We start from the raw sequence: 71,147 nt of genomic DNA, 5'->3' as shown, positions 1-71,147 counted from the left end.
TTTAAGCAGGAACAGTCACAGTGCAGGAGTTCAGGTGCTGAAGCAGCTCAGGGTCACGGCATTGTATCAACAGTTGAGTAAGATTCCTTTGTTTAGTGCCAGTATTTTTAATGAGTCACTTGGTCTTCCCCTCCAGCTTTGATCATGGAATCACTGAACTTTTTTGGGTTGGAAAAGACCTTAAAGGTCATCTAATTCCACTGCATTCCATGGAAAGGGACATTTTCCATCATCCCAGGCTGCTCCAAGCCCTGTCCAGCCTGACTTTAGAGGCCCATTCCCTCCATCCTTGGAGTTAGAGCTTCTTAGAGCTCATCTAACTGTTCAAACTGCTGGGGTATTTTTCCAAATTCTCCACACTTTGCTTTCTTTCCTTTTTCTCTCTTTAACTTATGTTGGATTTCCTTTTCTATCCACTTCTATGTTAAAAATAAGAGAACCTTCCATTATCCCAGGTTGCTCCAAGGCCTGTCCAACCTGGCCTTGAGAATTCCAGGGATGGGGCAGCCACAGCTGCTCTGGGCACCCTGTGCTGACCTTTCACTACAAAACACATTAGGGAGTGTTTTAAGGCCCAAATAAATTTAATTTAAAGGGTGTAAAACTCACTAATGTCAATTTAAAAGATGCAAAACTCACTAAGCAACAAGGACTTCAGTGTGCATTTTGTTTAGGTGTTACATAAGTTCACTCAAAGGATAACAGGACAAGGGAAAAAATTCTTAAGCTGACTTTTGTTGAAAAAAATTAAAAAAAACTGAAAAGCAAACTACAGTAACTATTCAGAAGAAAACACAACAGACCTGACTCATTCTATAAGTCTCTTATGTTAAATTCCATGAAGATTAGGCAAAGTAACTTCCTTCTTGTAAAAGACAGAGAAAGCAGAAAATAACTTTACTAATTATCTGCCCCATGAGTTATATGCCATGTACAATTCCAAATACTTTTTTTTTTTTTTTAATTTCCAGTCAGAGATTTGCTTTCATGGAGGAAGGATGTCATTTATGGAAGCAGATTCATTGGGATGTTACAGTCAAGGGTGCACTTCAGCTATAAATCACATGGACTCCATTTCCTTCATGGTGGAAAAAGCCCATTCTTTATTCACAGAACTCCTTTTCATACAGTTTTACAGACTTCGTGTGTCACTCCCATTGGTCAGGAGCTTTCTTGCCAATCACTTTATTGGTCAGTAACAAGTTGTTATTCTGTATGGATTGGTCACTCAAACCTTTGGTGTGTACGTGCAGGAAAAGTTGTTTGTGAGAGATAGTTTCATTTCTTTCTCTAACTGTGGAAAAAGAGTTTAGACAGGTGTAAGTTGTTTTTTACCCAGGAACAGATTGTTATGCTAATGAACTGCTCACACCAGGATTGCTTCCGCATGGGAACTTGCACAGTGCTGGCTTGTCTTAGAAGAAATGACAGGCCAGCCAGAGCAGGCCTGATTTTATACGGCTTTTATTTATAATTTTTCTACCTTACTGCAACACGAGCCTTTTAAAATTGAAGTAAAGCTGGTTTAAGCACTGCAGGGGAAAACAAAACCTTCTGGTCTTTAGTCAAAACCAGGAGTACCCAGCAGGTAAAAGGGCAAGGCCTGTCCCATGCCCCATCCCATCCCACCAGGAGATCCCCTGCTCTGACACGAGATGTCCCAGCTCTTCTGGAACATGCTGCATCAAAAGAAATCACATTAAAATCTCACCACTGCAACCTCCTGAGGTGCAACAAGCACAGACTAATTAATTATTCAGCAATGTGGAGGGGAGAATCACTCTTCTGGGTTGCTTTGTATTAATCACCTTTCAGTCAGGGTGAGCCATCACTGCTTGGCTTCCCTCACCGTGTCCCCCAAAAATGACTCATGGCCCTCACTTGGGGTGACATCGCTGACTTTGTTCAGTTTTGCAATTTTTCCCTCCTGCTGCCACCTGAGCCATCCAAAAAAAAACACGGGAAAATGCATAAATCCTTTTTATTTATGGATCTGTAAGCAAACCATCCAGAGAGGAAGCTCGAGGAAAAAAGAGAAAACAATGAAAATCAGCCCAGTCACAGAGTGCCCTGCATAACTGGGAGATAACTCAGCTCATCTGGTTTCATACATCTCAAGGGGTTCCTAGAAGCTGTCTATTTTTACCATTCTTTCCAAATCCTATTGAAATGAGGCAAAATGAGTGCGTTGAACAGCAGTCACTGCAACACGTAATCCAGGGGAAAAAATCCACTCCCGCCCCTTAGCAGGAGTCCCAGCTCCTAACAGGAAGAAAATTTTTCCCCTGATGATTTTTCCAAGTTTATAGGCTGCAGTTGGTTTACATTCCAGGGTTATAAAATAGTCTGAGCCTACTCAGAGCAAATAACATGATTTTTCCCTGTTTAACAGGGACCTGTATTACTGAATGCGTAAACTCTTATCATTCCTGATTTATTATTTTTCCCAGGAATATCAGAATCCAGAGGGGGAAAAATAGTTTTGTTTCTCCACTCTTCACTAGCCATTGCCCAATAGAGAATGAAAATGAAGTTTATGTTGAAAACAAAAGGAAGTATCACAGAAAAGAAACTGAACCCAAAAGTTTTGTTTGTTTTTCCCAAAGCTTTCAAGGCTCACCCCACGAGGAAAACCAATGTCTCAGAAAGTGTAAGCCATGGATTTTTCCACCAAGACACAATATTTTCTCACTTTATCTGGAAAGTACCAGTTTCACTGGAGCTTGTATCAACAGGGGTTGCTAAGAGCATCACTGGGATTTCTGATCAAAACCACAGAAAGACCAAGGCATTAACATAAAATATCCAGGGGATCTGGCTCTTCCCAGGGCCAGAAGGGGCTGAGAGCTTTACACCAGGCCCAGCCCTGCTCAAATTCCTGATAACCAACACAGGGATGTGACTGTGTTAAGAACATCCTGCTGGGGTGTCCCTCTCCTTGACTGCAGCCTTGGTGCTTCCTTGCTAATAACAGATTTTTAAAAGTCACAAAAATGCTAAGGAAGAACCTCAGTGCTGGAAACTGAATCTGGGAACTGCTGCTGGGGATGGTCCAGTAAAACTCCTTTGCTGGAAGGGTTGGTGGTCCAAAAATGCCTGATTTCCCCTAGGGAACCGGAATGCCTTATCTGTGTGGTGGAGGTCTAATAAATGAGTGTCAGTTATTTGTTTTGGGGATTTGAGAGAAAAGCTCAGAATTTACAGTCCGTAGTTGTTGGAGCCTTCTGGAAATGCCCATCACTCCCCAGAGGAGGTTGTGCCATCCTCCCATCTTGTTCCAAACACACTCTTGGAGCAGCACCTGGAACAGCACTGGGAAGCCAAGTCATGCCTCAGGTTCAGCTTTTCTATTTTTCACATTCTGTGCTGCTTTAGTGGGTGGGTCTGGGCTTCACATCAGGGCATGGTGAGCTCTGTGCACAGAGCAGGGAGACAAAACAATTCCTGCTCCAGCTGGGCACCAAGGACAAATGATCCAAATCTCAGCCCAAGAGCACAAACACCGTGGGCTGGAGAGAGAAAAACAACCAGGGTGGGACTGGCTGGGCTAAAGCTGGAATGGGACAATGAACTGCAAGGTGCAAAGGGAGCAGAACTGATCACAGGGACAGACCCCATGCCCGGCCGTGCATTTTGGGGCCATTTTGGTTCATCTTGGGTGCAGCCCTGGCTGGGCTCTTGTGCTGCCCAAGGTGGATCCACTGAGGAGATCCTTTTAATAGATCCCTGCTTTACTTTTTAAGTCTGCCCAGTCTCTGTTCTAGCCAGACTGCACAAGGCATCCCAAGAGTGCTTACTCTCCTTCACTGATTTTCCAGCTCTGCCTCACTGTATTGTTGCCATCAGGCTCTTACTGCTCCCTTAATAACAAGGGAATCCCTGGAAAATATGTGCTCGGCCTTTTCATTGGTATTTCCTCCCACCACAAATAAAAGCAGGAAGTACAAATTGTTGGCCAGCTCTTCGTCTTTCCATTTCCTCGAGTCCTTTTCTCTCCTATTCTGATTTTTCTGTGTTCCAGCGGCACTCTGTGACCTTCCGTCTGGCACCTTGGGGAGGGTCACATCACTGGGAGGTGTCCTACAAACACAGTCAGACACAAACTCTGCAGTGGAAGGGCACTGGGACACCACTGCCTGCTTCCTCTTCTCGCAAGAAACTCTGTGGGAGTTGGAGAAAGAAGAAAACTGTTTTGCAAGATGCAGAGAATGATCTGTCATCTTGCCAGAGCTCGCAGTGGCATTTGCCTGGGGTTTTCCAAGGAGTCTGAAAGAGTGAACGTACAGCTTGCTTAGAAACCCACTGAAATTTGGACAGCAGATCCTTGAAATGACAGCATTTCTGATCATTTCCAGCTCTGCCATGGCTCAGGATGGCTGTGCCCACAGCAGCCTAAGGGCAGAGTTTGTGTCAGGTGAACCAAAATGGCCCCAAAATGCACGGCCGGGCACGGGGTCTGTCCCTGTGATCAGTTCTGCTCCATTTGCACCTTGCAGTTCATTGTCCCATTCCAGCTCTAGCCCAGCCAGTCCCACCCTGGTTGTTTTTCTCTCTCCAGCCCACGGTGTTTGTGCTCTTGGGCTGAGATTTGGATCATTTGTCCTTGGTGCCCAGCTGGAGCAGGAATTATTTTGTCTCCCTGCTCTGTGCACAGAGCTCACCATCCCCTGATATGAACCCAGACCCACCCACTAAAGCAGCACAGAATGTGAAAAATAGAAAAGCTGAACCCAAGGCATGACTTGGCTTCCCAGTGCTGTTCCAGGTGCTGCTCCAAGAGTGTGTTTGGAACAAGATGGGAGGATGGCATAACCTCCTCTGGAGCATAATGGGCATTTCCAGAAGGCTCCAGCTATGGACTGTAAATTCTGAGCTTTCCTCTCAAACCCCCAAAAGAAGCAGAGTTTGTCTCAGGTGTGGTCAGTCCCAGTGTGGGATGCTGGTGGGTTGGCAGTGACAAACCCCCCACCAGCATGAGGCTGGGACCATCCATGGATGATCCTGGGAGCAATGGAGCCGCTCCAGGGCAGACAGAGAGGCAGGCCTGGCCCACCTGCAGGCAGGTGTGATCCTGGCCCCTGTGAGGGGCACTTTCCCCTCATACCCTCTATCAACCTCCCACCTGCTGCCTGCTTCTGCACTGACAGCATGGGACAGCAAAGGGACAGTAAAGCTGGGCTCAAGATCCTTTGCAAGCTCTGGCAAGACAAGGACAATGACTCTGAGGCTCATTTCAAGCCCTGCTGGAGGTGCATCCCAGCTCTCACCACCCTCAAAAAGCACTCGCACAGAATGATCCAAGAAAATATCTGCCCATATCCCATGTGAGGTTTGCTTCCCGATGCACAATAAAACACACCTGAAACACACCAAGCACTACTCCAACTCCCCATCATAAATGGGTGCTCAAAAGCTGGGGAATCATTTTCTCAGAGAAGCTGCAAACACTGTCAGGTGTATTTGTAGAAAACCCAGAAGCTTTCACAAATGAGTTTTCACTATTGCATATGGATGAATTACCCCTATGGGATACAGCCCTGGGACAAAGGGATCCAAGGCAGCTCCCACAGTGCTCCTGATCAGCATCCAAATGCCATGGAAGCATAATTAATTCAGCATGGAAACATAGACTTAAAACAGTTTGGAGGCATTTCAACTGTACATCACATATTGGGTTATCTACTTCAACCACAGAGGTGTCTTCCAAAGAAAAAGTTTAATTCTGCTACTCTCCTCAGTTCTCTGAAAGTGAAATTTCAGTGCATTCCTCTGTCCAAAATGTTGCTGTTTAATCATGATTTCTGTTTTTCAGGATATTTCAGTTTACTTGAAATTATTTGATCTTAACATGTGGGGCATTAGTGTAGGACTCATTATATTGAGATTGAAGCAACGGTCAAAAAAAATGTAAGCTTATAGTGGAAAATAATTGTCTATCTCATATATTGGGAAGTCAAATCCTTTTCTAATTATTTTCTAGAAAATATTAAGAAAAATTAATCACAGGTCGTAAGCAATCATAGACTCTCTTCAACTTCCCTTGGAAGTGCTGGATGCTAGATTTCACCTTGAAAATTATGCAGGCATTAATTGATGTGCATTGCTCTCATTACTTTCATTTTTAGGATGACAATGGACAAATTCCCCTCCTTTCACTGCTCCTAGATATCAAGCAGAGTTGCCCAGAAGAACAATTTTGTGTTCCACATCCTCTCAGCCTCCCCGAGCTATGCCCTAACATGGAGCTGCCACATTCCCTGTGGAGCCATCCCAACCCAACCCAGCCCCATGCAGGCTGGCAGAGCAGCATTCCCAGCACATTTTCTCAGGGGTAAAATTCATTAAGTCATACAGACTGATTTCCATGGGCCAGGCCTGGGCAGCCCATGGCCACGGTGAGCCAGGAAAAACCCCATGAAATGTACTTTTCCCTTCCTGCTTTCCCTGAGAATTCTCTTTCCCAGAGAATTTTTTTGGGACCTTTGGCACTTCTCCTGCTGTTGTGACTCAAGGAAAGAGCTTTTAACACTCTGTCCCTTTCCCAGCCAGCAGGAGCAGGGTGACAAATAAAGGTGCAAGGTTATGAGACAAATCTTTATTTAACCATAGATCCTGCAGGTTTCTGAATAAATCCAAACCCCCACGCTCTGATTCATCCAGCAACTCATTTTGGTGGGGAATGGGAGGAAATCACTCAAGGCAGAGCAAAGAGCAGTGATTTTATGGATATTTTGTCAAGCATTGAGGCAGTCAGCACCCATCACATTTCAACAGCAAGGCTTTGGTGGCAACTTGCTCAGCATGAAGGAGAGGCCGCTGTGAATCTGAGCAGAATCTGGGATCATCTCAGCCATGGAAAGAGGCCCACACACAAGTCTTGTGCAAGTGGAAGATGTGGTTGAGCACAGGCAATGTAAAACCCTGTGAGAATATCTGATGTTACCAGGTCTGCTGCTAAAAGCAAAAGTGACCTAAGACTGAGTGCTGTAGACAGGAGCCAGCAAGTGCTGTTCACTCTGATAATTGGTTGATTATCTAGATGTGCTCACTGCCAGACTTCATCCTGGGACAGCACAGGCAGTGATCCCATCTTTGCTGCTTTCTCCTGAAACCATACAAGGAGATCAATTAAGGAGGGGAGGAGGAGAGTGAGAAGCGCCAGGGCGAAAAACCACAAGCCCAGGAGCTAAACCAATTTGCCTCCTGTTTTCCATGCTCCCCTTTCAGGCCTGGCCTCTTGCTGAGGATCAAAAAAAACAAGTTATATAAGCTGCTGAGGGCACGGTGACGTCCTCAGAGCCAGCTCACATGTGTTCAGACATGCCCGTGAGCTACAGCATCCAGCTCCTGCTCCTTCCACCACAGCCACAGTGCCCTGAAACTGCCTCTCCCCTCCTTAAAGAGCATTAAATATTAAATAGACATCAATTTGACTTTAATCAAAACACAATAACCAGCTGCCCATCGGCCGCTGTTTTACGTGGTTATTTTCATTAACGTCAGTGCAAGACCTCAAGGTCCTGTTATGTTTCCCATCCTAATTTCTTTCCTTCGTGCCTAGCTCTGCACTGTGCACGTTAAGGAGGCCTGCACATGTTTTCTGCTGCTTTTGGTCTTCTTCTGAAGCACACAGATAAGGGGTTCTTTAATCTGGAAGATGACATGTGACCAGGCCCTAGCAGACATTGCAAAATCAGTGGGATCATGCTAGGGAGCTGAATGGCTCCAGGACTTGGGCCAATTCAGTAAACAATTAGCCTGCTCTTGGCAGGAAGGGAAGGCTGTTTTTTGGGAGAAAAACTTTTAGAAAAGAAAAGCTGAATGGAGTTAAACAAATTACTCATCACAGGCCTTGGCTGCAGCTTGGAATGGTCTCCCACTGCAGAAAAGGAGAGAGGGAAAAACAAAAGGATATTTCAGCTCTGGAGACTTGGTTTTTCTGCTTTGTCTCACCCCAGTGGTCTTGCTGATCTTCCAAAAACTGCTCAGCCCTTTCCACGCTTCCTTTGCTGTTGATTTGTGGGCAACCACAGACCTGGAAGTGCTGTGGGGAGGCCTGGGCTTCCCCTGCCCCAGAAAACATCCCTCTCCTACAGCTCCTCTGTGCTCTCAGTGACAAACCATTCCCACACACTTCCTGGGATCCCTCCAGGTCCTCCCTCTCCTCCCTGGGCTCCCAACCATCTGTAGCACGAGGGCTCCCATGGCAGGAACTCCAGTGGCCACCACAGAGCCAGGAGAAGCCTCCTGCCCTCCTGGACCTGCACATTCCCAGGGAAGGCTGAGTGTGTTCCACATCTGCTCAGGATCCACGAGGTGAACATGTCCTCTGACCCAGAGGAGGCCAAAAGGAGGGTGAGGTGCCCCTTGCCTCGCCAGCAGCTCTGCCCCACACACACCCCCAAAGGCACAGAAACCTCAGCTGGGCCCTGGCTGTGTCCTGGCCATGTTCCCTGCCAGGCAGCTGTACAGGCAGGGCTCCACAAAGCCCTGGCCCTGCTGACTCACAGCAGTTGCTTTAGTCTTCCTTCTGCTTTTTCTGCTCGTGGTCATCGTGGACATCATCTCACAATCAGGAAAATAAAACCATGACGTCGATAGAAATCTGCAAGGCTGCCTACTCTGCTGGCCAGTGTTGCCTCATCCTAATCCCTGTCCCCTCTCAGAGCCACGTGGCCATCCCTTGCAGAGAGCAATTGTTACCCCAAAGGCATCCAAACATGTCCCCAGAAAAGTCTCAGAAAAAGCGACTTCTCTGCTATGTAAAGTTTTGTGCAATGATAACTCTGGTTTGGGACGGGTCCAGTTATGTGTTGGAGAAGTGTCTTGCCAGTCACTGTCCCAGTTAAGCAAAGCTGGAGGAAGTTAGTTCAGGAAATAGCAGGAATTTGGCTGCATAATCAATGATTGTTTCACTTTGCATAATATCTGAGACATGAGAAACCTGACACTACAAGGCTGCTATTTAAATGATTATTAATAGCATCATCAGCTTTAATTAATCAAAGTCCTTGGCTGAAAGAGTTACATGTGGATATAAATATGTACTTTGGACCAGATTTTGGGGCTCTGTAGCCTGGCCTCCTGTTTAAAGCAAGACTGGCACTGGTACAAGATCAGTTTGCTGATGGCATTCTCTGGCCAAGCTTTGACATCTCCCCAGGGAAGGGTTTCAGGCACTTTTCTGAGGGCCTGTTCCTGAGCTCTATCACCCTCTGAGTGAAAAGGGTTAGCCCAGCTTCCATCATCCATCTCCTAAAAGGCAGTGGTGGCACCCTGGGTGCATTATCAGGCACTGCCAGGACTGTTTGGCTCCCTTTTGCCAAGAAAAACCAGCCCAGCTCCCTCAACATCTCCCAGGTTGTGCTGGGCAGGACCCTGAGCATCTCTAGGAAGTGGAGAGGCCCCTGCTCCCTGAGATGGGGCATGTGAGAATGGTCCAAAGCTGCATCAGGGCAGGTTTAGACTCCACATTTCTTCACAGAGAGTGTGGTCAAAGGCTGGAACAGAATTCCTGGAGAGGAATGGCCTGGCTGTGTTTAAGAGGCTTTTGGACAATGCCCTTCAGAATCTGCTTTAACATTGGGTGAGCCCTGCGGGGGTCTGGCAGTTGGACAAGACAAACCTTGTAGGTCTTTTCCAGCTGAGATCATTCTATTCTATTCTATTCTATTCTATTCTATTCTATTCTATTCTATTCTATTCTATTCTATTCTATTCTATTCTATTCTATTCCATCCCATCCCATCCCATCCCATCCCATCCCATCCCATCCCATCCCATCCCATTTCTCTTCACAGAGAAAAGCAAGGCACAACTTCCCAAGGATATTTTCTGGGATTCACATTCTCTGAACCTGAGAGAAAGAAAAAACAATTCTGATCTCATTCATTGTTCCTGTGTTTTAGAACAAGTGGAATGCATTGAGGAAGATTGATTACCTGAAGGAATTTGCTAAATTGGATTCTGGTGTGAGTGTTTTGATTCACTGACCAATTGAATCCAGGTGTGTGTTGGGACTGTGGGCTGACAGTCACAAAATTCTGTGGAGTTGAGTGCTTGAGCAGGTTCAGTTTAGATGTAATGTAGTATAGAATAGAATAATATAGTATAATAAAGTAATTAATTAGCCTTCTGATATCAACAGAGTCCTCCTTGTCATTGCTCCCCTTTATTGGAGTTACCTTGATTTACTATAATCCCATCCCATCCCAGTCTCCTGATTCCCAACACAGTCTCACTCTCACCAAGTGGAGAGCCCTAACTTTGCCCCTTGCTTTTCTGGCCTCTCTTCTCCTGAATTTTAACAAGATAAAAAGAAAACACTTGGTTTTTCCATCATTTCGGTGCCATGAGGCCTGTCCCAAATCTTTACCAAAAACTGTAGAACTCCCTCCACTGATTTCACTGGACTGGGAACAAGCAGAATCAATTTTCCCAGCACTGCCACAAACCCAGCAGCACTGCCAGCTGCACACAGAGCATGAAAAAAATCCTTTCTGGACTCTGGGCCAAAACGAGCAGTGTCACCCCGCCACAACTCTGGTGACCCTCTCACTGCATTCCTCTCGAGCACAAGTACTTGGAGGAATAAAAAAAGAGTTTGTTTTCAATGCCTTTTTCCTGTGGCAGGTCGGGGTTTCCCTGGAGCTGTCCCGCCCACGCCATTCCTCGGTGCCTCCCTTGTTAAGGAGCTGCAGAGCACAGAAGGAGCTGCAGAGTTTCTCTGCGTGGGGGTGGCTGAAAAGGCCATCCCCAGTCCCAGAGCAAGAGAGGAAACACTTGGCAGAGGGTGTGTTGAGGCAAGCCGTGGGATTTTCTGCCCCTGTGGTCACATGCGTGGGATTACAGGACTTTAATTTATTTTTTTTCCGTCAGCATCTTTATGTAAATCACGTCCAAGGATAGAAGCAGGTATTTTTCACTGGAAATGTGAATAATAGTGTGAGGATATCAAGCTTTGCACTATTTCTGGAACTTTTCTCTCATGCTTGGGAATTTTTCCATCGTGGCTGAAGAGCTTCTTGAATTAAACAGGGCTGCTCTGCTCGACCAGCAAAGTGAGAAAAGTGAACCTTGTCTTTCAACTTAAACAAAAAATTGAAATTTTCCTTAAATATTTTACAACCTAATCCTCTTATCTGTGTTAATCACGGACCACATCCTCACCAGGGGCCACATGGAGTCCTTGCACGCTGTGCTCGTCAGCTTTGCACCCAGAACATTCCCCCCAGGAAATGTGCAATGGGTGGCTGCCAAAAAAGTCTCCTTCCTGTAAAGTCTTTAGAGTGACCACAGGAAGGTTTGTGATGCACAAAAGCTTCTGATTCATGATTGCCCACCTCTCACATGTGCAGGATGGTGGGGAAAGAGAGTAGGTGGGAACTTGTGTGGAGGAGATGTGATGCTACCATGAAGCACCACATAAAAGCCTCAAATGGCCTCCAAGCTGAGTGACCAGATTTGTTAAGATTTGTTGCAACACAAGATTGTGACTAAGAGATCTTGAAAATCCTGGGCTTCCTTAGGAGCTGCTAGCTGGGGAAAAAGGGAGACAACTCCCCAGAAACAGAAAAACACAGTTTGTTCTCTTAGTCACAGAGTCAGAGAATGGCTTGGATTGGAAGGGGTCTTAAAGATTATCAAGTTCCACTGTCCCAGGCTGCTCCCAGCCCTGTCCAGCCTGGCCTTGGGCACTGCCAGGGATCCAGGGGCAGCCACAGCTGCTCTGGGCACCTGTGCCAGGGCCTGCCCACCCTCACAGGGGAGAATTCCTTCCTAATCTCCGATCTAAACCCACTCTCTGTCAGTTTGAAGCCATTCCCCCTTGTCCTGCCACTCCAGGCCCTTGTCAATTGTCTCTCTCCATCTTGTTGGCTTGTTCAGGCCCTGCCAGGCCACCCTGAGGTCCCCCCAAAGCTTCTCCTCTCCAGGTGCACAATCCCAGCTGTCCCAGCCTCTCCTCCCAGCAGAGCTGCTCCATCCCCTGATCCCCCTGGAGCCTCCTCTGGGTCTCTGCAGCAGCTCCAGCTCCTCCCTGTGCTGGGCCAGGGCTGGGGCAGCTCTGCAGGTGGGGTCTCACCTGGGCACAGGGGCACCACACAGCACCAGTGGGTCCCAGCAGACACAAGGACAGCTCTGTGTGGCTCTGAGGGCAGAGCTGGCCTCAGGAGTTTGTCCCCAGCTCCTCTGGCTGCTAGAGGAGCCTTGGTGCTCCTGTGGTTTGACTAGAACTTGACATGGAATGGGGGAAGTGTCACAGACATCTTTTATGAAAAATCATTTCCTTAGGATTTCTGCTCCTGAGAAGCTGAAAGGCCTCAGGAACAAAATGTAAACAATGGTTATCTGCTGCTGTGGAATGCAACAGGTGCATCTGGGATTGGCCCATGTTGGTTGTTTCTAATTAATGGCCAATCACAGTGAGAATGACAACAAGCCTTTGTTATCATTCTTTGCTATTCTATTCTTAGCTAGCCTTCTGATGAAATCCTTTCTTCTGTTCTTTTAGTATAGTTTTAATATAACATATATCATAAAATAATAAATCAAGCCTTCTGAAACATGGAGTCAGATCCTCGTCTCTTCCCTCATCCTAAGGCCCCTGTGAACACCGTCACAGGGAAGTACCACAAGTTAAAATAATCCATTGTTTTAAAAACCAGCTGGGTGGAGTTTAACGTGTGTCAGGCCTAAGTCTGACCTCAGACCCAAAGTTTGGTGTTTCTGCATTTAGTTACTCCCCAGGCTCCTCCAAAAAAGTGAGGAAAAGCCAGATGAGAAGTGATGAGAATCAGAGGGTCCAGAAAACCTCCAGTGATCTCCTGGCAACCACAAACAACATTTAGAGTATGAGCTAATAATAGGAACCGTGACAAACACAGATGAAGATCTTTGGAGCAACAGCACAGCAATGTAGACATGACTACACTGGGTCCATCTCACAAACACTGCTGATTGCACCATTCCAGCGTGAAACAGCTAAAAATTCTGCTTCTATTTTTTAGCACATCCTTTTTCTTGATGAACAAATAGATAAATAAAGACTCTGTGGAGGAAGATATTGCAAATAGATAAATAAAGACTCCGAGGAAGAAAATATTGCAACAATTTTTTTTCCACCAGTGCAATCAGAATGTGGACAGCTCTGGACATGTGCTTGTCCATATTCTGTGAAAATTCTGTTTGTATTAATAAAAAATTGTACTTTTCTCATTGGAACTGTCTCATGTTGTGACAGCCACAGGTTTGATCTTGCCACTGCTAACCAGAGATGACACCTGAAATTTCCTTTCTCTGGGCCATGTTCAGATGTTTCACTTTGTTTTCTTTCAGTACAGAATGAAAAACTGAAAATCATTCCCTGAATATAATCCCTTGATTTGTATAATATTTTACTTCAGTAGAGTCCTGATGGTTTTTTTTAATTTTCACCAAAACAGAGAAAAAAGGGATTGTTTTGAAACTAGGTCAAACTAAGTTGAAACAGGACAATCGAATATCTTTGAAATGAAAACTGTTGATGTTTGCTCTTGACAGCAACATTCCTCCAAGTTTTCATTTTATTCAAGCTACTTTTCTCTCAAGAGGAAAAATATTTTTATTAGAAAGATTCTACTAACTCTGACATGGCTCAGTGTGAGGTGCCAAGGGCTGGATGAACATTGGGATTGAGGTTTTATACCTCACCCTCTGTGCAAATTAAGTTCTGCTGCTCTCTTCTTCCCAGCCATTATTTTAAACAGCAGAACTTTTGTGTTATGCAATCTGGGAAGATTTTGAAAGTATTTTCATACTAGACCTGCAATCTTAAAGAGCAGAGACTGATCTAAACACTGATATTAAAGTTGAAACTATTATTAGCATTTAAGAAATAGCTGCCATTGAAGAAATTTACTTAACAATAATAACAACAATAGCAATACCAGTAGTAATATTAGGAGTAGCAATATTAATGATAACAATTTCTGATTAAATTAAGTGCTTCACAAAGTTTCAGGTCAATGACCTTGTAAGTCCATTCCAACATCAATGGTTATGTGAAATAAGGAGCCCAGAATCCCAGCCTGCATTTTCCTATTGTAAATTCAAAGCCCAGAGAAGAAGAGCAACTGGCCAGTGCAGAACACACAATTTAAAGCCTTTTTTCAGGCACATTTTGAAGTTGTTTATCAGTTCTGTATTCTTTTTGTCCTCTCAAAGACATTTCATGAAGTAAGTCACAAAGCAGCCCTGTAATCATCTTTTAGCAGAACACTTCATGTGGTTGTGCCTTCTGCTGCCTGCATTCCCCACACCCTGAGTAATCCTCACTGGGTTTTCCTGGCTTTCCTGCAATTGGACATGCTGCTACAGAGGTACCAGAGACAAACACACTTCTAACCAGAAAGAGGGGGAAATTAGCTTCAATGTGCAGAAGGAATTGTTCCTTGGGAGGTGGGCAGGCCCTGGCACAGGGTGCCCAGAGCAGCTGTGGCTGCCCCTGGATCCCTGGCAGTGCCCAAGGCCAGGGAGCATCTGTTTCTCAGCATTTTCCTCATGTAACACCTTTCATTTCAACCACTGTCCTTTTATTGTGCCATACCAGGGAGGCTGCAAGTGGGAAAAAATATAAAGCTTTTAGAGAATTTTGCTTTTCAGTTAACTCTTTGATTCAAGAAAGGAAAGGAAGGAAGTGGCGGAAGGAAAGAAGGAAGTGGCGGAAGGAAGGAAGGAAGTGGCAGAAGGAAGGAAGTGGCGGAAGGAAGTGGCGGAAGGAAGGAAGGAAGGAAGTGGCGGAAGTGGCGGAAGTGGCGGAAGTGGCGGAAGTGGCGGAAGTGGCGGAAGGAAGGAAGGAAGGAAGGAAGGAAGGAAGGAAGGAAGGAAGGAAGGAAGGAAGGAAGGAAGGAAGGAAGGAAGGAAGGAAGGAAGGAAGGAAGGAAGGAAGGAAGGAAGGAAGGAAGGAAGTGGCGGAAGGAAGTGGCGGAAGGAAGGAAGTGGCGGAAGGAAGTGGCGGAAGGAAGTGGCGGAAGGAAGTGGCGGAAGGAAGTGGCGGAAGGAAGTGGCGGAAGGAAGTGGCGGAAGTGGCGGAAGTGGCGGAAGTGGCGGAAGGAAGGAAGGAAGGAAGGAAGGAAGGAAGGAAGGAAGGAAGGAAGGAAGGAAGGAAGGAAGGAAGGAAGGAAGGAAGGAAGGAAGGAAGGAAGGAAGGAAGGAAGGAAGGAAGGAAGGAAGGAAGGAAGTGGCGGAAGGAAGTGGCGGAAGGAAGTGGCGGAAGGAAGGAAGTGGCGGAAGGAAGGAAGTGGCGGAAGGAAGGAAGTGGCGGAAGGAAGGAAGTGGCGGAAGGAAGGAAGTGGCGGAAGGAAGTGGCGGAAGGAAGTGGCGGAAGGAAGTGGCGGAAGTGGCGGAAGTGGCGGAAGTGGCGGAAGTGGCGGAAGTGGCGGAAGTGGCGGAAGTGGCGGAAGTGGCGGAAGGAAGGAAGGAAGGAAGGAAGGAAGGAAGGAAGGAAGGAAGGAAGGAAGGAAGGAAGGAAGGAAGAAAGAAAGAAAGAAAGAAAGAAAGAAAGAAAGAAAGAAAGAAAGAAAGAAAGAAAGAAAGAAAGAAAGAAAGAAAGAAAGAAAGAAAGAAAGAAAGAAAGAAAGAAAGAAAGAAAGAAAGAAAGAAAGAAAGAAAGAAAGAAAGAAAGAAAGAAAGAAAGAAAGAAAGAAAGAAAGAAAGAAAGAAAGAAACGAAAGCTAGACAGGGCTTGGAGCAGCACCCTGGGACAGTAGGAGCTGTCCCTGCCATGGCAGGGGTGGGATGGGATGGATTTAATGTCTCTTCCAACCCAAACCAGTCTGGGTTTCTGGGACAGCTCTTTATGTTTTTCATTGGTGTCTCTGTCATGGAATGTCAATGAAAATCCCTCAATGCCAAGCACTGCAAAACTCTCCAGCCTTGTGTGAAAGTCTTTCTCAGACACAATGATCCCCTGAACGACCACAGCTCAGCACAGAGGGCACCAGAACACAGAGCACAGGCAGCACTGTCTGGCTGGGGCCCCAGGGCCACCCCAGTGTGTCAGGGCAGTGTGGGCTCCAGCCTGGCTGCACAGCCATCCCCTGGCACTGAGCCACAGGTGGCTGCTGGCACATCACCGTGCATGCCAGGCGTTGTGCAAAGGCTGCTGGTGATTTCCAGGTGAATTCCCTGCCAGGAGAGCAGCCACCACTGAGAGCTGCTCACCCTGTTGTGTTTGCTGCCTGCTGGCAGCTGCCAGCCACGGCTGCAGACGTGACCAAAGGGTGGCACCGCTGCCTTGGCACGCACAGGGATGGGATGTGCAGGGTGGGGACGGGACGTGCAGTGAGTGGAGGCACAGCAGAGGTGCTGCAGCCTCCTGGGTCAAGACCCTCCTGGGTCTCCAAGCCCAGTTGGAGAAAGGCATGAGGAAAATAAAAAAATAATCTAGATCTAGAAGAAAGAGAAGCCTAGCTGATTCCCTAGTTTTTCTCTTCCATTCTCTTCTCTCTTCTCTTCTCTTCTCTTCTCTTCTCTTCTCTTCTCTTCTCTTCTCTTCTCTTCTCTTCTCTTCTCTTCTCTTCTCTTCTCTTCTCTTCTCTTCTCTTCTCTTCTCTTCTCTTCTCTTCTCTTCTCTTCTCTTCTCTTCTCTTCTCTTCTCTTCTCTCCTCTCCTCTCCTCTCCTCTCCTCTCCTCTCCTCTCCTCTCCTCTCTCTCCTCTCCTCTCCTCTCCTCTCCTCTCCTCTCCTCTCCTCTCCTCTCCTCTCCTCTCCTCTCCTCTCCTCTCCTCTCCTCTCCTCTCCTCTCCTCTCCTTTCTTTTCATTCTATACTGAAAGTAAACAAAGTGAAACATCTGAACATGGCCCAGAGAAAGGAAATTTCAAGTATCATCTCTGCTTAGCAGTGACAAGATCAAACCTGTGGCTGTCACACTGTGAGACAGTTCCAGTGAGAGAAAAACAATTTTTGGTAATACAGTTCTCTTCCAATCTTCTTGGAAGATTAGATTGTGTTTAATTAAATTGTGTTTAATTAAATTGTGTTTCATTTCCATTAAACACAATATTACTGATACCACATGACCCCAAATGCCCTTCCATTACTCATTCCAAACACCAGTCCTAGATGATTCAGTGAGGGAGATTTTCCCCATGAATGCCCAAAACTTGAGGAAGCACCCTCAAAATCCAGAGGGTTCAGTGCTAAGACATCCCACTGGGAATTTGGAATATTCATCATTGTAGAAATGTGTTACTGGAATGACCCAGAGAATAAGAGGGAAGAGGAACTTGAGAAGATGAGGGAAATCGTGTCTCAACAAATTGATGGAAAAACAAAACAGAGGAGTCTCTAAATTAGATAGGGAGGGAAGGACAGCTTCATGATTTGAGCTCCTTCTTTTCCTCCCATCAGGTGGGGAAGGCTGCTCTGCTGAAGGCTCAGTGGAACAGGATGAAGGAAGCACAGGGGCATCTTTCATCCAGTGTCTGCTCCAATTGAACACACGCAGATGAATCATTTGTCCTTATTTATCAAGACTGTTTTGCTGAAAGCTGTGGAAGTCACTGTGATGATCCTCCTGTGGTTTTTCTACAGCTTCATTTTCTCGAGACCATTGCTTATTCAAGGAAATGAGATTATTCAGGATGCTTTCCCCTCTTGCTATTCTTCACAGTTTCAGATAATAGGCAAAATTTCTGAGAATGACATGGCAGCCTGCATGGCGTTTCTACAAATGGCAGAGTTTTATTACACAGCACAGACAGCTGTCAAAGCTTTCAACAATAACTCATCTTCCAGCAACAGCAGAGGAGAGTTTAATCAATAGTAATTATAAAGAAACAGGAATAAGTCCTTCAGCTATAGCTGATACCATCTTGTACCTGACAAAGAGATGAGAACATAGGGCAAAATTATTCTGCAGATTTAGAAATCGTGCTGTTCTTGTTTGATCCACCTATGACAGCAGACAGGGTGTGATTTGTGTCCCTGGGTGTGAGTTGTGTCCTTTCTCTCATTGTTCAGTGACTCTTACACCACAGAGCCCTTCCCCAATACTCCAAATTGCCCCCCTAAGCTGTGTTGCTCAGACTCCCCAGGTGTTTCTGAACGTCCTGCTCCTCATTCTTTCTTCACCTTGGTAGTAATGACACTGAAAGACAGAAAAGAAATGGATGAGGGAAAGAGGCTCAAGCCCTTCTGCACTTTGTTTCATCTACCATGGCAGCATTCCAGCACTTCCCTCCAACCTTCCCTGTCCCTGTCCCCTTCCCATCCATGGAGCTGGGTGTGACAGGAATGGATTGTCATTGGGAAGTCACTGAGTGCCTGGAGGAGTGTTGGAACTCAGTGCATCCCTCCAGGTGTCCAGAGTTGCTGAGGACCCGGCCAGGGGGCTCAGAGACCCTGGCACACAGCCCAGAACACCTGGGGATTTGATTGTGACCCTTGGAGCAAGTTACCAGCTTTGTATGAGGACATGAAAGTCACAGAAGTTTGAATAGTCTAATAATAAAATATTCACAGGGTGATAATGTAGATTTTAGGATTTTTGGTATGGGGGTTATGGGGACAAAATGGAGGAATCTGGGCGTGTCCAGCCTTTCTTCTTCTTCTTCTTGTTCTCCATTTTTTGCAGTGCTGTTGGCACTTTGGGATTGGTTTAGAGTAGAAGTGCACTGTCTAACACAGGTGATGGGTGTTGGGAATTCAGTGTAAATATGTTATAGGTAGTTTGTAGTATAAAAGGACAACACAAAGAGTGCCTGTGGCTGCCCTGCTGAGCAGATCTTGGCTGGGCAGAAAGAAAATTTTATAGATAAGAATTAAGAAACAACTTCAAGACTGAAAAGTGAAGAGTCCAGACTTGTTCTTCAGCCATGTGGGCCAAAACAGAGACACCCTGTACATCTCAGGGCAGCAATTACTAACCAAAAACCCGAGAGAGGAGCAGGACAGCTTTGGGGCTGGAGTGGCTCTGTAGGGCCACAGCACTGCCATAATCTGAATTGGAAGTGTTGCTGTGTGAGCTACAGGAGAGATGTGTGTGGCAAGGTGGAATGAGGTAAGGAACATCGAGTACATCTGTAGTGTTATTTCCCCAGAATATCCCCAGGATATTTGTTCTGACAGAGGTATTATCTCCCCCAGCCTACATCCTCACATTCTTTCTGTTCTTAGACTACCAAGCCCAGACTTTTACTGAGCTGTGTAAAATCAGAAGTGATTTGCCTTAAATAATTGAATGGAGGAGAGTACAAGAGAACAACATTTCTCCACAAGAGACCTCCAATTATCCATTACATTCCTGCATCCTCTATTTTAAAATATTCAAAAATATGAAAATTTTTCCCATTGTCAATGGCAGTGCATTAATTTATAGGGTTCAAATCCCAGCAGATCAGCTGCTAGAACATTTTGGAGGCAGAACATTTTGCCAAGCATTATGTCCTGACAGCTGTGTGTAAGTAACAATTAGTTTAGATGGCATTACAGAAACAAGCTGATGTTTAACCTGGGAAATGACAAGCACTCACAGATAAAACCTGCAGGTGTAATTAGGTATAGGATTAGGTATAATTTTGTGATAAAGCACAGACTGAGCCATTCAGTTCAGCATCTGTTTCTCAGCATTTTCCCCACGTAACACCTTTCACTTCAAGCACTGTCCTTTTATTGTGCCTTACCAGGGAGGCTTCAAGTGGGAAAAAAATATAAAGCTTTTAGAGAATTTTGCTTCTCAATTAATTCTTTGATTCCAGTTAGAAAGAAAGAAAGAAAGAAAGAAAGAAAGAAAGAAAGAAAGAAAGAAAGAAAGAAAGAAAGAAAGAAAGAAAGAAAGAAAGAAAGAAAGAAAGAAAGAAAGAAAATAAAAAAGAAAGTTTTATTGCTTGATTTATCAGTAGGTTAACTTATAACTTCTGTTCTGCCTACTACAGCCCAGAGTTCAGCTCTACAAAAGTCATGAGCATTAATTATCAGCAATCAGCCTTATCAGTAGCCAAAACACATTTGGATGGAGGCAGAGTCACATCCTGTGTCAACAGATCCTTCCACGAGCCACCGCTGTACTCTAGCAATGCTCCATTATTTCACCCACCGGAAATCTCAGCCTCCATGCTTGGTACAGAACCATTTCTGCTTTTCCCCAGAGTTCCCTGACTCACTGGCTTTGCCCAAACACCAGGGCTGGGAGCTGAGGGCTGTTACATCACCTTTCCAGGCTCGTGGACATGCTGTCCCTGTTTCCTCGTTTGCATGTCCATGCTGGCACACCCCTGCCGTGTCCTGCACTGCGGTCATGGGCTGGGTGAGGGCTCACCCACAAAGCCAGTGCGTAATGTTCAGCGCTGGCTCCTCACCCCACAGCTGAGACTGTGCCAGGAGATCCCACGGGAGGAGATGAAGGAGCACAGCCCTGTTGGAAAGTTTCAGGAATTCACTAATTAACTGGTGAGAAAGGCCCAATTAAGAAGCAGCAAACTCCTGACCTCAGAAGGCAGCCGGGAAGAGGAGCCTGCACAGACTCCTACCCAGATCCTGCATCCCAGGCTGGGCTGTCCCAACAAGTCTCCTTCCTCCCCCACTCAGGATGTCAGTGCCCCCATGGAGCTGACAGAGCAGCAATGCCTGGCAGGATTGCCTCACAGCCACACCCTCCAGCTCCTCTCAGCACCATCCTCACGTGGCTTCAGAGCTGCAAATCCATCCTCATTCCACCATGGCTTTTGACAAAACGTGGTGGTATCAGAGCAGGCTTCACCCAGGTGCATTCAAGCTGCTGCAAGCACCTTCCTTGGATGTCACAGTCCCATTTTCTCTGGTTGCTGTTGATAATTGCTGCCCCGAGATGTGCAGGGTGTCTCTGCTTCAGCCCGCACAGCTGAAGAACGAGTCTGGACTCTTCACTTTTCGGTCTTGAGGTTGTTTATTAATTCTTATCTATAAAATTTTCTTTCTGCCCAGCCGAGATCTGCTCAGCAGGGCACCCACAGGCACTCTGTGTTGTCCTTTTATACTACAAACTACATATAACATATTTACACTTAATTCCCAATACCTATCACCTGTGTTAGACAGTGCACTTCTACTCTAAACCAATCCCAAAGTGCCAACAGCACTGCAGAAAATGGAGAACAAGAAGAAGAAAAAGAAGGAGAAAGGCTGGACTCACCCAAGTTCCTCCATCTTGTCCCCACAACCCCCATACCAAAAATGCTAAAATCTACATTTTCACCCTGTGATCATTTTGTTATTACACTGTTCAAACCTGTGTGACTTTCAGGCCCTCATACAAAGCTGGTAACTTGCTCCACGAGTCAAAATCAAATCTCCAGGTGTTCTGGGCTGTGTGCCAGGGTCTCTGAGCCCCCTGACGAGGTTCTTGGCAACTCTGGACATCCAAAGGGATGTGCTGAGTTCCGACACCATTTTCCCTCCACAGCCCCTCCAAGTGTAAAACCAGTTCCAAATCTCCAGCAGGTCCTTCTGCACAGGCTGATGATGACATTTGGCAGTCATTTTTCCCCAGATCTGCTCTTCCCATGCTGTTCTCTCATCCTGCTGCCACATCCATACACAAAACCAGATGTGTTCCTAGTTCAAGCCTGTCTCCTGCCTGTCATAGTTCAGACAGTCACAATACAAAGCAACGCTGCATTTTCAGAAGGCTTCAAACTATTTTTATTTTAGCATGCACGCTATTTATACATTCTTACAAAACTCATCAGTTTACACTTTATTCGTTGGTCAGGAAAGACGAAGTGCTCATTGGAACAGGCAGTTGCAGGTTTCCCTTATTTCGCCTTCTTTCTTTCTTGGTTTCTGTGTCAACAACCTTGGTAGAAAATTCTTCCAGGGGTGAACATGAATCCTCTGATCAAACTTCTCTCTGGCTCTCAGAAGTCACTGTAAAGCCTCTTCCACACCTGCCCACCTTGACCACACTCCTCCAGGGATGGGAACCTCTCTGAGCAGCTGGGTCATGCAGCCTCTACACAAGTACCCAGGGGTCAGGCACTTCCCTGCAGAGGTCCCATCTCACTGCTACCCATTTTTGTGGTCTGCACTGATGCTTGGCGCAGTTATTTTCTCCCTGGTCAGTGTTTGGGAGGGTTGAACCTCTGCAAGTGCAACTCTCTGTTGTCCCAAATCAGTAGTTAGGCAGAGTAAGATAAAGGCACATTTTTCTATATTCACTTGATTGTCTTCCAATCAATCCCAGTTCTTGAAACAGTTCCAGTTATGAACCCCAAATCAAAATCAAATCATGAATTCCAAAGCAATTCCTTTGGAAGACATGAATGCAAACACATTTTGTCCTGGTAGGAGAGCTCCTGCCTCTCAAATGTCACCTCAAATAACCAGGAGGAGCTTCCCAGCTCTCCTCCTGTCCAAATGGTGCATCTCAGGAATGCACTGACTGTTCCTTCAGGGAAGCTACAGTTTTCGTCAACTTCTTTTGGGCATCAGCTCAAGAAAAATAGGTCTGATCTGCCCAAGAAAAGCAGATGTCAGGGATTGTTCCTGTAACAGCTGCATTTCATAGAACCATTGACTTCTTTGGGTTTGAAGGGACATTGAAGATAATCCAGTTCCATTCCCCTGCCATGGGCAGGGACACCTTCCACCATCCCAAGGTGCTCCAAGCCCTCTCCAACCTGGCCCTGGACACTTCCAGGGATCCAGGGGCAGCCACAGCTGCTCTGGACAATAATTTCCCAGGCATTAAGATAATTTTGAGCCAGCACTCCACAGGGAGAAGCCACACAGACAAGATAACTGCTGCCTAGAGCTAATGAGATTCTTCTGTACTTCTGTAAAACTGAGAGGGTTCTGCACTTCTGTGCAGCTTCCACAGGTGTTTTAATCATCCCTGAATCTGCTCAGTATTAAAAACCACAAAGCTTGAGGGAAGTGTGGGCTGGAATCTGTCCCTCTTCATTCACACTTATGTCACTTCTGCATTCCAAGGCACGACAACACATTGTGTGCAAGATGACAATAATTTCCTCTGTCCCTTTGTCATTTCCATGCCCCCACCTCTCATGTCAGTAGGCTGTGGTTTTCACAACCCAGGAATTGTGGTTTTCTTTGCTCACCATGAGTAGAATTTTCCCACTAAACTCATGAGGCCTCACAGAATGTTGACAGCGTCTCTTTTTTAATTTTAACCACGGGCTGTGTTCTGGGCTGAAATAAATCTCTCCCAAATCCCAGTGAACATAATCACACATTGTCTGACACACACATTGCAACTTCCAGGGATGAAACTCAAGGTCAGGACTTTGTGGATGGATGGATGGAAAAAGCCATAATGCTGCCTGACAACTGCTCGAAAGTCACACACCGGGTCATAGAGGCTCCATTTAAAGCTGGTTTGGCCAAAGAGAAACATAATCCTTGTGACCGTGTTCACAGGGTTCTTGGATTGGGGAAGAGACGAGGATCTGACTCCATGTTTCAGAAGGCAAATTTATTATTTTATGATATATATTATATTAAAACTATACTAAAAGAATAGAAGAAAGTATTTCATCAGAAGGCCAGCTAAGAATAGAAAAAGAAGGAATGATAACAGTGGCTCAGCTCTCTGTCTGAGCCAGCTGACTGTGTTTGGCCATTAATTGCAAACATCCAACAGGGGCCAATCCCAGATGCACCTGTTGCATTCCACAGCAGCAGATAATCATTGTTTACATTTTGTTCCTGAGTCCCCTCAGCTTCTCAGGAGGAAAAATCCTAAGGAAAGGATTTTTCATAAAAGATGTCTGCGACAAATCCTTCATAATCTAAATATATATTGACAGCCCTGCAAATACAAATGGACATGCCTGGCAACAGACTGGCCCTGAGAGGTCTCTGTCCCCCCAGAGCTGAAAATCTCATGCAAGCCTGGCAACATTTCCAGTGGTTATCCTCTGTTCTCCAGGAAAAAGAAGGAGAGAGAGAAAGTCTTGAAGCACAAAGAAATATATTGTGCTTTGTTGTCCACACAACAATCTGGTGTTTCCCATCTCTGCAAAGATTTGGGCTCCACTTCCGCGAAAGTTTTGCTTTCATTAACAAATGAAGATACTTTTTACAGGAGGTGGATCAATAAACAATAAGCCATTATCCCACTACAAGGTGGAATCTAGGAGCTCTACCCTGGCTGGGATTAGTGCATGTTTCTTGTCAGGGTCAGAAAAACAAACTGCCGTTATTTATCTGTACTTCACATTCCACAAAAAAGTACCTTGACGGGTTTATAATCTCAGTGTCAACAGAAGTAAAATCCCCCTGAAATAATGAAAATAACCAAAATTACACAGTTTTATCCAGAGCCTCTGAGAGAGAGAGAGGCTGAAACAATAAGATCAGCCTGAGGAAAATTTTGTGGACAAACCATGTGCCTTTCCCAGCCTGCTTTGTTTCTGATATACAGAAAGATCTAGAGAGAGAGATTTTCAGAAATCTAGAATTCCAGACTAGCCTTGGAGTACTTTCCTGCGTCATTTCCACCTAGATCACTGAAATCCTCATGATACATCCCATTTCTGAGAACAGCGGTTTGAAGCTCAGCTCCTGAAGAACTGTACATTCAGCAGGCTGACTCTCTAGCCTATGCTAAGTGCATTTATTTCTTAATTCCTCATCTCAGTAAGAGTTTTGTGTGGGCAAGCAGCTTCTTCAGAACTGCAGCCAACAGAAAGGGTGTGTTGGAGGGAGGGGAAGGGCGATACAAGCGAGGAGTCTCCCACGCGGCCTCAGGACTGGGCCAGGGCCCAGAGGGGACGCTCCGTCCCATCCCACCAGGAAACCCGAGCGATCAGGTTTCTGCAGAGGACACGAAGTGGGCTGAAAGGCTGCGAGCAGGAAATGTGTAATTATTACACAGAGGAGGGCATGGAGGAGAAGCTGGTTCAGCTGGAGCAGAGTGAGGGCAGAGCTCCCCGGGGCTGCAGCTCCTCCCGAGGGGCAGCTCCCATCTCTGCTCTGGGCCAGGGACAGGAGCCAGGGCACGGCTGGGGCTGGGCCAGGGCAGCTCAGGCTGGAGCTCAGGGCAAGGCTCTGCCCCCAGAGGGTGCTGGCACTGCCCAGGCTGCCCAGGGAATGGGCACGGCCCCGAGGCTGCCAGAGCTCCAGGAGCCTTTGGGCAGCGCTGCCAGGGGTGCCCACGGTGGGGCTGCTGGGGGGGCTGGGCAGGGACAGGGGCTGGGCTGGGGGATCTCTTCAATCCCCTCCATCTCAGGATATTCTGTGCTACTCTGATTCCCTCAGTCCATGCAGCACCAGTTGAGTTTCCCATCCCTGTTCGGCAAGTGCAGATCCTGTCCCACACAGGCAGTGATTTAATCCCAGGCTGTGTTCCTGTTCCTCCCTGGGGCCACATGGTTGGATTTTTTGGTGTCTGTGCAGGGACAGGGGCTAGGCTGGGTGATCCTGGTGGGTCCCTTCCAGCTCAGGAAATTCCATGATTGTCACTTAAAATCCTGATCAAGAGGGCAGCAGGCTGAGCGTGGCCACCCCATCCTCTGCTGGGCACAGACTGCCCCCACTCCATTCTGCAGCTCCAGCATCCAGGCCCAGCAGAGATTCCATCCATCTCCTCCCACTGGAGTCATGACAAGCTGCCAATATCAGGGAGTAATTTCCAGAAATGTCCCAGCACTGCCTGTTGTCTGCTACCTGCAGCTGGACACCTCCAACATTAATCCTAACATTAATTCAATCAATCCTGGCAATAATTTCATTTATTTAATACATTGTTTTTAGGAGGAAATTATTTACTGTGAGGTTGATGAGGCATTGGTGATGTGTCAGGTTTTAGGATTTATATTTTTCACATTCTGTGCTGCTGTAGTGGGTGGATCTGGGCTTCATGTCAGGGGATGGTGAGCTCTGTGCACAGAGCAGGGAGACAAAACAATTCCTGCTCCAGCTGGGCACCAAGGACAAATGATCCAAATCTCAGCCCAAGCGCACAAACACCGTGGGCTGGAGAGAGAAAAACAAGCAGGGTGGGACTGCCTGGGCTAAAGCTGGAATGGGACAACGAACTGCAAGGTGCAAATGGAGCAGAACTGATCACAGGGACAGACCCCGTGCCCGGCCGTGCATTTTGGGGCCATTTTGGTTCATCTTGGGTGCAGCCCTGGCTGGACTCTTGTGCTGCCCCAGGTGGATCCATGGAGGCCTTGGAATAAATCCCTGCTTTATTCTTTAGCTCTGTCCAGCCTCTGTTCTAGGGCAGCCGTCACAAGGCATCAATGGAATGGGTTGCCCAGAGAAGTTGTGGATGTCCCATTTGAGGGAGTGTGTGATGGGGCTTTAGGAGCAATCTGAGATTGTGGAAGGTGTCCGTGGCCATGGCAGGAGGTGGAACTTGATGATATTAAAGGTCCCTCAAGCAAAACAAGTCTGGAATTCTTTGATTCTGTGAATTTAATTGTTTCAGGTGACAGTGGCCATAAACACCTGGCAGTGAAGGCTGACGATAAAATTTCTCTGTGAGTTCCTCTGATGTTCACTCAGTGTGAACCAAGCTGTAAAATCCTGGTCTGCTCAGGGCTGGGCATCACGCCCAGAACCAGAGAGAGCAGGATGGCACTGGGTTGCTTCCTGTACAGATATTAATTGCATTCAATTAATTGCAATTAACTGAATTATTAATTGCATTCTCCCCACTCAAACAAGGGCTTTCTTGGTATCATCACTCCCACAAACAACTTTTGCAGACAGATCAGCACATCACAAGACTCACAAGAGGTCACATCCTTCTCTGTGATCTGTTGGGAAGGAGAGCACTAAAATTAATCCCAGTGGTGGCCATTGCCCTGTTTTTGTTTATCTACCCGATAGGAAATGATCCATAAAGCCTCTGACAAAGCAAGCCATAAAGCCATTACAGAATGGCACAAAAGGGCAGATTACACGACAGCAGAAGTGTGGCAAGGGATGGCTGAACGAGGAATAAACCCATGATATTGTTCATTTCAAAGGAAAGCCACGGCCAGATCAGTGCCAGGAAATCACTGGCACATGGGAAGTCATTAATTCCTCCCAGATGTGTAAACCAAACTTTGCTGTCTGTCCACATGCACAGAAGGACAGCGAGGTCCTGACGAAAATTTGTGCTGATTTGTCCTTCCTGACTCTGCCCTTGACCAGGGCCTGGAGCTGGAGTGGGGCCAGGTGTGATCAGAGGGGCTGAGACAGTGGGAGCTCCTTTTCCGTGTTTCCCAGAGCACAAGGACGAAGAGCCTGGATTTCACAGTCTGTGCTCTTCATCAGAGGGCTCTGCTTTAGCAGAGTCATTCCCTCTGTGCCCCAGAGCCACCTCTCTGCTTCCTGAGTCAAGCCTGATGTGTCAACCTTTCCCTTTGTGAGTGGGTTTTCCAACACACTGCACAAAGGCTGCAGCTAAATCAGGAATACAGCGGAAAAGGTTTGGATCTCACACAAACCTTCCATAATGAACTTCAGAAAATCCATAAATCTACATTTCATCATGCAAACAATCCTTTCTCATTGAGCTGGGAGGAACCATCTGGAGATTTATTTCTGTATTTTGGCATCCTTTGAGAAAATTCCTGCAGGAGGTGATGTCCGGTAGTTTGGGGAGCAGGAACATGGGGATGCCACCCTGTATGGATGCCCTGTGGTTTTGGGGAGCAGGAGCCCAGGAATGGCACCCTGGATCAATGCACTGTGGTTTTGGGGAGCAGGAGCCCAGGAATGGCAGCCTGGATCAATGCACTGTGGTTTGGGGAGCAGGAGCACAGGAATGGCACCCTGGATCAATGCTCTGTGGTTTTGGGGAGCAGGAGCCCAGGAATGGCACCATGGATCAATGCTCTGTGGTTTGGGGAGCAGGAGCACAGGAATGGCACCCTGGTCATGCTCTGCAGTTTTGAGGGGCAAGAATATGGGGATGGCATCCTGGATCAATGCCCTGTGGTTTTGGGGAGCAGGAGCACAGGAATGGCATCCTGGATCAATGCCCTGTGGTTTTGGGGAGCAGGAGCACAGGAATGGCACCCTGGATCAATGCCCTGTGGTTTTGGGGAGCAGGAGCACAGGAATGGCACCCTGGATCAATGCACTGTGGTTTTGAGGAGCAGGAGCGCAGGAATGGCACCCTGGTTTGATGCCATGTGGTTTTGGGGAGCAGGAAGATGAGAATGGCCCCCTGGCTGTGCTCAGTTCTGGCTCCTTTGCCCAGCTAGCCCACACCTGTACCACTTGGCACTCCAGCCATGCCTGGGGGTGTTTTGGCAGCTTTGGTGCCTGTGGGAGCAGCAGGCTTTGTCTGGGAGAACATGGGGCATCCCTTTAGGGAAAGAACACAATTCCCACCCCCTGGGTTTTTACAGCACTCATTTCATGTGGCAGCAGCAGCCTAAAACTTGAAGGCCTGTGCTAAAAAGGAAACAAAGCTTTGGCAGACTGAGCTCAAGAGCTGAAGTGTTTTAGAGCACTGCAGGCTGCGACCATGAGCCCAGACTATGTCACCACTGCTCTGCTCAGAAAATTTGGAGTCTGGAGCCAGCAGGCTGCAAGATCCCATTGCTCACTCGGGACAGCTCTGGGCTGCATTACTCCCAAAGAAGGGAAAGGGAAAATCCAGCTGTGCCCAGCTGTGACGTGTGCAAGGAAGGCAGTGAACAAGTCATTCTTCTACGCCATACAATCCTTTCTAGGGAATCACCCGTCACCGCATTGTACAAGCAGATTTTCTGCCCCTGCCTTTGTCACGCAGAACCACGTGCCCCTGATGCTGCTCTGTGTATCCTCAGCAACCCCTGGATGTCCACACACCAGCAGTCAGCCGTGGTTTGCTGTCATGGACACCAGGCACGTAGAGCAGGGAGGCTGGGGCAGAGTCAAGGCTCCGCCTCGTTTGCTGGGGACAGCCAGGAGGGGAACAGAGCTCTGGCCATGGAGGGAGCTGTGGTATTCACATGGCTCTGAACAGAGGGAAGCTGGGAGACAAGCAGAGAAGAAGGAAAACACAATTCTTGTCTCGCTTGCAGTGCCTGTGTTGTGCCAAAGTAGAATGCAATATGGAGATTGTTTACCCAAAGTGAGGATGTTTTGTTCCCTTGGCCTGTCAGGGCCAGGTGTGTGTGTGTGTGTGTCAGACTGTCACGAGATAGACATGAAAGAATCAGAGATTAGTGCAGTGCTGTGGAGTTGTGAGCAAGAGTGAGTGCAGGACAGATTCACTTTAGATACAATGTACATAGTATAATAAAGTAATTAATTTGCCTTCTAATATCCATGGAGTCAGACGGATCATTCTCTCTCCCCTTCATCAGAGTCACCTTTGATTTACAATAGGGAGCACTTTACAGAGCCAGCTTCCTGCTGTGAGCTGGAATGGATGGGGAAATGTCCAGCCAAGCCATGCCCGATAGCACAAAACTCCTTGAAAAGCTCCAGCAAAAGCAGTGTCCAGTGCACCCCCCTAAACACAAGAATTCCAGGCTGAGAGGTGTTCACTGCACCACCCTAAACACCAGAATTCCAGACCGACCATGTCATTCTCTCTTCCCACAGCACAGGTGAGGGGACAGGTGAGGTGTGACCCTGCAGGGCTCTCCTGGAGTCCCTGGAATGGCTCAGCTGCCATCCCACAGCCCCTGCCTCCTGCACAGCCACATCCCTTTGGGCCATGACATTCCTGCCAGCTCCTGCCACCTCAGCCCAGCCCTGCCCAGGGCTCCCTCAGTGCGTGGGAGGGAAGAGTGGTGGCAGGAGGAGCTGAGCAGCAGCTGGGAGGTCACAGGAGGGACACGGTGTGATGTAGCTGTGATATTTTCTGAAAAATCCTTTCCTTAGGATTTTTCCTCCTGAGAAGCTGGAGGCCTCAGGAACAAAATGTAAACATTGATTATCTGCTGCTGTGGAATGCAACAGGTGCATCTGTGATTGGTCTCATGTGGTTGTTTCTAATTAATGGCCAATCACAATCAGCTGGCTCAGACTATCTGAGACACAAGCTTTTGTTATTCATTCCTTTTCTATTCTTAGCTAGCCTTCTGATGAAATCCTTTCTTCTATTCTTTTAGTATAGTTTAATATATCATAAAAAAATAAATCAAGCCTTCTGAAACATGGAGTCAGATCCTCATCCCTTCCCTCATCCTAAGACCCCTGTGAACATGGTCACAGGGTGAGGTGGGAACCATCCCACACCTCCCGCTCCTTCCCATCTTATGTGTGTGAAAAATGGGTATCTTATTATTGGCTTTTCACAAATATTAAAATTAATATTATATGTGTTATGTTAGAAAGTGATGCTGTATTGATTTTCTGAAGTAGCGTGTTTAATATAGTTTTAGGTCATAACAATGTTAAAATACAAACCATGCTATGGAAGATACTCTTTTTATAAAGAACGGACTTGCAGCGAAATAGCAGCAACAGGACACCTAAATCTTTCAGAGAAAGAGAATTTATTGCTCCATTATCAGAAGAAACGAACTTCTTCCTGCCTCTCAGCCCTGAAGAGCTGTCAGGATTAAGAGGAGGGAGCTGACTCTGACCTGACAAAGTTCATTTTTATATGGAATTTATGCATCATGTATGAGGTGTATGAGTATGCAACAGGCTGTTTTTGAGGGTTAATCCTCTGTTAACATGGGTCCTTTTTTGGGCTTATTTTGCCCAGAAAAAGGTACTCGGACGTCCGTAATCTTGGTTTCTGTTGCCTCATATTGCCCTAATCCAGACTGTCCAAATTATTATTACTCTAATTATATTACTATTTTATAAACATTTTATTACTATTAAACTTTTAAAATTTTAACAACAAGTGATTGGCGTTTTTCACATGTGGATGGCATAAGGTGGCACATGGGGTGACATCCTGTGGCCAGGCCTGTTTGGGGAGCTGATCCCCATCTCCTGCCTGCTGGCAAACCCAGTCTGACTGGGTGATGTTTCCACACAGCAGCAGGGTGGAAACTTGCCCTGCTTCTGCTCACTGGGGGTCAGGAGTTGTGCAAGGGCCAGGAGTGACCAGGAAAGCCCCTGGAGACACATCCCCTCACCTGCCCAGGAGGAAAGCCAACAGCAAACCCTTCTATGGACGCCCCAAGAGCTGATCATGCCAAGAGGAGCCCTCCCATCCCTCTGCCTCCCCTCCAGACCTGCTGCACCTCTGACACACAACAGAGTGTGAGACTCCAGATGCTCCAACCAAAGGCCAAGCAGGAAGGTGTCCCAGGGTGTCTCTGTATCTCCATTTGTCTGCTTGGCCCTGTGAAAAACATCAATCACTTGCTTTTTTTTTTTTTTAATTTTAAAAGTCTGATGGTAATAAAATGGTTATAAAAATAGCAATATAATTAGAGTGATAATAATTTGGACAATTTGGGTTAGGACAATATGAGACAATAAGAACAAAGTGTTATGGACAGTCTGGATACCTTCTGGGCAAAATAAGCCCAAAATAGGACCCACGTTAACAGAGGATTAACTCTTAAAAGCAATAATCTGTTGCATATTCATACACCTCATATGTGATGCATAAATTCCATTCAAACAAAGGATTTCTGTCTGGTCAGTGTCAGCTTCTTCCTCTTAATCCTGACAGCTCTTCAGGGCTGAGCAAGGCAGGAAGAAGTTCATTTCTTCTGATAATGGAGCAATAAATTCTTTTTCCCTGAAAGATTCAGGTGTCCTGTTGCTGCTATTTCACTGTGAGTTCTTCCTTTAAAAGAAGTATCCTACATAGCATAGTTTCTATTTTAACATTACATTATAACCTAAACTATATTAAACACACTACTTAAGAAAATTAACACAGCATAACTTTCTGACATAAAACATACAACATTCAATTGAATATTTGTGAAAAGCCAATCATAAAATATGAATTGTTCACAAAAACTAATTCTAAGAGCAGAAGGGAAGGAAGAAGAGTTTGTTTTCATACACTGCACTCTCTCCTCCACATCCCTGCTCCTGAACTGTGTTGTCTGCAGATGGACAGACAGACAACAGGACAGACTGCTCTCCTCTGTTTTTAGTTAGTTTTAGCTCGCTGAGGCAAAGAATTTCCCTGGACTATGATTTTTCTTTTTCTTTACACCTACTTAAACCTGCTCTGGACTGAACACCAGAAGAGCACCAGGAGCTCACACCTGTGGCCCACCAGGCAGGGGCCGTGGCATTTCCAGAGCCAGAGGGACTGATAAGAGACTGATAAGAGACTGACTGAGCTGAGCCACAGCCCGTGGAGGGGATTTTCTGAGTTTGTCATCTCTTTTGAAGTTGCAAGAGGTTTTATTATTTAATATTGTTTGTTTTTTGTACTAGTAAATGCTTACCTGTTAAATAAACAGGGTTTTTTTCCCACTTTTCTCCAAAGAAATCTTTTTCCTTAAGCAGTTAAGGGAAGGACCACTTACATTTGCTTTCTAAAAGAAAATCCTTAGAGGTTTTCTCACAAATTTGCCCTAAACCAGGACAGAAGGAAATGATGAGGGAGCAAACTCACACTCTGATTTCTCCTCTCCCAGCTGAGGGATCCCCTGTGCTTTGTATTTCTGGGGCAGTGTGTCAGGATTCAGCAGAAATGGTGGTGTGAAAAAAACTTTAAGCATTCCCCTCACAGTGAACAAAAATCACTTTGAAAACCCTTAGAAAATCTGTGAAATGGGTTTGGAATGCTCAAATATTTTTTTCTCCATGCTCAGTGCAAGCTTCAAAACTTCAAACACAGACATGGACTCATCCAGCTATCAAACTGTTTAGCTTGGAGAAAATCTCCAAGGCCATCGAGTCCAACCATTCCCCAGCACTGCCAGGGCCACCACTGGGCCATGGTGCCACATCCACATGGCTTTGAAATCCCTGCAGAGATGGTGACACCACCACAGCCCTGGGATGTCTGTGGCAGGGCTTGATAATCTTTTCAGTGAAGAAATTCCTCCTAATATCCACAACTTAGCACAACTCAGGGCTGTTTCCTCTTCTTCTGTCATTTATTACTGAGGGAGCACAGCCCAACCCCCCCGGCTGTCCCCTCCTGTCAGGAGCTGTGCAGAGCCACAAGGGCCCCCTGAGCCTCCTTTGCTCCAGGCTGAGCCCCTGCCCAGCTCCCTCAGCCCCTCCAGGGGCTCCAGACCCTTCCCCAGCTCCATTCCCTTCCCTGGACACGCTCCAATGTCCTTCTTGTCATGATGAGCCTAAAAACTGAGCACAGCCATTACACAAGGAATGAATAAAGATCCCATATAATGAGAATTTTCCATGCTAAAGACAGGAACAGCTGTCAGACCATCCCTGTGCACTTCTCTCTCCTCACTCAAGATGTGATCCAGCTTGTCCTCAGACAAAATGCCCTCAGACACATCAGGCACAAACACGCAGGGAGAACAGAAAGCACTTGAGGCAGCAGACAGAGTTCAGCAGCACAGCAGTGACGTGCCCCTGTGCCAAGCTGTTTCCTTTGCATCCCTAATTCCTTTCATACTCTTTTCAGCTCTTCCAAAACATCTCTGAGCCCCACAGTGACTCCCCAGCAGAGCATCTGCCCCCTTTACAGCTCCCTGAGCTGCAGCAGGAATTGAGAACCCCTGCAGATTTCTGTCATCAGTAGAAACTACTCAAGGATCCCAGGCTGGGACATGTCTAGACAAGAGGAGGAGAATTTGCACAACAGTCTGGGCTGAGAGAGGAGCTGGGGACAAACAGGGAGCAGCAGGAGGCATGTGAAAGGTGGCATGGTGTGACATGGCTGACAGCTGAGCAGGACCATCCCTGACTGCCCTGATCAGGATCCCTTCACAGGAAAGGTGAGACCAGGGTCGTTCCCCAGGGTCCCCATTCCCTGAGTGCAGCCAGGGATGGCTGGGGAACATCCCAGTGTATCCCAGTGCATCCCAGAGCATCCCAGTGCATCCCAGTCCATTTCAGTGTATCCCTATACATCCCAGTGCATCCCAGTGGATGCCGGTGGATCCCAGAGCAGCCCAGTGCATCCCAGAGCATCCCAGTCCATTTCAGTGTATCCCTATACATCCCAGTGCATCCCAGTATATCCCAATGCATCCCAGTGGATCCCAGTGGATCCCAGTACATCCCACTGCATCCCAGTGCATCACATTGCATCCCAGTACATCCTAGTGCATCCCATTGCAGCCCAGTGCATCCCAGAGCAGCCCAGTGCATCCCAGCACATCCCAGTGTGTCCCAGGGCACCCCAGTGCACCCCAGTACATCCCAGTGCATCCCAGTACATCCCAGTGCACCCCAATACATCCCAGAGCATCCCAGTGCAGCCCAATACATCCCAGTGCATCCCAGCACATCCCATTGCATCCCAGCACATCCCAGTATATCCCAGTGCATCCCAGTGGATCCCAGTATATCCCAGTGCATCCCAGAGCATCCCAGTCCATTTCAGTGTATCCCTATACATCCCAGTGCATCCCAGTATATCCCAGTGCATCCCAGCACATCCCAGCACATCCCATTGCATCCCAGCACATCCCAGTGCATCCCAGTACATCCCAGTGCTGGGTTTCTCTTGGCAGCTCCAGAGTTTCATTTTGGAAGCTGAGACAGGAGTCACCAAGCCAAGCGGGTTTGTTTGGGCCTGGCAATCCCTTCATGGTGCAGGGAAGTCCTGAGGTCCTGCTTTGAACGTTAAATGGTGCCTGTCCCATGTGTGTGACAGCCCAGGATCACTCTTTCCCCTTTATTTTTACAGACCCAATATGGGTATGTAAAAACACCCATAAATATGGGTACCAAAATACTCATATGTAAAAATTCCAAAATACCAAAATACCCATGTGTAAAAATTCCAAAATACCAAAATACCCATATGTAAAAATTCCCCCAGCCCAGTTTGGGGAGAAAAAAAGATGGGAGTGAATCTCTCCCAGTGCTCCTCTCTTTTTTCTCCCACCACCCAACAAATCCATATATGGGAATGTTCTTTTTCTGTTTTCTTTTTCTTTCTTCTGCTGAGTCCCCTCCTGGCAAGTTACCATGCTCCTCTTTGCCAGGCACACGTGTCTGCACAGGAAAAAAGAAATTTCTCCTTCCTCTCTTGGGATCTCTAAGAGCAAATTCTCAGCTCAGCCTCAGTGCCAAAGGCAGAGCATCAGCCTCTTCCCAGCTCATCTCAAGAGGCTCCAGCTGCTCATCCTCTTCCAGCCAAAGATTTGCAGGGCACTACTGCAAGAAGGCTGAGGCCAATAAAAGTTCTTAGTAGCTGTTGTAACTCAGAGCTGGCTCCCCTGGAAATCCTTGGCAAATAAAATAAAAATAAACTCCTGGCATTCCCTGCAGATATCTGTGTCCGTCTGCTGGCAAGGCTCATGCCTTGAATATATTTTCAGCTTTTTGTAGCACTCACAGTGAAGAGAAAATTAACTTTGACACTCGTGGTCAAAATATTAGTATTGGGTTTTTTTAGTATTTTGCCGTAGAATATGCAACTGGGACCCCAGAGGGGAAAAAATAGGTAAAAAAATCACTTGTCTACACAGCACTTCAGAGAAATATGAGTCTTATTAGAGGATAAATGAAGCCACACCCACCCTGAAATGAGATCTGGGCTCTGCAAAAGCAGAGAGCAATCCTTGTCCCCAAGGTTTTACAACCTAAATGAACACAAACAGTGAATTAAGGAAGGAAACAGAGTCAGTCACTTGTCTAAGGTCTGACAGGAGTGGTGTGGTTTGGCTGGGATTGGAGCACGGAGCCTTTGGTGCTTTACAAAGCTCTGCTGGGTGAGAAGCTGGGCAGGAACCAGCCCTGAGCCCCCCTGAGCCCTGGGCTGAGCCCAGCGTGGGCAGCAGGGCAGGGGGATTGTGCCCTGTGCCTGTGCCCAGGTGAGACCCCACCTGCAGAGCTGCCCCAGCCCTGGCCCAGCACAGGGAGGAGCTGGAGCTGCTGCAGAGACCCAGAGGAGGCTCCAGGGGGATCAGGGGATGGAGCAGCTCTGCTGGGGGGAGAGGCTGGGACAGCTGGGATTGTGCACCTGGACAGGAGAAGCTTTGGGGGGACCTCAGGGTGGCCTTGCAGGGCCTGGATGGACTCCAGGAAAGATGGAGAGGGACAATTTCCAAGGGCCTGGAGTGCCAGGACAAGGGGGAATGGCTGCAAACTCAGAGAGAGAAGGTTTAGATGGGATATTGGGAAGGAATTCCTGCCTGTGAGGGTGGACAGGCCCTGGCACAGTGTCACAGACATCTTTTATGAAAAATCTTTTCCTTAGGATTTGTCCTCCTGAGAAGCTGGGAGGCCTCAGGAACAAAATGTAAGCAATGATTATCTGCTGCTGTGGAATGCAACAGGTGCATCTGGGATTGGTCTCATGTGGTTGTTTCTAATTAATGGCCAATCACAGTCAGCTGGCTCAGGCAGAGTCCGAGCCACAAACCTTTGTTATCATTCTTTGCTATTCTATTCTTAGCCAGCCTTCTGATGAAATCCTTTCTTCTATTATTTTAGTATAGTTTTAATGTAATATATATCATAAAATAATAAATCAATCCTTCTGAAACATGGAGTCAGATCCTCATCTCTTCCTTCAACCTGAGAGCCATGTGAACACGGTCACAGCACAGGGTGCCCAGAGCAGCTGTGGCTGCCCCTGGATCCCTGGCAGTGCCCAAGGCCAGGCTGGAGCACTGGGACAGTGGAAGGTGTCCCTGCCCATGGTAGAACTAGGGGACCTTTAAGATCTCTTCCAACCCAAACCATTCCAGAATTCTCTCTCATCTCCCTAAACCATCCTGCTTTTCACTATTTCTTGCTTACTCTTTCATACTTTCTCTTTCCTTGGTCTCTTCTCTCTCTGCTCCGCTGGCAAGGATCCTGTTCTTGCAGCTGGCAGCCTCAGCCTCGCTGACCAAACCACATGTTCTGCTCAGAGCAGGACCTGGAGCTCTCCAGAACATTAAGAGCTGCACCCAGCTATTGCAATAGGAAGATTTTTTTTTTCCGTGTCATTGAAGTGAGAAGAGCTGGCTGAATTTTTATGAGGAAAAGGGATGTTACGGACAGCCTGGCACATGAGAAAATAGTTTTCTTTCCTTGAACTTATTTTTTAAAGCCCAAATCTGAAAAGCTTTTTGTGGGGGGGAACCAAATCTCTCTCACTAAAAAAAGTGTTGAAGTTTCCAGCCTGTTTCTCTACCCAGGGAAAAAGGAGAAGTTCCTGCACATCACTGTGTGTGCACATACACCTCAAAGAAAGTTTCTGTTTTTATGAGAACTTTCCTGGGGACAAAAAAAAATCCCAATTTCAACAGTCTGGGCAAGTCTAAATGGCAACATCTGCATGCCAAGCACTTCCTAAATGAGAGATTTCCCTGGGGAGGGTGGGCTGCTGCAGAGTGGCAGGGAGCAAGGAAGGAATTTAGGAATTTTGCTGGGATACAGGAACCCCTTTCCAGCTGGACATCAGCTGCCAGCAGAGCTTGTTCCTCCCATTTGTGCTGCTGAGCAGTGATTCTGTTGGGTCAGGGGTGGATATAAATACTCCAGTCTTTAGGTGGATCAGAAGGTAAAATAGAATAATTCCTTATTAGCAAGAATTCAGTTCTGGAAATGTGGAATTACAGCAGAGCAAGAAGTTGTGAGCAAGAAGTTGTGAGTTTTATAGTCTCACTGGCTAAGCTGGGACCTGATTGGGCTCAAAGTAGAAACATCTCACTTTATTAATGATTATGAATAGCACACTGTGGAGAACCATAACTACAAACAATGGTTACAGAAAGAGAAATAATAATTGTTTTAATTATTTTCTTCTAAAATTGCCAGGCTCAGCTTTCTGTTCTTTCTCCAACTGAATTAAGAATATCCACAGATCAGGTCCAGAGGCTCTCCACAGGCTGCAGCTCCTCTGTGTCAGGGGTAGCAGCTGTCAGCCAAGTAACACTGACATCATTTTTCCCCCAAGTACAGTAAAATCACACTTGTCCTAGTAGCAACAACAGATTCCTGTGAGAGCACAACGTTTTGTTAAGGTTTTTAATTAAGGTGATTTGGGAGAAGATGAGCCCCAGAGCAGACAAACATCTGATTTTGTTCCTGACGGTTTGGTGCAGAAGGTGAACATTGAGCAACGGGAAGCCTCTTGTGAATTCTGCTAAAATGAAGGGGATGAAGCAACACTTCAGAGAAGCGGACCCCTTCTCTGGGGTCACTTGATTCCTGTCATCTCACCTTCCCCAAATGCCTCTTCCCCTTTCTCTGGGAAAGAAGAAACTGCCGGGCTGCGCTCTCTCTGCCTCTCGCTCTCCCCCTGCTTCTCACTTTCACTCCCATCGGTTTCACGTTCCCTTTGCCAGGCGGAAAACCTCGCGGAGCTCCGACCCGGCACCAGCACCACCAGCAGGAGCGCTGATCCTGGTTCCACCCAGCGGGACTTTCCTGGCTTCCTCCAGCAGGGAGCGGGGGGAGCAGGAGCGCTGGGAGGCAGGAGCGGGGCCGAGCGCTCCCGCGGCTCCTGCCGGGTTTCTACTGTAGGCGGTGCATTCCTCGGGAGGGAGGGAGGGAGTGCGTGCGCCCGGTGCCTTCCCACACTCCGCACTGCTCTTATTTAATGGGGGTCTCCATGCAGGGCAGGCGCCACAGGAGGTTTGGCGGTGCCCGGCTCCCCTCGCAGGAGCCATGGAGAGCGCGGCGGAGATGGGAGCGGAGGCTGCGGGCAGCGCGCTCGGAGCGGGGATGCGGCTGCGGCAGGACCTGCGCAGGATCCGCTGTGCGCTGCTCTTCTGCCTGCTGGCCGTGCTGCTGCTCATGCTGCCCATCGCCTACCTGCTGGTCGGGAACCTGAGAGCGCCCAGATCCTGCGGACAGGTAAGGCAGAGCCGAAGGGAGGGATGCGGGACTCCAGGAGCCTCTTCAAAATGCAGTTTTATTACATCCAGGGTTGTGAGTTACAGAGCCTGTGCCTACAGCCGTCAGCTCCAGCAGCAATGTCTGGAGACCCTTTGGTTTTGGTTACATTGCATTAAATATTTTCTTTTGGTTACAATGCCTTCTATACTTTTCTTTTGGTTACAATGCATTCTATTCTTTTGGTTACAAATGCATTCTGTACTTTTCTTTTGATTACAATGCATTATATACTTTTCTTTGCTGAGCATCTTAGTACACTAGAACCAATCTGTACTTTAACTTTTTTTTTTACCTATAGCTACTATAGCCGCTATACCTATAGCTCATAATTACTATAATTACCATATTTATGTTACTGTTCTCCAATCACTAAAAGTCAGTACATTACAGTTTAAGCTAGAAGTTGTTTTTAAGTTTTCTCACAATGGATAATTCTGAGACCTTTTTTCTACTTGCAACTTTGTTGACTTGTTTGCCCGTGCTCTCTTTCTGCTTGGTAAAAACATCATCTCGTTTGGGGTGGGTTTATCCTTTGCTCTAAGTCAGAAAAACCCCTTCTAACTCACACACCCTTTGCCTCCTTGGTTAGCCAGTAATTCTTTTCTTCTATATCAAAACTTGCTTCCATCTCTATTCCTTCTTCAGATCCTACATCTAAAAGTCTTTCTGCTAAGCACACATACCTGTGAGGCTTTCTTGTCAAACTTTCATCCTTCTCAACACCTGGGCGCACCTGAGCGCCGTCTGCACCTCCCAACGGAGCCTCCCTGGAGCGCTTTTAATTCTCTTTGTGAATTTCTCCAGTCCGTGAAACACTTTTAATGCTCTTTGTGACTTTCTCCTGTCTGAGGGCACATGTGAGACTCACTGTTGCATTCCTTCTTCCTCACCCCGAGGATAAATCTGATTATTGCTCGTTCTTTTTTAACTAACGGTTTCTTACTTTCACTGAGGTCACAAGCGAAGTAGATGGCTTTGAAACTTTTATTGCTGTGCTGCAGGGAATGCTTAAAAAAATCACTGGTTTCTGCCAGATTTTTGATGCTATGGCTCATTTTCCTCCCTTCTTTTGGGTTAAATCTGTTACTTCCTGGGCAGTGTCTAATTTCAGGAGTACATGACTGTTAAAATTTATTGCTGTGCCGCAGGGAATACTTAAAAAAATATCGGTGATTTCTGCCAGATTTTTTGATGCAATGGCTCATTCTCCTCCCTTCTTCTGGGTTAAATCTGTGGCTTCCCCTCACAGTGTGTGATTTCAGGAACATCTGCTGATGTCAGTGGGTCAGTCATCCGTCACTGGGCTGACAGCTACAGCTCTGGTGAATAATTAATTGTTATTAATGTGAACTTCTGATTTGAGGAAATTAAGGGAGTCTGGCCCTAAACTTCACATCCTGTTTTTTACTCCCCATTAGAACTTTCTCTCAGTCCAGGGCTCCTCTCAGCTCTTCTCCTTTGCCAGACTTTGCTCCCAGCCATACAAACTTCCATGCTGCTCCATCCCTCCTGCAATTCCCTATTCCCATGGGAGGCTGTGAGCTCAGTGCTGTGAATTGGTGAATTAAGCTTTGAATTTTAGCTTCAGGTCTGAAATTCCCCAGTTAACCAGAAAGCAGGGGGTGGTTTTGGGTGGCCTCAAAGGCAGTTTGTCCACTGGCTCGAGTTTAGCCTGGGGATGTTCAGGGAGGGCAGAGCTGCTGGTGGCTCCCAGGGCTGTGCTGGCCCTGCTGGGACCCCAAGGCTGCTCTGCCTGGGTGATGCTCAGGGTGCAGCATCCTCTTCCTCACTGGGTTCTAATCTGCTGCAGCCCCTCAGGCTGGTAAATCTGGCAGTTTCTTGAGTGATGCTGCCCTGACCGTGTCACTGCCGTCAGTTCCAGGCTGCCCTGCCTGCAGGTGCCACAGCACAGATTCCCTCAGGGGCTGGGCACGATCTCAGAGGATTTGGGGGCCTTCAGTTCTGGAAATGTGGGATTACAGCACAGCAGGGGCTGAACGTGGAGGAGCTTTGAAAGCTGGGTGCTGCTTGAGGTTGGGGTGGTAAAATTCACAAGGTGGTTTGGGCATTGTGCTGCTGCTCTGGGTTTGTTTGTGTCCCACCAGAGAAGAACAGTTCAGTCTTGAAACAATCTTGGAGCAGAAGAATAATCAAATGTTAACTTGTTTAATCAATCCAATGCGTTCCTGGATCATGACCCCATTGGCAGGGTTAGCAGAGAAAAGTTCTTTTATGAGTGGGTTTGGCTCCTTAAGAGGAAAAGCACATCATAAACGGTTGGAATTGCAACTCTGGTATGCATTCCCATGCACCTGCTCCTAATTAGCAACACGTAATGTTTCCACAATGATGTTACGAGGTGATAGAGGAGTTACAACCTCTGTGAGTCCCACGGAGGAAGAGGAAAGTCATCGGGGCTGGCAGGGTGCCAGGGGTGCTGTGGGAGCAGCTGCTCCTCTGCTGGGCCCTGCCACAGCCCGATTTTCATTCATTCTGCTGCTCTGTGTGCTCATCATTCCCTCTGCTGCTCTCTGAGGTCACCATTCCCTCTGCTGCTTTCTGGGCTCACAACTCACTCTGCTGCTCTCTGTGCTGCTCTCTGTACCCACCACTCACTCTGCTGCTCTCTGTGCTACTCTCTCTGCTGCTCTCTGGGGTCACCATTCCCTCTGCTGCTCTCTGTGCTCATCACTTACTCTGCTGCTCTCTGTGATGCTCTCTGTGCTCACCTCTCACTCTGCTGCTCTCTCTGCTCCTCTCTGGGGTCACCACTACCTCTGCTGCTGTTGGTGGTCATCATTCATTCTGCTGCTTTCTCTGCTGTCCTCTGTGCTTACCATTCCCTGAGCTGCTCTCTGTGCCCACCACTCACTCTGCTGCTCTCTGTGCTCATCATTCCTTCTGCACTCTGTGCTCACCTCTCACTCTGCTGTTCTCTGTGCTGCTCTCTATGCCCACCATTCCCTCTGCTGCTCTCTCTGCTGCTCTCCGTGCTCACCTCTCACTCTGCTGCTCTCTGTGCTGCTCTCTGTTCCCACTATTCACTCTCTTGCTCTCTGTGCCCACCATCCCCTCTGCTCCCTGTGCCCATCACTGTTGTCCAGCAGGACAGCACACAGGGTGGGTGTCTCTGAATGCCCCAAGGAGCCATGCCCCCCAGGAGCCTGCAGGTTCAGAGAGGTTCAAGCCCTGGGAATATTTCTGGGCATAAAAGGTCTCAGGAAAATGTCTTTTTGCATTTCATTCTGCATTCAAAGCTTGCTAAATGGCTCTGTCCTCATGTGCCCCACTGACAGCTCAGGTCAGGAGTTTGGGACCAGCCATGTGTGGCAGAGCTCTCTGGGGCACTGGTGTGGGGTGTGGGTGCCCTGGGCACTGTGGGATGAATGGGCAGCCCCGAGCTTGCCCCAGATGAGCATTGGCCTCCTGACCCTTGCACCCACAGGAGGAGTCCTCTGCTTGCCCCACGGAGCTCTGCCCACACACAATTGTCACCTTCCAGTGCTCTGGGGACAGCCCAGGGAGGAGGGAGGGACTCAGCAGGTGAGGAGCACATGGAATTCCTGAGTGCTTCCTGGAGCCAGGAGGAGAAGGGAAACCTGGCCAGGTTTGTGTAACAGGGGAGTGTCCCTGGGCAGGCTGCCCACAGGGCGAGGCACCTTGGTCATCCCTGCCTGGCCCTGGTGTCACCTGGTGCCTCTGAAGGGATGCAAACTCATCCCTTTCTCTGGAAATGTCCCTTTCAGGAAAAAGCAGGGCAGGTTATGTCATTACAGTGACATGTGTGGGCTACCAGTGTTCTCTGTGTGTCATGGTGCAATGGATGAATAATTCCAGCCTGGTGATGGTTTTCCCTGGACACCTTCCAGGCTTCCTCCATGCTCCTTTGGGAAAGAGAAACCACTTTCTTTTGTGCTTCAGTCCAGAGGGAGGAGAGGAAAAAAGGGTTTTTGAAACCAGGACACGTGGCTTGTGCTACTAGCAGGAAATCTATTTTAAGGCCATAGTGGTGCCCTGCTGGAGGAAGGGCAATCCTTCCTCAAAGGGAAGCCAAGTTTCAGGCTGAGTTCCCAAAACCATTGATGGAAGGGCACAGGAGAGCAGCTCTGGCTGCCTCAGCATCCCACTCAGCAGAGCATCAGGTCCTGTAGCCTGGAGGAGTTGGTGTTTGGGTTTATTTTTCATGGCACTCTTGACGCACCACAAGCAACATAAATAGGAATTCCAAACCCTGTCCCAAAGGTTGGACATTCAGCTGTGTGCCAGATCTGTGCCATGTCACTGGCAGTGGAGAAGGGACCTGCTGCAGAGCAGGAGGAACTGGGAAATCCCAGAGGCTCCACCTGGATCCTGCTGGAAAGCTGGCAACAAACCCCAGGAGAGATCTGCCCTCATGGCCTGCCCATAAAGGAAGGAGAACCTCAAAAGCTTCCTGATCTTTAGGTAAGGAGAAATACCTGGGGAGGAGCAGCAAGCACACCTGGATGGGCCCAGGTGTTGGGATTCCCCCTCCAAAGCCAGCACCAGTTAAATCCTGCTGCTGGATGCAGATGTTCCTTGTGAGCACATGCCTTGGGTACAGCCTCCCACTGGGCAGCAAAATGTTCTGATTGAAGCCAGTTTTTACTGGCACAGACCAGCTCCTGCCAAAAATTCCCAGCCCAGGCCATGCAGCATCTCTGAAGTTAGAAAAATTTTGGTTTATGTACTGCACATGTCCTTCAGAGCCCCTCCCTGCGAAACAGGGCTGAGATGGAGGAGCTGGGGGAATTCATTCAGCTCATCAGCCCCTCTGCCTGCACAGCCAGCTGCTCTTGCCACGCCACTGGATATCAGCCCTCCTGTTTGGCTTTAGAATACCTGGATACAAATGCACTGGGGCTTTTTGGAGGTTTGTGGTAGCAGAAGTGTTCAGCACCCAGCAATGCCCAGGGCCATTAGAGCTGCCTGCCCAAACATCTGTGAGTCAGCTCGGGGGGGGGTTTCAGCATCACTCAGTGCTTGGGCTCTCCACAGTGACCAAAGGGAAAATTGAAGCTGTGAACTTTACAGAACCACAGCTGAGCAAGAAAGGGAAAAGAGAGAAAAGCACTGATTGTGTGAATGTTCTCTGCACTGGCTCCTGCTGCTCAGCTCTCCCTCCCCATCCATGCACAACAGCTGTGCCTATTTCTGACACCTGGCCATTATGCAGCATTGTCTGCTGCTAAAACATCTTCTGCAGGAGAGTTGTATTTTATATTTACACATTTAAGATAGCACAATTAGGGAAAAGAAGAACAGCCATACCTTTGCCAAGCAACAGAATAATTTCACACCTTGCTGTGTCCCCCTGCTCTATCTGCTCTGTCCCATGCAGCTCCTGCACCTGGAGTTTCCAGCTGGATTTCTTAGGAAACAAGTAAATTTAGGTTTAAACAAAACCTTTTTGTTATCTTTTATGAAGAAGCAGAATTCTTCTTGCTCTCCTTCCCATTTTCCTGCCACCTCTGTTTGGATTGCAACATCCAAGTTTATACAAGGAACTTCAGCAGAAGTTAAGCTTTCAAGTATGTAAACAGTTCCACAGAAGTTGCATTCTTAAATATAGGTTTGGGATTGATTTTTTCCCTGCCTGCAGAATCCTTAGAGAATGGGATCACTAATGAGAATTAGTCACTTGGGAAATAGGTAGGAAATGCCACAACAAGGAATGTGTAAATATACTTCTAGGTGAATACACCCAGCTGAAAGGCAGGGGAGAGTGAGGGAAATCCTAAATTCTGACCTTGTGCTTCCCATCAGGGCAGGGGACAAAGGCTGGGGCTGAGTCACATCAGCAGGGTTAGTCACCACAGAGAGCAGGACCTTGAAACTCCTCACACACGAGGAAAGGCTCAGGAATCTCCTGCACAGCACCAATGTTCTGGACGTTCACCCAGTGCCACACTGGAAGCTCACACCAGTCTGTGCCAGGAGGCTGCTGGGGCTGGGCCACACATTTCTGTACAGGTGGGCAAGGGAATATAAAACAAAAAGGAGAATTTTTCCTGTTGTTTCCTTCTCAATTTTTTTCCCCACCAGGCTGGAGCAGCTATTTTAGCAATGACTGTTTGCTGCAGCAGCTCACGGATGTTTACTTCCAGTAAAACATTAAACTGTCTCTGGCTTTCCTGGAGCAGCCCCCAACCCCAGGCAGGCCAGGCTGCCTCTCCTTCCACAAACATTCCCCTTCCCCAGCCAATAGAAATTCTCTATTTTCTCCTTCTCCTGCAGTGTTTGAGACACAGCCAGCAGGAGCCAGCTCCAGCATCTACATATTAATATGGTTCCAGGTTAGATTGGGCAAAGTGCCTCAAATACTTTGTTATGAGCTGACCAGTGGTGGTTTATTCCGTTTATTCTGTGTGGTTTTGGTGTCTGCCCATAAAACACACCATGCCAGCCCTGTGTGCTCCTGAAAGATGTTCTGGGATGGGGGTTCCTGACAGCCCTGAGGGTCAATTCCAAGGGTCAGTGCTGAGGGTCAGCACAACCCAGGCTGCTCCAAGGGCTGCTCCTCACAGCCCTGCGAGGCCAGATGTGAGGCAGCATCCTCAGCATCTGGCAACATCCCCCAGCACCCCCCAATATCCCCACCATCCCCCATCATCTCCCATCATCCCCAGCACCCCTCACCATCCTCCACCATCCCCAGCATCCCGCAGCATCTCCCAACATCCCCAAGCATCCCACACCATCCCCAGCACCCCCAACATCCCACACTATCCCCCAGCATCCCCCATGATCCCCCAGCATCCCCAGAACCCCCAGCATCCCACAACATCCCCCAGCATCCTCAGCATCCCGCACCATCCCCAGAAACCCCAGCATCCCCCCCAGGATCCCACAGCATCCCCATCATCCCACAACATCCCCCAGCATCCCCCAGCATCCCCATCGTCCCCATAGCACCTCCCACTATCCCCAGTATCCCCACTACCCCCAGCATCCACCGCACCCCCACCATCCCCCAGCATCCCCTAGTATCTCCAGCATCCCCAGCACCCCAGAGCATCCCCCGCCCCCCAGCCTGCTCCCTGTGCCGTGCCCAGTGACTCAGGGGGCACAGCAGGTGACTCAGGGCACCGAGTGTGTGACAGGCACAGCCCCTCAAGTGTGTGACAGGCACAGCCCCTCGGGACTGCCCCGGCTCGGTGACAGCCAGGCAGGGCCTCAGGGCCATGAGGGCAGTGGGAGTGTCCTGCTCCAGGAGGGAATTGCAGAGGAGAGCAAGGATGAGCCTTTCCCCAGTGCAGAGCCCAGCAGCAGAGCTCACCCTGCGGCTGCTCCCTGGCTCTGCTCAGCTCCTGCTCCCCAGGAGGACACCCAGAATTCCAGACACACCTAAGGAACAGCCTTGGTCTGGGTGAAGGACAAAAGGCAGGTGGAGCTGACCCACCTCAGTCTCTCCTGGTGTTGTGGGGAACCTTTGCTCCTGTAAGGGCTCAGACCTGGCTGCCTTGAGGAGAATCTGTCCCTTTGCTCTGCTTGCTGTCCCTGGATTGAGGGCAAGAGAGGCTCCAGCAGGGCTGAACCGTCACCATGCATGGCTGGGTCACTCTGCTGGGGTTTGTCCAGCTCAGAACCTGACAAACCCCCCTGGTCCTGGAACCTGTCAGAGATGAGGGCACCTCTAAGCCAACAGCAGAAATGTCTTGCAGTGAACAAAGACTCATCAGGGCTCACCTTTTAGCCAAAATGCTCCATCTGAATTCACTGATGTTGGTTGGGGAAGATGAAACAGGAAAGCCTTATAAATGTGATTGCCTGGCAAAAGATTTTGAGAATATAGAAACTATAAGTGAGATTGAAATGAAAGCAAGCTATGAGATCCCTCAGTTACTGAACAACTGGAAAACAATGGTGTGGCCAGCTGAAGGTGATCCCCTTTTGATGGAACAACACCCTCTGCTTGCAGACAGGCCCAAGGGTCAGAGCAGACCCTACAGCTTGGCAGAAGGGGCCCAAAGAGGAGTTTGTAGGGTTTAAAATGTAACACAGTATGGTGATGTAATGATTCTTATAGGCTGTATGTAAACGCTGTAGGATTTGTATCTTGTACTAGATTGGTTAGTGAGAATTAGAATATTCAACACAGAAGATTTGTTTTATTGTAACGGGAACCTTGCTCTCTTACCCTTTTACTCTCTTACCCTCTCATCCTCTCTCTCTCTTTCACCCTCTTTACCATTGTCTCTCTTCTCTCAGTCCTGCTCTGAGCTGTGTTTGGCAGCTCCCAGCAGGGCCCTGCACCCAGGCCCTTTGCAATGAACCCCAAGTTCCAGACCTGGCTCCAGAGATCTCTCATCTCCGTCTGTCCCCACGGTCCCACCCCCCGACCCTCTGACAGATGTTACTGCAGCTGTTCCATGTTCTGGGCTAATTCCCACAGCCCCTCTGAGCTGATTGCTGTCCCTGTCCCTGCAGGTCACAGAGGAGAGGGGCTCTATCTTCCTGAAGCAACGAGCACTGGCTGCTGGTGAGTTTGCCACCCTTTCCCCTGTGGTGTTGCAATCCCAGCACACCTCTGCCCTCAGCACCCCAATCCCTGCCCAGACAAGCCATGCAGGGCACACTGAGGGAGATAACAGTGGGCACAGTGAAATGGGAACATTTCTAACCCCAGGCTGGGAAAGCTGTGCAGGCACAGGCTTCCCCCACAGCTCTGCAGTGTTGGGGTGTTGTGAGGGTCCCCAGGAGGTGAGAGATGAGAATCTGACTACAACTTCTCAGAAGGCTGATTATTATATTATATTATATTATATTATATTATATTATATTATATTATATTATATTATATTATATTATATTATATCATATCATATCATATCATATCATATCATATTGCAAAAATGCTATATTAAAACTATACTAAAGAAAGAGAAATGAGTCATCAGAAGGCTTAACAAGAATGAGTAATAAAAAACCTGTGACTGACCAGAGTCCTGACACAGCTGGCTGTGATTGGTCATTAAATTAAAACAATTCACATGCTGGTAAACAATTCTCCAAATCACATTCCAAAGCAGCAAAACAGGGAGAAGCTGAAGTTTCCCAGCTTCCCAGGAGAAGAAATCCTGGCAAAGGGATTTTTTCATAAAATATCACAGTGATGCTGCAGGGTCAGTGGGACTCCCTGAACAAGCACCAGCAGGGATTTGGGAGCCTGTGCTCCTCACAATTCCCCTCTGTTTGCCTCCAGCAGTTCAGGACACAGCCACAATGTGCCCTGCTGGTGCTGCAGCAGCTCTGCCAAACTCCCCTGTTTGCATTTATCACCTCATGGGGGTCAGTAAGAGTTCAGCAAATCATCCCTGACTCAGAAAGAGCCTGCACATTTCCTCAGGGGAGTCAATTACTGTGACCGTGTTCACAGGGTTCTTGGACTGGGGAAGAGATGAGTCGGACTCCATGTTTCAGAAGGCTGATTTATCGTTTTATGATATATATTACATTAAAACTATACTAAAAGAATAGAAGAAAAGGTTTCATCAGAAGATTAGCTAAGAATAGAATAGCAAAGAATGATAACAAAGGTTTGTGCTTTGGACTCTCTGTCCGACCCAGCTGATTGTGATTGGCCATTAATTACAAACAACCCCATGAGACCAATCACAGATGCACCTGTTGCATTCCACAGCAGCAGATAATCATTGCTTACATTTTGTTCCTGAGGCCTCCCAGCTTCTCAGGAGGAAAAATCCTAAAGAAAGGATTTTTCATAAAAGATGTCTGCAACAAATCACAACTCATATTTTGCTGACTTAGGGAAAGTTCTGCCCCCAGAGGGTGCTGGCACTGCCCAGGCTGCCCAGGGAATGGGCACGGCCCCGAGGCTGCCAGAGCTCCAGGAGCCTTTGGACAGCGCTGCCAGGGGTGCCCAGGGTGGGATTCTGAGGTGTCTGTGCAGAGACAGGGGTGGGATTGATGATCCCATGGGTCCCTCCCAGCTCAGAATATTCTGTAGTTTTATTATTGAACAGCAGCAAACATCCTCACACCATTTTTCTCCCTTTTCCCTCAGTTACAGACACTCTCTCCAGTGCAGAGAAGCCACGAGCTCACCTGACAGGTAATTCTTGTTCACCACTAAAGCCTTTTTACAGCCAATGTTGTGGTTCAGTAAGCTTGGTCCTTGTGGGTCTGGTGGGAGCAGAATAATCAGCTTTGCCTTGTTGAGCAGGCCAGGCTGAGTGCAGTGTGTCTGCAGGAAACGGCCCACAAAGGGACAGCTGACAGAAATGTCACTTTTCTGAGCTGTTTCTTTCACTGAATGACCAGCTTTTGTAACTGAACTGAAACAGGTTCCTAATGTCTCAGTGATCTGCTGAATCCCCAGAAAAGGCAGGGAAGGAGCTCATGTGAGCCCTTGTGGAGCAGTGAATTGACAAGAATTACAAGTTTTGGAGAAAAATCTGGCCAAATCAAGCTAGTTTTAGTTTATTTTTCTGCAAAGCCTGACTCAGACTCCACACACACCATATTCCCATTAATCCTCTCCCCTGTTTTCAGTGAGATAGTCTCTGACACATTTCAGAGCAAGCAGGGAAAGGTAATGCCAAGCTGAGCCCTCCGAGCTTTTATTTCGTGGTAGGAAGGTGCCATCACAAAGTCCTGTCACAGGGTGGGCTGCCAGGCCTTTCCAAAGAGCTTCCATGCCTTCACAAAGAGTTATCATCCATTTCCAGAGGGTTATCACGCCTTTCCAAGAGGTTTCCATGCCTTTCCAAAGAGTTATCATCCATTTCCAAAGGGTTATCATGCCTTTCCAAGAGGTTTCCATGCCTTTCCAAAGAGTTATCATCCCTTTCCAAGAGGTTTCCATGCCTTTCCAAGGGTCTCCCATGCCTTTCCAAGAGGCTTCCATGCCTTTCCAAAGAGTTATCATTCCTTTCTAAGAAGTTTCCATGCCTTTCCAAGAGGTTTCCATGTCTTTCCAAAGGGTTTCCATGCCTTTCCAAGAGGCTTCCATGCCTTTCCAAGAGCTTCAGTGCTTTTCCAAGAGGCTTCCCTGCCCTTCCAAGGGTCTTCCATGTCTTTCTAAGAAGTTTCCATGACATTCCAAAGGGTTATCTTGCCTTTCCAACAGTTTTCTATGCCTTTCCAAAGGTCTCCCATGCCTTTCCAAGGGGCTGCCAGCATCTCCAAGGTCCCCATGTCACCACCTCAGCCTTGAGGCCATCACCACCCCAAGGACCTTGCCCTGAGACATCCCCCACCCTCACCAGCTCCACCCACATGGAAAATTTAGGTATTCCCAGAGAAAAGTTCCTGCCTGGCTCCAGTGTTGATGCAGTGAGTGCCAAAGGGTTTTCCAGCTGGCCTGAGGCCTTGTATCCCTCTGCACAGCACAGCTCACTGCAGAGGCTTCCCCAGCACCTCAGGGTGCACTTTGTAACCTGAGAAATGCAGGAAATGCTGGGATGATTTCCTGCAGAGATGCAAATCCATCCCTAGCGTTCTATCACTCTGCAGCTCAGGGCTGATGCTTTCCCAGCACAGTTTCCTTTCCTTGATCCAGCAGCTCCTTCCTGAGGCACATCCTTGGTGCCTTTCCCTTTGCCATGGACCTCCAAACCTGGCCTGGCCTTGGCCATAATCACAGCTTTGCTCAAGTTTTAAGGAGCAAAAGGAGCCTGTCTGCTACTGTAAGGTTTTGGTTTTTTAAAACCTCCCTGACAGAGAGGCCCAGAGGCTCCAGTGTGGATGCAGTGAGTGCCAAAGATTTTTCCAGCTGGCCTGAGGCCTTGTATCCCTCTGCAAAGCACAGCTCACTGCAGAGGCTTCCCCAGCACCCCAGGGTGCACTTTGTAACCTGAGGAATGCAGGAAATGCTGGGATGTTTCTCTCATATTTCCTGCAGAGATGCAAATCCACCCCCAGGGCTCCATCACTCTGCAGCTCAGGGCTGATGCTTTCCCAGCACAGTTTCCTTTCCTTGATCCAGCAGCTCCTTCATTTGTGCCTTTCTCTTTGCCATGGGGGTTTCTGGAGCTCCAAACCTGGCTTGGCCACAATCACATCTTTGCTCAAGTGCCAGTTTTAAGGAGCAAAACCTTGCTAATTTAAGGTTTTGGTTTTTTAAATCCCCCCTGGCAGAGAGGCCCAGAGGCTCCAGTGAGTCAGAGGAGCAGCCCAAGCTCTGCTCTGCTGCTGGGAACTCCCCTGGGTTGCACAAAAGCCCAGCTGCCACCGGGAAACACCCAGCAGTTTTCTCCACATTTCTCCAGCCCCTATATTTACCAAAAAATTCCTTTGCTATCATTCCTAGGCAGCCTCCCAGGGTCTGTGTCCATCCTCTCTGGCATTCCACTGAGGGCTAGTCACTGCTGGCCATAGAAAAGAGCAAGAAAAGGGGAAACTTGAAGGAATTTTCTCTCTCCTTTCTGTGCTGTGCTGTGTAGTCATCAAGAAACCGAATATCTATGGATTTTCTTTGGCCTTTTTTTAACCTGAACATATTCCTGGTGCTTATCCCTGTGGCAATGAATTTCCCATCTTAACAGCACTTTGCAGGCAGAAAATATTTCCTGTTATTTTCAACTCTGTGCATAATAATTTCTTGGGCTCCACCCTGGTGCTCTCTTCTCAGAAACAGTTACTTGAACACAGAAAGTGTAAAAGGAATAATTATTCCCCTGATCTTTGTTACATTCCCCCACCTCAGGTGTTGTTTTCAATGTGAAGGTACAAATCCTAAACTGTAGGAAATCTCTTCCACACCTTTATTCTGTCTTTTTCTAGTTTTAGGCACATCTATTGTGAAGGTAAGAGCAGAGGAGTGAGAGGAATGAGAATTGGATGGAGTTCTTTGGGAATGCACTGATTAATTGGCAGTAGCAGAGCAGCTCCATGTTTTGGTGCCTGTTCCTTTATGATAAATCTTCCAGCTGCTCTTGGCCTTTTTAACTCACACTGAGAATTTTTATTCACCCAGTCTGGAATCGAGATCTGCCTTCCCTGATGGCTTTACCCACTGAGATGTGCCAAAACCCAGCTCAGAGTCCCCTCCTGTGCATTAATGTTCATTTGGGGCTTCTCCTTGCCTTGCCCACTGACTTGGTTGGGTTTGGGGTCAGGGTTCAGGGCAGTGCCTGTTCCTTCTTGTCACCAGCCTGTGGCACAGGGGATGGCCAATGCTGCAGGACCTCGTGCTGCTGGTGCTGCAGGGGTCCCAAACCTGGCACTTGGCTCATGCTCCTTCTCATGTGGTCCCAAACTTGGCTCCTGCCTTATCCTCCAGCTCATTTAGTCCCAAACCTGGCACCTGGATCATGCTCCTCCCTCCTGTGGTCCCAAACCTGCCACCTGGATCATGCTCCTCCTCATTTGATCCCAAACCTGGCACCTGGATCATGCTCCTCCTCATTTGGTCTCAAACCTGGCACCTGGATCATGCTCCTCCTCATTTGATCCCAAACCTGCCACCTGGATCATGCTCCTCCTCATTTTGTCCCAAACCTGGCACCTGCCTCATGCTCCTCCTTGTGTGGTCCCAAAGCCAACTCTAAATGTGGCCAGAGCCTCATTTCTGCCTCCAAATCACCTTTATTAAACCCTCAGGGCATGAACTGGAGCAGCAGAGGACACAGGACCTTGCACCACAAGGGCTTCACCACAGGCTCCAGGCTCCTGTTCAGACTCAGAGTTCAGGATTAGTCTTTCCCATTGGTGCTGAGAACTGCAGAAACCCCACAAATTCAGCACAAAATAGATCCCAAATCTGACAGGCAACAGGGATTCTCCAGCAAGGGACTGAGCCAAAAGGGATTTGGGGACAGGAGAATTAAGGGATGCCAGAAATTTATAGTGTGTGAGAAAACAGAAGGAACTGTGGCAATGAAGCTCTTATTAAAAGCAGATTTTAATTTCTTTAAGAATTAGCATCATAGGTATATTTGCAGGAAGAGGAACTCCAGAATTTAGGAAATAAATAAATAAATGACAAGTACAAAGTACAGCTGCTGCTAGAAAAGGAGCTGTGCTGTATTAAAAAGCACTTGAACATTCGTTTTTATTCTCCTGTTACTGAAAGCATGGGAAAAACCAATTAACTTGAAAATAGAGAGCATCAATAGAGGGAGATTCATCCTAAAAGGGAGGTTAAAGCTGTGAAACCTGACTAATTCTGGAAGTCAGGAAGTCATGTAGTTCATTTGAGATCTTATCATATTCTAAAACTAATAAAATCTATTTTATAACTAATATAAAAATTCATTGTGGAATTGAGTGTCACTGACATTTTAAATCCATCATTCTGCAAGAAAAGAATATTTCACAGGCAGCTTCTCTTCAAATTCCCCCAAAATTCCAGAGATGGAATAGAGCCCAGGACATTTTCTGGAACTATTCTGATCTTTCCTCATTCTTCCCACCTCAAACAAGATTTCCTCTGCTCTCTGAGATTAATTGCTGTGAGCTCTTGCAAAGCTTAGAGTGATCCAAAGCTAGCTGAGCTTTTCCCAGGATTCAGAAAGTCCATGAACTGAGGGATGATGCGTTGAGGTGGATGCAGATGAAGGCAGACCAGGAGCACTTTCACTTTCTTTTATTCTTTTATTCCCCACTCCATTGTCTCTAACCTTTATAATAGTTCTATAATTTAGCTTTCCTTGCTGCCACAATCTCTGTCTGTCTTCCCCATCCCTGAAATACTTTCCCCATCCTTTGCCTTCTGTGAAAAGATCAGAAGGATTTGATACTTCAGCACTAAAAAAAAAAAAGGCTGTTATTTTGTTGTGCTACCCAGAGAATATAAAAGGAATTGCACTCTTAACAGCTTCCTGTATCCTCATGGATTATTTACTGTTGGAAAAGAGGGAAACAGATGCCACTAGGACATGAGCACATTCCTTTTTCTGAGTCTCATTTCAGGATGGACCTATAGGTTATTGCCAAGGGAATTCCAAAGCCTTCCCTCACCTGCATTCCATTGCCCTCCTTCCCATGCACACACCCCTTTCCCCAAATACTGAATAAAAATCAGCTTTAAACATTAACAAGCTCATTAAAAAGGTCTCAGTTCCTGGAACTCTGTTCCCTCAATCTTTTCTAAGCATCCATCGTTCATTTTCCAGGTTCATTTCAATACCTGAGATAATCTTCATGGTTTTTATCCTCTTCTTCCCACTGCTGCTGTTTTAGCACAACAATTCCGTGTGGCAGGCAGTAAAGAGCAGAGACAACTCTTGATTCCCTGCAGAAAACCATGCAAGGGCTGAGGTTTATTGTCCTCTCTGTTGTGTGCGAGAAATCAAAGTGGTGAAGGCAAAAGGGCAGCAATTCCCTCATTTTTCCCCTGCAGGCTGGGAAGCATCCTCAGCTTGGATCAGACTGATGCTGAGGTCAGGATTGGAGCTCAATCTGTTCAGCACAAGATTGGGAACAAATAAAAGCCTAGAGGAATGTTGAGGCTGACTCCAAATGTAGTATTTTGTTCCAGACAAGCATTAAAGAAAGAAAAAAAGGGAAGAGAGGGATAAAAATGGTTTAAAATAGAATGTGTTGCTTTGGAATCGGAGCTCTTGAAGCACAGTGGGGTCTTTGGGGTTTTTTGCTAAAATCCAGTGACTTTGGTAAACCAAAAGCAATTCTACAAAAGATGTCCTTGAGAGCACAGAGGAGGAGAAGGGCTGAGGAGCCCCAACCCCCTTAAGAAAAAGCAGGAGGAGAAGTCCAAGTGGTGACACATCGTGGTGACCAGTGTGGGCACTCTGCAAGCTCAGCAGTGTCTTTCTAAGAAACAGAATTGCAATCCACCCCTCCTGAAGGAAAAGCTGGTTTAGAATTTCCTCTTCCTGTCCCCAACCCTTAGGTAGAAGCATGGTACAACTGTCCCAGTGTTGGTGTCACCTGAGGACAAGGTTTTCACTCTGGAAATGGGTGAGATGGGAAGGTAAAGCCATCTCCATCTTCCCAGTGCCAGGAGACCCAGCCTTTAGGATGGACAGCTCCTCCCTTGGGGTCTGACCCACAACCAGGGCCCCCAGGCACAGCTTACACTGTCAGGATATTCCTAGAGCACCCTTGGCTTTAAGTCCTGGACACCCTGTGGGCACCCTGGAGAACACCACTGGGCACTTGTCCTGTGTGGGAAATGGACTTGTAGAGAGTTTTTAGGGTTTCCTTCTATCAAACCCCTTAGGGTTGTTTTTTGGGGGGTTATTTCACTCCAACCTGCAGCTTCACCTTTCCCTACTCATTAAATTAAGGCTCTAGCGAGCTGCAGGGGAGTGATGGCACAGGAGAAGACGAAGAAGAAGATGAAGAAGAAGAAGAAGAAGATGAAGAAGAAGAAGAAGAAGAAGAAGAAGAAGAAGAAGATGGAGAAGAAGAAGAAGATGGAGAAGAAGAAGACAGAGAAGAAGAAGAAGAAGACAGAGAAGAAGAAGACAAAGAAGAAGAAGAAGAAGAAGAAGAAGATGGAGAAGAAGAAGAAGAAGAAGATGGAGAAGAAGAAGAAGAAGATGGAGAAGAAGAAGACAGAGAAGAAGAAGAAGACAGAGAAGAAGAAGAAGAAGAAGACAGAGAAGAAGAAGACAAAGAAGAAGAAGAAGAGGAAGGAGGAGAAGAAGAAGAAGGAGGAGGAGGTTTTATCAAACCCTAAGGGATCTTAATTCAATGGGAAGGGAAAGGGGAAGCTGCAGGTTGGAGTGAAATAATCCCAAAAAAAACCACAACAAAACCCTAAGGGTTTGATAAAAAGGTTTCTTTTAGGGTTTCTTTCTATCAAACCCTAAGAACTCTCTCCAAATCCATTTCCCACAGTCCTGCAGCCCATTCAGCTCAGTTTTCAAGCCCTGAAATAGGAACATTTCTGCTCCAGCTTTTTTACTCACCCTGTTTAAACCCCAATCCTCTCAGAGCAGAGATTTCAGGTCCCACGCACCCTGTGCCACCCTGACCCACACTCCTCTCCCTCTCTCTCCCCGCTGCAGTGAAGAGGCAGGACCTGGCCAGCACCGTGGGGAGCCACATGCCCATCCTGCAGTGGGAGGACAAGCGAGGCCTGGCCTTCACCAAGAACAACCTGAGCTACTCCAGCAACGCCCTGGTGATCCCCGTGTCCGGAGATTACTACGTCTACGCCCAGGTCACCTTCCGAGGGCCCGTGGAGAGCAGCCACAAGGCCAGCTCTGTCACTGAGATCATCACCAAGGTCACTGACAGCTACCCCGAGCCCACCCAGCTGCTGACGGGCACCAAGACCCTCAGTGAGAACGGCAATGGTTGGTTCCAGCCCATCTACCTGGGTGCTGTGGTCTCCTTGGAGGTGGGAGACAAGCTGATGGTCAACGTGAGTGACATCAAGCTGGTGGATTACACCAAGGAGCACAAAACTTTCTTTGGGGCCTTTCTGCTGTAGGGCTCCGGCCTGCAGCAGATGGTGGGGGATCCCTCCAGGGTCAGCGGGGGCGTTTTGTTGGGTTTTGGTTTTGTGGGAGCATGTTGGGGTGAGATCTCTGTTGTTTGCCTTCTTCTTCCTCTTCTTCTTCTTCTTCTTCTGTGCCATCACTACTCTGCAGCTCGCTAGAGCCTTAATTTAATGGGTAGGGAAAGGTGAAGCTGCAGGTTGGAGTGAAATAACCCCCCAAAAAAACACAACAAAAACCAACCAAAAACTAACTAAAAAAAAACCCCAAAAAAACCCAAGAAACCCCAAAAAAATCCCAAAACAACAAAAACAAAAAACCAAAACAAACAAAAAAACAACAAAAAAACAACAAAAAAACATAAACAATACTCAAAAAACCTCAAAAACAAACAAAGAAAAGCCAAATTATAAAAATGGAGGGGGGAAAATGTATTTTTGAAAGCAAAAGCTGAAAGTTCTTCAAAACTTTGTAAGCTAAGGAGGAACATTTGATACCTGTGGGTAGAAAGTTTCTTCTTGAATATTAAGCTAGGCTATGTCCCAAATTCCACCTTCAATGTACAATTTCCTTAACTCCAAAAAAAAAGTGGTTTTGAGCTTTCTCCAGCACTTTCAGTATAGTTTTGCATGACCCTTCTTCAGATTCTCCTTTCTAAAAAGCAATTACTTCTCATAATTTCCTTATGAATACATTTACTCAGTACTTTGCACTAACATAAAGCTCAGGTTAATTATTAACTGCTTAATTAATCCCTTCCAACTTCCCTGTAAAGTAGATTAAAATTATATCATGTGCTTTGCAGCAGCTACTTGAGATTTTTGGTTTTTCCAAAAAATTAATTACAGTTCTCTAAGTCCCTATACAGCCTCAAAATATTTTGGAAAAGATCTAGGGAACACACAAAACACTTTCTGTTTCAGCATGAAAGTGGAATGTCCCCTCCAGGTCCTAACTTTAGGATAACAGAAAAAAAAAAAAAAAAAAGAAAAAAGAAAAAAAAGAAAAAAAAAACCAAGGTAAAGAGAGGCACAGAGCAAAATTTTGCACACTTCTAAATCAGCCACTGAAATTTTGGGAGAAAACCTCTGGCATGTTTTGCTTTTCATTATATTTAATGCAAGGCAAATGCAACTGAAGAAATCACTGCTTGGGTTCCAACCACAGCTGATGGTGGCCCCAAGGGACTCCCCAGCCTTGCCCTGGGGGAAGGTTGGCCACCAGTTGTCCCCACATGAGGTGAAAAGAACCAAAAACACCATCCTGGTGAAGCTCAGGGCTGTTTAACTTCCACCTGCACTTACCCATTTCCACAGAGCTTTCTGCCTCTCAGGGAAATTCCCATTTTCCCCTCCCCTCCTGCAGCAAACGCATCTCCAGCAGTGCCTCAGGACCCTCATGGGTTTGGACTTTACACCCTGAGCAGCCCCGAGGTCTCACAGCCAAGCACCCACCAGGCTCTGCAGCTCTCCCCTCCCTCACCTCCTTGGATCTCCTCCATTTCTCCACTTCTTGCCCAGAAATGACAGCAAGGCTTTGGCCCTGAGCTGATGTTTCCAGCCAAAGCCCTGGTGGAGCCCCAGGTGCCCCCATCAGTGGTGAGGAATTGCAGTGGTGGGGATGAGGGGCTGTGTCTGCAGAGATGAACTGGGCACAGGCTTTGTGCTGGGGACAAGCCCATGTGTCCATGGCAAAGCCCTTCCCACCAGGAGACCTTTTGTTGCTCTAGGAAGATCTCTTGAGCTGTCCGTGGAGAAGCTGGAGCAGGGAGAGAGGCCAAGGAGATTGGGAAGGGAGGAAAGGAGCAGAGCAGGAGGAGGAAAGGTCCAGGCAACACCAGGATGTCTTCATGTCTTGGTGTGAGGACCTTCCTGCTGACATGAAAACTGGCAGGTCTTTTGAGGTAAATCATCTCAAAGTGGAGGGGTTTTGCCCATTCTTCCCTATCCTGCAGTTCCTGGACCAAACAATTTCAGTCCTTCCCTGTTTTAGGCACATCACAACATCCAGGATTTTGCCACCCTGCCTTGCCCTCTTTTCCTGCTTCCAGATTTTCCTTGAGTCTCATCACTGAGTTTTGGCCCCTGGCACAACTCTGCCAATTTGGGGAGCTTGACAAATTCCCTGCATCAAAACCTCATCCCAGTTTGGCTCCCAATCCTTTCTTTGACTCATCCTTCACCCTCCCCACATCCACATCTCAGCTGTCCTCTTGCTCCCTCCTGCCTTCCTGGCCCTGTCCATTAGGTGCAAGGACATTCTTTGTCCAGATGCCATTTTTACACTCAATTTCTCCAGCTCACAAAGAAAAGTGACATCTCAAAATAGGTTTGGATTGGAGAAAGTAAATTTAATTTATCCTGCAGGCAGATGGAAACACCCAGGGTCAAGGGATCCTCTTAGGTCTTTATGATCCAGATCCCTTCCATCTTTGAGCCCTTATTCCTATTTTATCTCCACCTGCCCAGCCTAGTTTTTTAAGCTGTGTTTGGAGCAGTTATTCCCCAATTATCCCTTCAGTGCTTAGCACACACAACCTCAGCCTTTTTCTGGTGATCCTGCTCCTTTTCAGGGCTCTTCCTGCTGCTCAGAGACCCCCTCCACTCAACCAGGGCAAAACCTGCTGAAATCCCCCACTCTTGGCAATTCTAGACAAAATTACTCCCAGTGAAACCCTGAGACTTTCCATAGCTCAAATTTTGTGAAGTGTTCCCCCAACACCTCACGTTGAGTCTTTGATCACTTGGTTGTGTGCCCAAAGCAGGATCTGAACTCATGAAAACACAAAATCTGCAGCTTTTGGAACATGTAGAGCACTTTAGGTGACCAGCACACAAAACAACATGGTCAGTCTCATAAAGGAAGATTTGAAATCATTTTTTCAAGACAGCTGATTCCCGGCAATTGGGCAGGAGAGCTTCTGCAAAGGGCAAAATAGTGTGAAATTGGTTTATTGTTGGAGGAAATTGGAAGGGAAATTCTCTCTCTTCTGGGATAACTACAGTAATTCAGAAAGCTTCTCTTTTCTACCATTGAGCTGATCATTCTGAGGGCACAAGGCAATCCTGACAGGCTGGGACAGCAGATTCTCAGGGAAGCTGTATCCCAAGGCACCATCACTGAATCCTGGTGTGCTGAACGATGGGAATTGTGAGGGCTGGGGCAGAGGAGTGGGGAATGCAACATTTGGCATACAAAGAGCCAGAATATGGGATATACACACAACTTGTATTTTATTATTTTCATGAATATTCCATAGAAGTCCCCAGAAGTTCCTTTGGCAATAATGAGCCTTTTCTAGCACGGAATTTGTGTCCACTGCACACTAAAGATGAATTTCAGCAGCAAAATGTTGCCTGCTGCAGCTCCATCCCAGGTGTGATTCTCCATAATCCATAGAAATATTTATTTTAGTCCAGTTAGAGCTTTTGCACCCCATGACCCACACCAGCTTGGAGCACATTTAGCACACATTTTATAGGACATAAAACAATATATGTGGCATTACTTGTTTTAAAGTGGTGCAGGCATATTGATCCCCACATGCATCCTCATGGAAATTCTCTATATTCCCTTTTTTCCCCCCTTTTCAGTGCTAATAATGTTACTGTACCAGTGACCAGCACATAAAATAAGTGTTCAGGGGCTGATTTTGGCCCAGTTTTATATTAGATATTCTTCCACAGAAGTCAAAGGCATGAAGGCAGAATAAAGCCACTTTAGTGAGACCAAAGTCAAGCTTAGAGATCTAATCTCTCCAAGAGACTGAACCTAAACTGTGGATTCTCAGATTTTTAATTTTTTTTTTAAGTTAAAAAAGGACACAAGTATTCTCAGAAACTTCTGTTTGTTGAGCTAGAAAATATAAAATGTTTCTGGAGATGTGAAAATGCCCAGGCATCAGCATTTTCAATTAAATGAGAAGCTGATGAGATCTGGTCATGGGAAGTAGTGACCTTAAACTCTGTGGTCAAGCTGAACATGTGCTTTGTTTTGGGAGGGGCTGTGAAACTAAAACTATAATTAGGGAAAAAAAAATGGAATCTGGAGAAAAAAATGTGAACTAGGCAGCTTGAGCTAAATGAGGTTAAACATATGATTTTAGGTTTTGACCCTTCCATTTCTTAGGAAAAAGAACCCAAAAGCACTTTTCAGAACAAAACCACTGAAAGAAGAAGTATCAAATGATTATTTAACAACTGCTCAAAATATTCTAGCTCTTAAGAGTTGGCTTCTTCCCTAATCCTTTTCATCCCCCAAAAAACTAACACTAAGCACAACCCAAATTCATCAGAGTTCCTACCACTTCCTTTCCCCTTAAAAACTGAATATTGATAAATAAGCATTAACTTTCTCTCCATGCACACGCAGAAATAAATTTAGTAAATTTTAATCAAGGTATAAAGAAAGCAGCTCCAATCCTGCCAACATTTATTTGTGCTGAGCACAGCCCTGAGCATGTGGCTGAAGGGGATCATGGTAAAAACCAGCTCCTGTTTGGAGGATGGGAGGAGTAAAACCTGCATGCCTCAAATTAAAAAATTTAATTGTGTTTATCCTCAGCTCCATCATGGTTTGGAGCAATCTTCCAAATCAAGGAGCGACTGCAGGGACTGTCCAGCACAGGGGTGTTGGCAGGATCAGAGTCCAAAGGATGGACCCAAAAGATGCTGCTGAGATGATTTTTTGGCAGGGGATGTGATGAGCAAACCTCTCCACAAAGGAGGTCCCCAACCAAGCCCAACAGATTTAGGAATTCGCTTGAAAATTTCAACAATTCCAGAATTTTGAAGGAATCTTGGTTTTTCACCCCTCTATGGCACAACTGACCACCCTGTCCTTTGTTTTATTTGTCTTGTGAGTGGCCCATCATTTCAGATGAGAAATGAGGAGAGAATTCATTCTTTAGAAGAATCAGAAAATGTCAAGGATCTTTGCCCCGATGTGGGTGTTACACACCAGTAATAGCATTTTGCTATTGTAAGGGATTTTCTAGAAGGGATTGTCTTTTGTCTTGTCCCTCAGCACTGAGATGTATCTTTACCATAAGAACTGACTTAACTTCTTTATATTTTCCCAAGTTTTATGATAATAAAAATGCAGCTTAACAAATGTGACCACTTTTGATCCCAGTCCCTTCCCAAAACACTAATCACAATTAAGAGTGACCAGCTAGTGCTGACGTAGAAGAAACCAGTTTGATTGTGTGTAAATGTGTGAATAATCATTATTTCATGCAGTTAGAGGTCCCTCAGCAGGGTGAAATCAGGTCCAGACTTTCCCCTGGGAATTTACAGACACTTGCACTTCATAAGGCAAAAACAACACGCAAAAACACCTCAGCATTTTGGGAACTCTGCATTCCCAACTGCTCAGCTCCTGGCTGACAGACACAACCCAACCAGGAAATTTTGGCCAGATGAGAGTCCAAGTGAAGGCAGCAGAGCCCTGGGCACCCCTAAACCCATTCCAGCTCCAGCCTGGCTGTCCTTACCCTCCCAGCAGAGCAGCAGCATCCCCTGGGTGTTCATTCCTCATCCTGGCTGCTGCTCTCTGCAAATTCCTCTGCTGCCAAGAATGCAAATTCCTTCCTTTCCACCAGCAGCACTGAGAGACGTTCTCCCATTTGCCAGATTATTTCTTATTCTCAAAATTTGTTTTGTTTTCCGGGCTTGAACTCGGAGCATCACATCTAAATTTCTTCAGAAGAGGTTTCTGGGGAAGGGCTCTGTGCTCTGCCTCCTGGAAGCTTTTCACTGGATTACTCTGGTGAAGGAAATTTGTTTCCCCTGCTTTCCACTCACTTGCAGATCCCTGAGAGGTTTTGTTAACAGCCTCTGTAGATCAGCCAGGAGTTGATTAGACACTGGGAATCAAGCTGCTTTCCCCTGTGACACCAAAAAGATATCACTTGCTGTTATGCTGGGTGTTTTTTTCTTTTTAATCCAATAACTACCTCACATTTAGCAAAAGCAAAACGGAATTTTACTATTATTATTTTCTATTTTAACTTGAGCAGAGCAGAATTCAATTTCACTGCCATTTTACTCCATGCTTTGCATATTTAGGGTAATAACTTGAGATTCTTTGTGGTCTAAACACACTGAGTGTGACCATTCTGCTGCATTTTGGCTTCCTTTAATCATATCAGAGGTGTCTGCTCTCAATAAATCCAGGCTCCCTCGAGAGAGTGGAGGGGGAGAGAGGCACATCCCTAGAAAAAAATCACTCTCCTAGCATGGACATCCTAGGGAAGGTGGGGATAACTGGGGTGCTTCTCTCCCAGGCTGGAGAGGGATTTTTGTGGTGTTTTTCTGGCTAAAGAGGACCCAAGCAGCTGGTGAAAGGGAAAACCCCACTGCTCTCACTATGGGGTGGGTGGATAAATCTTTGTGGGGAGGGTTTAATGTTGAATCCAGAGCTGGGCACCAATCCTGAGGGCAGGGTGACTTTTCTCATGCTGGAAAGGCACTGCAGGGAATCCATGCTGCAGGCAGGACACTGCCACAGGAGCTGGGCATTCCCAGCTCTCCAGGACCCAACCACAGCTGGATTGATCCCTCCAGCCCTGTTCCCCTTCTCCCAGCTGGGAACAAGATCCCAGAGGGCACATCCAGCTCTGGGGTCTCCTCTGCAAGGCTTTATCCCCATGGAGGATGCAGCACGAGCTGAGACAAACTGGAAATGATTTTCCCTCCCAGGAATTCCAAGCCTATAAAATCCCAGCTGATGTGCAGGGATGTGTTTCCCATCCCCCTCAGCATCCAGACAGGCTCCCAAAGGAAAGGAGAGCTCCACTTTTATTTCTTGGTGAGTCCTGGTGCCAGCACTGTCTGCAGTTCTCTCCCAGAGTGTGAACTCTGCAGTGACACCTCCAAATCCCCGTTTCCTGATTGCTAAATCCCTTGGAACAACACGAAAATCATTGCCTGGGAGATCATAACCCAGTTTATTAAGCAACATAAGTCAGCAGTGTTCGGTTTCTTTGCTGAATTATGAACTAAAATAGCTTTCCAGCTGCTCTCAGTCTTGCACAAATCTCCTTACGTTCTGCCATTGATTGTAGAGTTTTATATTAAAACGTCAAAAAAAAGGTTTGCTGCATATTTATTGGTACTGTACATAGAGATGTCTTAATTTTATGGAAGAGAAATTGTAATATTCATGGTATAAAGTTTAGATCTGTTATACTGGATGCTATTTCTTTGGGAAATTAAGTTCACAGATAGTTCTTTCAAATGTTCTTTATGTCTTAAAGCAAAAAAATAAAATTAATTGGATTCATATTTATTCCTGAGTGTTATTTTATTCTAATAAGCACCAACCAAGTGCTCCATTCACAGCTGGGAAGGGCAGACATTTCCCCATGTCAAAGTTTATGGTGTGCTATAAATGTGTGGGGTTGGGTTTTTTATATAAACTATTAATTGCATTCAGAATACACACAGAAATGAGTAATCCTGGCATTTCCAGAGCAGTGAAATTAAACCCTATTCATGCAAGGACAAGGTTCAGACATTTCCCTGAGCCTTTAAGGGTTTTAGAGAATTTTGTTCCAGTCTCATCTGAGTAATTTTCAATTCCGCAGGTTCCTTTTTTAGTTTCTAGACACAACTGAATCTGACCTACATTTCTAAGGGTGCCCAAGTCCCATTTCTAAGGGTACCCCCTCAAACAGATAAAATAACTCCCAAAGATAAGTAAGGCTTTTGAATGAAAAAACTATTTTCCCATTTAACTGCTTTTTACTCAACAATAAGAAGATTGTTTAGTAAAACCTTGCTTTGTTTGGGATTTCTTTACAATTTCAGAACACTGGAACAGCACAGGGTTTATGATTCACAAAAGAGGCCTTTATGGGGATTAACCAAATTGCTAATTCTCACAATAGGCCCCATTGGACCGTGTCCAACAATTGCTATTTCTCTAAACAGAAACAAAAAAACAACAAAAGGAAAAATGAATTCTGTGTCCTGCAGTAGCAGTTGTGGCTGATGAGTGCCAGCTAAAGAGCAGGGCTGGCTGCAAGCTGCAGTCTGGAATTTGGTTGTCAGCATGGCTTCTCCCAGAGCCTCCAGTGCTGGGCTGACTCTGCCGGGACCATCTCCCTTCCCCAGCTGATTGCAGAGGGCTCAGAGGCAGGAATCCCACCCTGGCTTCATTCCTGAGCTGAACCAGACCCTGCTGGGGAGGGAAGGCGTTTGTAGCATTTCTGTCCTAGGGTGACGTTATGATGCTTGCATCCCCATTCATTGTTCTGTCTATGCTGGATATCATGTTCTGTGCCTTCAAGTCTGGCTCTGAAGAGTGAAAGTTTGCTTTTGTTATCAGCCTGCTCCGCCACAGCTGGTGGGACACAGAGACAGGGCAGTACATGGTGCTGCTTTTGCTTTTTGCTTTGCTCTTGCTCCTGTGTGACAGTGTTCACAGGGGTCCCAGGATGAGGGAAGAGATGAGGATCTGACTCCATGTTTCAGAAGGCTGATTTATTATTTTATCATATATATTATATTAAAACTATACTAAAAGAATAGAAGAAAGGATTTCATCAGAAGGCTAGCTAAGAATAGAAAAAGAAAGAATGATAACAAAGGCTTGTGTCTTGGACTCTCTGTCTGAGCCAGCTGACTGTGATTGGCCATTGATTAGAAACAACCACATGAGACCAATCACAGATGCACCTGTTGCATTCCACAGCAGCAGATAATCAATGTTTACATTTTGTTCCTGAGGCCTTTCAGCTTCTCAGGAGGAAAAACCCTAAGGAAGAGATTTTTCATAAAAGATGTCTGTGACACTCTTGCTTTTTGCTTCTGCTCATTACTTAGTTTAGCTAAGCAGTCTGAATTTTTCCCTGGACTGTTTCTCCTTTCCCTTTTTTGGACCAACTCAAACCTGCTCTGGACTGGGCCCTGGGAACACCGTCAGTTTGCACCCTGGGCCTAGCGGGGCCTACTCTGGGCAGCAGCTGCCCCAGCGCTGAGGGACTGATAACAGAGCGACCACCCCCAAGAGAGACTTTCTGAATTTGTCATCTTTTTCAGAGCAGTGACAGAGTGGTGTCACCTGGTATTGTTCATTCTGTGTGCTGGGGGACGCTGTGCATGTTAAATAAACATCTTCTTTCCACTTCTCTCCAAGGAATCCTTCCCGACCCGGTTGTGGGGAGAAGCCATGTGGGTTTGCTTTCTGGAGGGGCCCCTTTGGAGGTTTTCTCCCAAATTTTCCCTAAACCAGGACAATTTCCTAGAAGAAGAACCTGAACTTGTCTCCTGCCCTCAGAGCTGTCCCCTTTCAACAGCTGGCACAAAACTCCCTGCCCTCCTCTGTCACAGATATCTTCTATGAAAAATCCTTTCCTTAGGATTTTTCCTCCTGAGAAGCTGAGAGACCTCAGGAACAAAATGTAAACATTGATTATCTGCTGCTGTGGAATGCAACAGGTGCATCTGTGATTGGTTTCGTGTGGCTTTTCTAATTAATGGCCAATCACAGTCAGCTGGCTCAGACTCTGTCCCAGACACAAGGCTTTGTTATTCATTCTTTCTTTTTCTATTCTTAGCTAGCCTTCTGATGAAATCCTTTCTTCTATTCTTTTAGTATAGTTTTAATATAATATTTATTATAAAATAATAAATCAGCCTTCTGAAACATGGAGTCAGATCCTTGTCTCTTCCCTCATCCTCAGACCCCTGTGAACACGGTCACACTCCTCCCCATCTGATGAGAATAAACTCATTAATTCTGATGAGAATAAACTCATTAATTCAGTGTTGGAGCACTGCCAGGAGGGGCAGGGGCTCAGCATTCCATGCTGGGGGCTCCACAGACACAGCACCACCTCACCAGGGCTAGGTTCATCCTGCAGACAGGATGGGGAGGCATTCAGACCTGCTGGGGAAGGGATCCAACACCTCTGCCAGGTGGGGAATCACATGGCCCAGAGCTGCTTCCCTTCTCCCAGCAGTGAAATCCTCCCACAGGGGCACTGCTCATGGCCCTTCAGCAAGATGACTTCACTGGGTGAAGAAAAGGAAGTGGGGCATCTGTATGGTAATCAGGGGAATCTCTAGAGCAAAAACAAGGAGATATGAAACAGCTTTTTGTTCTAGAAGTGAAGCTGTTCCTGTCTGCTGCCAGATTATGTGGTGAGAAAGTAAGAAAGGTGTCACAGCATGGGCAAAACTCCAGTATCTGTGTGCAGATCTGGAACCACAGTCCCTGGAGCTCTCACTGCCTCACACATGGGGGCAGCTCATTGGTTTCACTTCAGAATTTTTTCTTTTATAACACTTTAATAGAGGAGATGGGCTAAGGAGGATGGAAAAGGATCTTTTCTTCATCCAGTGGCTGCAGTCAATTCTCACATAAAAGTTTTGTAGCCATCAGTGTGTCCCACTTGGTCAATCCTGTATCAAGAGCAGAGTGGCCAGCAGGACCAGGAGAGTCATTTAATGTCCCCTTCCTGGGCACTGCTGGGGCACCTCGGGGGCTGTGTCCAGTCCTGGCCCCTCCTGGCAAGGGGAACCCTGAGGGTCTGGAGCCCCAGGAGAGGCTGAGGGAGCTGGGCAGGGGCTCAGCCTGGAGCAAAGGAGGCTCAGGGGGCCCTTGTGGCTCTGCACAGCCCCTGACTGGAGGGGACAGCCAGGGGTTGGGCTGTGCTCCAGGGAACAGGGACAGGAGGAGGGGAACGGCCTCAAGGTGGACACCAGCAGGAATTTCCCCATGGAAAACGTTGTTAAACATCAAATGGGGCTGTCCAGGGAGGTTTGGAGTCCCCATCCCTGGAGGTGTCCCAGGAAGGGCTGGAGGTGGCACTGAGTGCTCTGGGCTGGGGACAAGGTGTGGATTGCTCACAGCTTGGGGACTTGATGATTGTGGAAACCTTTTCCAACCTAAATGATCGTGGGGTTCTAAACTGGCTGCTGTTTTATTCATGGCAGCCACAAAAGCAGAGTGTGTTTTCCCTCACCTGGCTGATTCCCTGATCCAGCAGATCTGGCTCAGCTGAGCCACAGAGGCTCAGAGCAACCTCCAGATGAGCCAGAGACATCCTGATCACATCCCTGCCATGCCTGCTCTGCTCCAGGGAACAGGGACAGGAGGAGAGGGAGCAGCCTCAGGAGGGGCTCAGGGTGGGCACAGCAGGAATTTCCTCATGGAAAGGGTGATTAAACATTGGCAGGAGCTGCCCAGGGAGATTTGGAGTCCCCATTCCTGGAAGTGTCCAAGGAATTCCTGGACATGGCACTCAGTGCTGGTGACAAGTTGGGGATGGCGCACAGCTGGAACTCAATGATCTTTGAGGTCTTTTCCAACATTAACAATTCTGGGATTCCTGACCCTCCATGGCCACAAACCACAGTTCAATATTCATTCATTAGGTAGGTTCTGCTGAGCAAATCTGTTACTCCTTACCCAGTGTCTAAATCCCAAACCCAGTTTCCAGAAGACATTTAAACACCCACCCAAAGCCATGTGTGCAACCACAAACCATTTGTTTGGCAAGCACAGTTTACTCTGGGATGATTTTCCTGCCTCAGTGGGATCAGGCTTTTGGGCTGGAACTGTAGCAATTGACGCCACAGTTTTTCAAAGAGCTCTGGACTTTATTTGTGCCTCTGGCAGGTCCCCAAGTTGTAGCTGAACAAAGCCTTGCTATTTTGAGGAAAACTGTTGGGTAAAGAAGAGCTGCTCTCACCCTTGCAACAGGGAATTTCCACATGCTTCCTTCCCAGAGAGGTCTGACAGCATCACTGGGTGGATCTCCTGAGGCATGAGGCAGACTGTCCTGCCACACCAGCTCCTGCCCTGCTCATCCTGGAAAATCCCGGAGGAAGACTCCGGGCTGAGCATGGCCATGGCAGCAGGGACTGCTCCTGCTGCTCCCCTTCCTCCCTTCCCATAGCCCAGGACACTCCTCTGCTCACCCACAGCCAAGGGAAGTGTTGGGGAAGATGAAACAGGAAAGCCTTGTAAATATGAGTGCCTGGCAAAACATTTTGAGAATATAGAAACTATAAGAGAGATTGAAGTGAAAGCAAGCTTTGAGATACCTCAGTTACTGAACAACTTGAAAACAATGGTGTGGCCAGCTGAAGGTGATCCCCTTTTGATGGAACAACACCCTCTGCTTGCAGACAGGCCCAAGGGTCAGAGCAGACCCTACAGCTTGGCAGAAGAGGCCCAAAACCAAGGTTTGTTTTCAGCACCCCTGAGAGAAGGATCCCACAGAGCTGGTTGCTGTGGCATGAGGCTCCCTGGGTGCCCTTTGCTAGGCAGCCCTGATGTATCCCTGCTCCTCAGTCCCTGCTGGGACTGACACAAGCCACGCTGCCAGCTGAGCATCCCCCCAGGGAATCAGGGCCGGGAGACCCTTACAGACATGGGGAACATCCTAAAACACCAGGCCAGGGGAGCATGGAGGCAGCACTTGAACAGCAGAGGTGGCAGATGCTGTTTGAGGAGCACAGGAGGAGCTGAAGGCTGCTTGCCTCCTTTCTCTCCTGTCCTGCTGCCCCAGCACTGATTCCAGTGGTGCATCCACACCCCTCCTTCAGTATTAAACTCACAGTTAACCTCAGCACTTTCTAACCAAGCTGGCATTATCTGTTCCCCCAGCTTCCTGTAACAGATTCCTTAAATTCTTTGCCCACTGCATCAGAAGGCTCTCACCTGTTCCAGCCTGAAGATGGGAAGAGCCCTGCAGCTGCAGCCTCACCTGGAGCTCTTGGGATCAGTCTGGGACAGGTTCTCCCTCTTGGCTGGAGCTCTGGAACACCAAGCTGAGTGCCAGCACCCGTGTTCCAGTTGCTCATCACTCAGCAGCCTGGGCCACATCAAAGAAACCTCAGCAGAGCCACAGGGAATCTTCGCTGCCTCCCATGCACACACAGGGGCCACCCTATGTCACAGACATCTTCTATGAAAAATCCTTTCCTTAGGATTTTTCCTCCTGAGAAGCTGAGAAGCCTCAGGAACAAAATGCAAACAATGATTATCGGCTGCTGTGGAATGCAACAGGTGCATCTGGGATTGGCCTCATGTTGGTTGTTTCTAATTAATGGCCAATCACAGTCAGCTGGCTCAGACTGAGAGTCCGAGACACAAACCTTTGTTATCATTCTTTGCTATTCTATTCTTAGCTAGCCTGTGACAGTGTTCACAGGGGTCTCAGGTTGAGGGAAGAGACGAGGATCTGACTCCATGTTTCAGAAGGCTGATTTATTATTTTGTGATATATATTGCATTAAAACTATACTAAAAGAATAGAAGAAAAGGTTTCATCAGAAGGCTAGCTAAGAAACCACCCCAAAACACCTCCTGGGCTGAAACACCCCACCCCACCCTCTCCCCTTCTCATTCCTCTCCATTGCACCTGCAGGAGCAGGGCAAGGCCAATGGGCTCAATTAGCCCTCATTAATGGGCTCAATTAGCTTTCATTAACAACTTCCTGACCAGAGCAGCTCTCACCCCCTATCAGCCTCCCGGGGTGTGTCCCCACCCTGATGGGATTTCCCCAAATCTCTGCCCTGCGCGCTCTTCTTTGGGAAAATCCAGCAATGGCAAAACCCCAGGGAAAGGCTCAGACACAGCCTTGGCCTTTCTGTGTCCTGCTGAGCACCCAGGGCCACTCTCCCTCACCAGGGGCTCCTTCCAGGCCACATCAGGCAGCTCCTGTTCCCTTTATGCTTGAGAGCCTGCCCTAGAGCAGAGGCTGGACAGAGCTAAAGAATAAAGCAGGGATTTATTCAAAGGCCTCCATGGATCCACCTTGGGCAGCACAAGAGCCCAGCCAGGGCTGCACCCAAGATGAACCAAAATGGCCCCAAAATGCACGGCCGGGCACGGGGTCTGTCACTGTGATCAGTTCTGCTCCATTTGCACCTTGCAGTTCATTGTCCCATTCCAGCTTTAGCCCAGGCAGTCCCACCCTGCTTGTTTTTCTCTCTCCAGCCCACGGTGTTTGTGCTCTTGGGCTGAGATTTGGATCATCTGTCCTTGGTGCCCAGCTGGAGCAGGAATTGTTTTGTCTCCCTGCTCTGTGCACAGAGCTCACCATCCCCTGACAGGAAGCCCAGACCCACACACTAAAGCAGCACAGAATGTGAAAAATAGAAAATCTAAACCTGAGGCAGCACCTTCACTGCTTTTCTTTCCCACTCTGGCTCTGCTTTGGGTGAGGTGAAGAAGAAGGAGAGACCTCTGCTATTGCCAGGAGACCTCTGCACCTCCTTGGGAGTGACGCCCTGATCCCATCCACAGATGGCAGAAGGCTCTCCCTGCTCAAGTGGCCTCACCAGGAATATTTCCTGCTTACACTGAGAACATTTTGAACTTTACTCCTCATCTTCTCTGCCTTTCCAGCCTTCCCTTTAGCTATTCAAGGACTTAGAGCAGCAGCCTTTACTCCAAGGTTTCACCCATGAAAAATGGAATTATTTATCAAGAACAACTTCCAAACATCCCTGTGTGCTCTGATGCAGCCACACAAGATACTCCTGTATCTTGTTTTCATAGAAATAACAGATTTTTTCCAGGTTTTCATAGAAATAACAGATGTGTTCCTGGTTTTCATAGAAAACCAGGATGTGTTCCTAGAAAATCAGGAGCTTTCCTGTCTGTTTGCTTTGGGGAGGTCCTGATTGAACCAGCGTCAGGCAGGCTAAATCAAAAGACTGCTCAGGGCTCCCTGATGTATTTATCCCTGTAACATTCCTGGGAGAGTGGGAAAGTCCACTTCTGCAAATGGGGAACCTTGGAGACATTAAATGACTGGCTGGAGTCACACAGGAAACTTGTGGTGGCCAAAGAAAAGGGAACCAGAGATGTCCTCCAAGGTCCCCCCTCGTCCCCTGAGCTGTCTCCCGTCCCCTGCTGTGGGTTGTTGGTCAGGGCACAGTGAGAGCCCCCTCTGTGG

General features: G+C 47.3%; 1 protein-coding gene across 1 annotated transcript; it reads left to right on the top strand.

Moving 5' to 3' along the window:
• The first annotated feature begins 38,602 nt into the window (after positions 1–38,602).
• Positions 38,603–57,182, top strand: TNFSF15 (TNF superfamily member 15). Its single transcript, XM_063174504.1, has 4 exons — positions 38,603–38,791; positions 47,282–47,333; positions 48,879–48,926; positions 55,792–57,182. Exons 1-4 carry the CDS (start codon positions 38,603–38,605, stop codon positions 56,217–56,219), a joined length of 717 nt encoding a protein of 238 aa, XP_063030574.1. The 3' UTR covers positions 56,220–57,182.
• The last annotated feature ends 13,965 nt before the right edge of the window (positions 57,183–71,147 follow it).

The sequence above is a fragment of the Melospiza melodia genome, chromosome 22, assembly GCF_035770615.1.
Source record: "Melospiza melodia melodia isolate bMelMel2 chromosome 22, bMelMel2.pri, whole genome shotgun sequence".
Classification (NCBI taxonomy): Eukaryota; Metazoa; Chordata; class Aves; order Passeriformes; family Passerellidae; genus Melospiza; species Melospiza melodia.
Note: the sequence above shows the minus strand (reverse complement) of the source record. Positions and strands in the feature narration are given on the sequence as shown.

Coding starts and splice junctions, on each gene's coding strand:
- TNFSF15 (XM_063174504.1), top strand. CDS start 38,603: ATGGAGAGCGCGGCGGAGATGGGAGCGGAGGCTGCGGGCAGCGCGCTC. Junction 38,792..47,281: donor CGCCCAGATCCTGCGGACAG/GTAAGGCAGAGC, acceptor CTGTCCCTGCAG/GTCACAGAGGAGAGGGGCTC. Junction 48,927..55,791: donor GCCACGAGCTCACCTGACAG/GTAATTCTTGTT, acceptor TCCCCGCTGCAG/TGAAGAGGCAGGACCTGGCC.